Source organism: Glycine soja, chromosome 3 (assembly GCF_004193775.1).
Source record: "Glycine soja cultivar W05 chromosome 3, ASM419377v2, whole genome shotgun sequence".
NCBI lineage: Eukaryota > Viridiplantae > Streptophyta > Magnoliopsida > Fabales > Fabaceae > Glycine > Glycine soja.
The window spans coordinates 4,405,803-4,466,750 of NC_041004.1; the positions used below are offsets into that span (position 1 = coordinate 4,405,803).

General features: G+C 34.3%; 7 protein-coding genes and 1 long non-coding RNA gene across 8 annotated transcripts in view; 1 reads left to right on the forward strand and 7 right to left on the reverse strand.

Moving 5' to 3' along the window:
• The window catches only part of LOC114405383, a 3,500-nt gene extending 314 nt beyond the window's left edge, over positions 1-3,186 (reverse strand). Inside the window, exons 1-9 of the mRNA XM_028367952.1 lie at positions 3,034-3,186; positions 2,778-2,919; positions 2,612-2,686; positions 2,209-2,441; positions 1,691-1,783; positions 1,508-1,612; positions 1,043-1,336; positions 903-961; positions 1-49 (exon numbers count right to left, since the gene is read on the reverse strand). The exon at positions 1-49 is cut by the window's left edge and continues 314 nt beyond it. Of these exons, the coding sequence (XP_028223753.1) occupies positions 905-961; positions 1,043-1,336; positions 1,508-1,612; positions 1,691-1,783; positions 2,209-2,441; positions 2,612-2,686; positions 2,778-2,913 (993 nt within the window). The 5' untranslated portion in view covers positions 2,914-2,919; positions 3,034-3,186 and the 3' untranslated portion in view covers positions 1-49; positions 903-904. The remainder of the gene's footprint in view (positions 50-902; positions 962-1,042; positions 1,337-1,507; positions 1,613-1,690; positions 1,784-2,208; positions 2,442-2,611; positions 2,687-2,777; positions 2,920-3,033) is intronic.
• Positions 3,187-3,277: 91 nt separating this feature from the next.
• On the reverse strand, positions 3,278-4,248 carry LOC114404829. The gene is made up of 3 exons (XM_028367584.1): positions 4,241-4,248; positions 4,112-4,211; positions 3,278-4,033 (listed from the first exon to the last, which is right to left on the reverse strand). Exons 1-3 carry the CDS (start codon positions 4,246-4,248, stop codon positions 3,317-3,319), a joined length of 825 nt encoding a protein of 274 aa, XP_028223385.1. The 3' UTR covers positions 3,278-3,316.
• LOC114405963 lies at positions 4,214-5,408 on the reverse strand. The gene is made up of 2 exons (XM_028368494.1): positions 4,740-5,408; positions 4,214-4,648 (listed from the first exon to the last, which is right to left on the reverse strand). Exons 1-2 carry the CDS (start codon positions 5,342-5,344, stop codon positions 4,306-4,308), a joined length of 948 nt encoding a protein of 315 aa, XP_028224295.1. The 5' UTR covers positions 5,345-5,408; the 3' UTR covers positions 4,214-4,305.
• Positions 5,409-7,453: 2,045 nt separating this feature from the next.
• Positions 7,454-8,385, reverse strand: LOC114404830. The gene is made up of 3 exons (XM_028367585.1): positions 8,378-8,385; positions 8,249-8,348; positions 7,454-8,170 (listed from the first exon to the last, which is right to left on the reverse strand). Exons 1-3 carry the CDS (start codon positions 8,383-8,385, stop codon positions 7,454-7,456), a joined length of 825 nt encoding a protein of 274 aa, XP_028223386.1.
• LOC114405964 lies at positions 8,351-9,545 on the reverse strand. Its single transcript, XM_028368495.1, has 2 exons — positions 8,877-9,545; positions 8,351-8,785 (listed from the first exon to the last, which is right to left on the reverse strand). Exons 1-2 carry the CDS (start codon positions 9,479-9,481, stop codon positions 8,443-8,445), a joined length of 948 nt encoding a protein of 315 aa, XP_028224296.1. The 5' UTR covers positions 9,482-9,545; the 3' UTR covers positions 8,351-8,442.
• LOC114404831 lies at positions 9,507-10,963 on the reverse strand. The gene is made up of 2 exons (XM_028367586.1): positions 9,727-10,963; positions 9,507-9,586 (listed from the first exon to the last, which is right to left on the reverse strand). The coding sequence occupies exons 1-2, from the start codon at positions 10,961-10,963 to the stop codon at positions 9,507-9,509; spliced, it is 1,317 nt and encodes a 438-aa protein (XP_028223387.1).
• Positions 10,964-23,071: 12,108 nt separating this feature from the next.
• Positions 23,072-28,822, reverse strand: LOC114405965 (putative disease resistance RPP13-like protein 1). Its single transcript, XM_028368496.1, has 3 exons — positions 24,872-28,822; positions 23,658-23,829; positions 23,072-23,290 (listed from the first exon to the last, which is right to left on the reverse strand). Exon 1 carries the CDS (start codon positions 28,636-28,638, stop codon positions 24,892-24,894), a length of 3,747 nt encoding a protein of 1,248 aa, XP_028224297.1. The 5' UTR covers positions 28,639-28,822; the 3' UTR covers positions 23,072-23,290; positions 23,658-23,829; positions 24,872-24,891.
• Positions 28,823-32,631: 3,809 nt separating this feature from the next.
• Positions 32,632-57,018, forward strand: LOC114405384. Its single transcript, XR_003665188.1, has 2 exons — positions 32,632-32,806; positions 56,120-57,018. It is a non-coding gene; the product is annotated as an uncharacterized LOC114405384 (long non-coding RNA).
• Positions 57,019-60,948: the final 3,930 nt, after the last annotated feature.

Sequence of the window (60,948 nt, forward strand, 5' to 3'; positions counted from 1 at the left end):
TCCTACCTTTTTCTCTCAGAAGCAACAAATTATAGCAACTCCATGAAGCCTGTTTCACAGCAAGAAAGATATTTGTTCTTAGCTTTTAGTTTTACTAGATATGGCATACTTCAAAGGGATACATGACAGCTGTAATTAAGATGACCCTAAAGCCAAATTGATTGTGTTTTCTGTTGAAAGTTCAAAAAGATTACTTTATCTAGCATACTTTTGCATAACTAATTAATTACATCAACTTATAATTAATTAGAAATTGTTGAAGGGTTACATTTTATGAAGTTGATATGCAGATGAGAATAATTAAAACCTAGGAAGGACATGGAATGGTCAAACAAAATGAGTATGCAACAATAATAGCCAAACATTCACATGAAAATAAGGTTGCTTTTCTGCTTCACATTTTTCCCACCCTCATTCCAATTGTAAAATACTCTTGCTTTAGCATAGGTCCTTCAAGTATGTATTTAACAAGTATATATCACCCAATAACATATACGAGAAAACAAACCTTAAAAAAGAAAAATGGGACGTGTAAATTTAACAATATATTATCACAAGCTGGTCCAGTTAATCAATAATTCATTTAGGTGATCCCATCCAGAAAAGATCAATTAGATGACCCAATTATATATTTATAGTGGGGACACAAACTGAATAATCATGTGGTTGATGCTGCCATCATCTTTTCCTTGACCGTGAGAGCCTAAAGAAGGGTCCAATTGCACGAGGGCTTTCCAAATCATCATTCAAGTAAAAGGAACAAGACTGAAGCATAAATTATAACATTCAACTGCTATTAAAATAACATAATGATGCTATATATATATATATATATATATATATATATATATATATATATATATATATATATAGTTAAAATATAGTACTATATTTCAACTCACCTCTAGCTAAGATTGTTTGTAGTTTGATGATCTTTACTGGTAGAATCATTTGTAGGTACCTAAATTAAAAGAATGTTTTTTCTTTGTAAAGTATCATATCATAGTTAAATCGTTGAATAAGTAGAATTATAAATTCATACCTCTTGATCTATAGCTTCTAAGACTTGATTAATTTGTGGATCTTCTGCAAATCGTACTTGAAGCACAGCTACAAGGTTTCCAAGCAAATTCTCCAACTTTTGAATTCTATTGTTTGTATAAGAGCTTTGAGATGAACTTGCTTGATGTGGAAGCTTGCCAAGACAACGCACACATCCTCTTTTTTCAGGTCCTTTGACTTTTGAATATATATCATTTGTCCAATCAGTAGAATCTTGGGTGCTTTGTAAATTTTGTGAACTCTCTGCTTCAACCATTTTCTTTTTTAGTTCATCCTACATAAATACACCTTATAAATTATTATCATACATCAATATCCTGAATACTTCAATATCACTAAACAAAACTCATCTCCACATTAGTTACTCCCCCTCACCCCATAACCTTCTATTAGAAAATTGAGCAAAACAAAGAAAAAGTATTGAAATAAAAATTAAAATTCTTACAATTACAATAGCAGCCTTTTCAGTAACAATGCTTCCATCTTTTCGAGTTCGAGTGTCAATATAAATTTTTGCCCTAGAAGGTTGCACTCCCTTAGCCTTTGTAGTCTAACATTAGTTAAAAAGATCAATCATCCTATTTGTATTAAGCAATCTAAAAATAAAAGAAATATAAAAAAGGAAAACCATCTCATGAATCCGTCTTGGAAGATTATTGGTTCCCATGCAATGCAAGTCCTCATATTTTGAGCGGCTCCTTTTGTTGATGTTGCTTATTTTCTATAACCAACAAATATAAAAAGTCAATATTAAAAATAAACATATAATATATAATTGTTATGTTAGCAAAAGGTTGGTGACATTGTCATGTATACCTGCCCTTTCTCAGAACACCAATAATGTACTAAATCACGATATTGAGAAGGATCAACCCTTGGATCTGGGATGTGAGCAATCATTTCCTCCTTAGTTTTGCTCTCATCATATCCTTTTGATTTAAGTTCATATTTAAATTGTCTCCATTTCAGACTCATGTCATCAATCAATATTTTCTTTGTTTGTTCAGTTAATTCAGGAACAAATCGAAACTTACTCTATTATGAGTATCATTAACAAACAAAAAAGATCATTTTGTTAGACATTAGAATACATAAAATTTTACAAGAAGCAAGATGAAACAACACTTATAAAGTTTTATACCAGACCTGAATTAATTCAACCATGTCAGTAATATAGTCCTTAGGCATGTCTTTCCAGCTAAGAAAATTGATAGGAGCACATTGGTGTCTCCTTACCAAGCTCCCAATTGCATTCAGTAGAGTTTTCCCTTCCCAACCCATAGGATTGCCCCAATGATCTACTTCAACAAGTATGAATTCTCCATCTGGCAAGTCCCACACATCTAGCATATGTGTATAACCTCTGGTTCTCTTTTTATCTAAATCATTCATGGATATGACATTTATCAAACACACACACACAGATTTGAACTATATGGAAAAAAGAAACTCACTAGTAAATTTAATCTTATCATATTCTAAAAGATATTCAACTCAAACAGAATTGTACATATAATTCTAACCCAAAAAAGCATATGTGTATAAATACCTTTAGTTGAACTTTCACTTGCACTTTCAAGAGAAGTATGAGACTGAACATGACTATCTTCTTGTATGTGTTGTTCTGTTTGTGATTGTTGATTTAGTTAATAAAAAATTGTGTTATAAATAATTTAATATAAAATAAAGAAATTAAGTTAATAAAATCTTTATACCTCCTTCAAATTGTGCATTTTCTTCAAGTATAGAGTTGTTATTTTGGTTCACTTCAGTAGAGCTTTCAATTGATTGCTCTTTTGCTTGTGATTGACCATCATTTTGAATGATATTCAACTTTCTGCGCTTTCCCATAGTATGCTGAATAAATCAATCCAAAAAATAAAATAAAATAAAAATTAGATATAACTACATTATTGACTATGATTTTTTTAAACACCATGCCAAAAAATAAAAGAAGAATAAAGTAATTACCTAAAAGGCAAATTTAGATTGCTTGTAAGCTATTTTTTCACCAATCTCCAATCACAAAGAATCAAACTATTGAGGAAACAACGAAACAAATTTTGATAAAAAACGGATAACATCATTATATTGTGAGTGATTTTTATACATAACAAAAAATAAACACAAGAGTAATGAATAATAAGAACAAAAAACTAAAGAAAGGAATAAGAGTATATAAATGTGACAAAATGTTTAATACATGTATACTCAAACTATAACCAAATGTTCAAATAGAACAAATAAAAACAAATCAAAAGAAGTCTGCATCGCTCTCATCATCATCTATATAATTATCATCCTTGTCATGTGGTAAAATGTTCTCCATAGGTATTGTAACTTCAATGATATCATCACTATCATCAGCTTCTGGTCTGATCAAATCATTATGATTTATCTCTTGTAAGACTTGTTCATTCCCTTGATCCGTGTCATTGGATTGCTCATCACCCATATCATATACATCTCTGATTTTAGCATGCACAACAACAAGCCAACCATTTTGTGTTTTATTCTCCACATAGAATACTTTCTTAGCTTGAGATGCAAAAACAAATGGATCGTCACATATATCATTCCCTGTATGTTGCAAATAATTGAAATTCACTAATGTCATACCGAAGTTATCAATTTTGCAACCCCTGTTTATATCAACCCAATCACACTTGAAAAGTATAGCCTTATATTTTCCAGAATAATCCAATTGAATTATATCTGTTAGTGCACCATAGTAGTGGATTTCTCCCTCCTTTGGGTTTTTATCTCTTGAACTGGCATAACTTAATGTCTTAACAGTTACAACAATGCCACTGTTTTGAGTCTTCAAGCACCTTTCACGTGTCTTTGTATGAAATCTAACTCCATTAACAATGTACCCGCTATATCTTCTCACTATTTCTAGTGGACCACGAGCTAACCACTTGATATCATTTGTCACTAGAGTGCTGTCTTGCTCTTCCAATCGAGCAACCTACCACAATTTTATTTCAAATGGTTAAAATTTTAAATGAATGCAAAATTTAATATTATTGATGCTTCCTAAACTTACTCTTTCACGGAACCAATCTGGAAATTCTTTACTATGAATTTTGTCAACTTCATATGGAGATAATCGACGATTTTGTCTCTTGATAAGATCAGTATAGGCTCTATGTAAAAAAGGTTAGAAAAAGTAAGCATTATCATTGATAGAAAGATATTATACAAATATTCAATAACTAAATGAACATGAAAAAAATTGTATTACTTTCGAAAGTGGTCAACATTGTTGCTATTGAAAAGCACATATCTATGTGCTTGAACCAATGCTTTCTTATCAAGAGAAATCCGAGAAGCTCTTTTTCTCTTCTTCACATTGAATCCAACTTGCTTCTTTCTCCCCAATGGTCTACCTCTAGGATTTAAAACACTTACATTTTCCACAAAACATGAGTCATCATTTCGAGCAAATTGATTAAAATGAGTCTCCACCCTAGATAGATATCTTGAACAAAATATCAAGCATTCATTAGCTAAATATCCTTCTGCAATAGATCCTTCTGGATGTGCTCGATTACGAACAAATGACTTTAGAGTCAAAAGGAACCTAAAAAGAAAATTTTAGGTTACAAATTAAGATAATATCATTTTACTTTATAACTCTAGAATGTTTTAAAATGATTAAAAAGTATTCATACCTTTCAATAGGATACATCCATCGGTAATGTACAGGACCTCCAACTCTTGCTTCATGTGCCAAATGGATTACCAAATGCACCATTACAGTGAAAAAAGATGGAGGAAAAATCTGTTCTAATTGGCATAATGTTAGAGCTACTTGATGCTCTAGGTGCTCTAAATTACTCTCATTAAGCACCTTGCCACACAACTCCTTGAAGAAACAACAAAGATCGGATATAGCTAAACTCACTTTGTCTGGCAAACAACCTTTCATAGCTATAGGAAGAAACTCTTGCATTAAAAGATGACAATCATAACTTTTGAGACCGGATATTTTGTGTTCCTTCACTTGCACACATCTTGAAATATTAGACAAATATTCATCAGGAGCTTTTATTGTTTTGAGAACTTCCAAAAATGTTTCTTTCTCTTTTGAAGTCATTTGGTAACAAGCTCTAGGAAAATATTGTTTGCCTTTACTTGGGTGCATCTTTGGATGTAATTGGCTTCTAATATTCATATCAACAAGATCATAGCGTGCCTTATCATTGTCCTTTGACTTACCTTCTAATTGTAACAGCATCCCAATAATGTTATCACACACATTCTTTTCTATGTGCATAACATCAAGATTATGACGGAGCACACTATGTTGCCAATAAGGCAATGTGAACAAAATACTTCTCTTTTTCCACGGTGACCAATCCCCAACTCCATGATATTGCATCTGTTTCAAAGAAAAAGCTCCACTAGGTAGATCAGGTGGAGCTCTAAACTCCTGGTTCCATCAAAATCTCTTTTATTGTATCTCCACTTATGATCGGGCTCTAACCAACGACGATGACACATATAGCAAAACTTTCTACCATAACGCAACCACTTTGAGCCAATCTCAAAACCACAACATGGACAAGCATATTGGCCTCTAGTGCTCCAACCAGACAAATTTGCATAAGCAGGAAAATCATTAATAGTCCACATAATTACAGCACGCATTTGGAATGACTCTTTTTTACATGCATCAAATGTTTTTACCCCAATTTCCCATAATTCCTTTAATTCTTCCACAACAGGCTGCATATAAACATCAAGGTTCATACCTGGACCTTTTGGACCAGGAATAAGCAATGAAAGTATAAAATTAGGTTGCTTCATACACATCCATGGAGGAAGATTGTACGGAATCAAGATAACAGGCCAAGTGCTATGGGAAATTGCCATAGTTTTGAAAGGATTAAAGCCATTAGTAGCCAAACCTAGTCGAACATTACGAGCGTCACAAGCAAAATCAGGATACTGACAATCAAAATCCTTCCAAGCAAATGAATCAGCTGGATGCCTCAAGAGTCCATCTTAGTTCGACCAACCTCATGCCATATCATAGAACAAGCTGTTTTTGGTGATACAAAAAGTCTTTGCAATCTAGGTATAAGAGGGAACCAACGAAGAATCTTTGCTGGTATCTTTTTTCTACATTCAACATCATCAGAGTTATATTTCCATCTTGACAAATTGCATTTAGGGCAAATTTCAGCATCGGCCAAATCCTTCCTATACAATATGCATTCATTGGGACAAACATGAATTTTTTCATAAGATAGACCCAACCCTGAAATAATCTTCTTTGTATCATAAAATGATTTGGGCAAAGTATTTTCCTCTGGTAATGCATCACTTAACAACTCTAACAACATCGAAAAACTTTTATCAGTCCACCCATTTAGACACTTTAAGTGATACAAATGTACAAGGAATGACAATTTTGTAAACTTCTTACAACCTTTATAAAGACTTTGCTCTGCTCCCTTAACATCTGATAGAACTTATCTGAATTATTATTGTCTTCAGATTGTTGAGCACTAGGTCCATTCATGAATTCTCTAGAATCTCCATCCTCCATATTTATATCTGTGTCATTACTCTCATGGTTGTATGCATTGGTATTAAATTTAATCTTATCATATTCTAAAAGATATTCAACTCAAACAGAATTGTACATATAATTCTAACCCAAAAAAGCATATGTGTATAAATACCTTTAGTTGAACTTTCACTTGCACTTTCAAGAGAAGTATGAGACTGAACATGACTATCTTCTTGTATGTGTTGTTCTGTTTGTGATTGTTGATTTAGTTAATAAAAAATTGTGTTATAAATAATTTAATATAAAATAAGAAATTAAGTTAATAAATCTTTATACCTCCTTCAAATTGTGCATTTTCTTCAAGTATAGAGTTGTTATTTTGGTTCACTTCAGTAGAGCTTTCAATTGATTGCTCTTTTGCTTGTGATTGACCATCATTTTGAATGATATTCAACTTTCTGCGCTTCCCATAGTATGCTGAATAAATCAATCCAAAAATAAAATAAAATAAAAATTAGATATAACTACATTATTGACTATGATTTTTTAAACACCATGCCAAAAAATAAAAGAAGAATAAAGTAATTACCTAAAAGGCAAATTAGATTGCTTGTAAGCTATTTTTCACCAATCTCCATCACAAAGAATCAAACTATTGAGGAAACAACGAAACAAATTTTGATAAAAACGGATAACATCATTATATTGTGAGTGATTTTTATACATAACAAAAAATAAACACAAGAGTAATGAATAATAAGAACAAAAAACTAAAGAAAGGAATAAGAGTATATAAATGTGACAAAATGTTTAATACATGTATACTCAAACTATAACCAAATGTTCAATAGAACAAATAAAAACAAATCAAAAGAAGTCTGCATCGCTCTCATCATCATCTATATAATTATCATCCTTGTCATGTGGTAAAATGTTCTCCATAGGTATTGTAACTTCAATGATATCATCACTATCATCAGCTTCTGGTCTGATCAAATCATTATGATTTATCTCTTGTAAGACTTGTTCATTCCCTTGATCCGTGTCATTGGATTGCTCATCACCCATATCATATACATCTCTGATTTTAGCATGCACAACAACAAGCCAACCATTTTGTGTTTTATTCTCCACATAGAATACTTTCTTAGCTTGAGATGCAAAAACAAATGGATCGTCACATATATCATTCCCTGTATGTTGCAAATAATTGAAATTCACTAATGTCATACCGAAGTTATCAATTTTGCAACCCCTGTTTATATCAACCCAATCACACTTGAAAAGTATAGCCTTATATTTTCCAGAATAATCCAATTGAATTATATCTGTTAGTGCACCATAGTAGTGGATTTCTCCCTCCTTTGGGTTTTTATCTCTTGAACTGGCATAACTTAATGTCTTAACAGTTACAACAATGCCACTGTTTTGAGTCTTCAAGCACCTTTCACGTGTCTTTGTATGAAATCTAACTCCATTAACAATGTACCCGCTATATCTTCTCACTATTTCTAGTGGACCACGAGCTAACCACTTGATATCATTTGTCACTAGAGTGCTGTCTTGCTCTTCCAATCGAGCAACCTACCACAATTTTATTTCAAATGGTTAAAATTTTAAATGAATGCAAAATTTAATATTATTGATGCTTCCTAAACTTACTCTTTCACGGAACCAATCTGGAAATTCTTTACTATGAATTTTGTCAACTTCATATGGAGATAATCGACGATTTTGTCTCTTGATAAGATCAGTATAGGCTCTATGTAAAAAAGGTTAGAAAAAGTAAGCATTATCATTGATAGAAAGATATTATACAAATATTCAATAACTAAATGAACATGAAAAAAATTGTATTACTTTCGAAAGTGGTCAACATTGTTGCTATTGAAAAGCACATATCTATGTGCTTGAACCAATGCTTTCTTATCAAGAGAAATCCGAGAAGCTCTTTTTCTCTTCTTCACATTGAATCCAACTTGCTTCTTTCTCCCCAATGGTCTACCTCTAGGATTTAAAACACTTACATTTTCCACAAAACATGAGTCATCATTTCGAGCAAATTGATTAAAATGAGTCTCCACCCTAGATAGATATCTTGAACAAAATATCAAGCATTCATTAGCTAAATATCCTTCTGCAATAGATCCTTCTGGATGTGCTCGATTACGAACAAATGACTTTAGAGTCAAAAGGAACCTAAAAAGAAAATTTTAGGTTACAAATTAAGATAATATCATTTTACTTTATAACTCTAGAATGTTTTAAAATGATTAAAAAGTATTCATACCTTTCAATAGGATACATCCATCGGTAATGTACAGGACCTCCAACTCTTGCTTCATGTGCCAAATGGATTACCAAATGCACCATTACAGTGAAAAAAGATGGAGGAAAAATCTGTTCTAATTGGCATAATGTTAGAGCTACTTGATGCTCTAGGTGCTCTAAATTACTCTCATTAAGCACCTTGCCACACAACTCCTTGAAGAAACAACAAAGATCGGATATAGCTAAACTCACTTTGTCTGGCAAACAACCTTTCATAGCTATAGGAAGAAACTCTTGCATTAAAAGATGACAATCATAACTTTTGAGACCGGATATTTTGTGTTCCTTCACTTGCACACATCTTGAAATATTAGACAAATATTCATCAGGAGCTTTTATTGTTTTGAGAACTTCCAAAAATGTTTCTTTCTCTTTTGAAGTCATTTGGTAACAAGCTCTAGGAAAATATTGTTTGCCTTTACTTGGGTGCATCTTTGGATGTAATTGGCTTCTAATATTCATATCAACAAGATCATAGCGTGCCTTATCATTGTCCTTTGACTTACCTTCTAATTGTAACAGCATCCCAATAATGTTATCACACACATTCTTTTCTATGTGCATAACATCAAGATTATGACGGAGCACACTATGTTGCCAATAAGGCAATGTGAACAAAATACTTCTCTTTTTCCACGGTGACCAATCCCCAACTCCATGATATTGCATCTGTTTCAAAGAAAAAGCTCCACTAGGTAGATCAGGTGGAGCTCTAAACTCCTGGGTTCCATCAAAATCTCTTTTATTGTATCTCCACTTATGATCGGGCTCTAACCAACGACGATGACACATATAGCAAAACTTTCTACCATAACGCAACCACTTTGAGCCAATCTCAAAACCACAACATGGACAAGCATATTGGCCTCTAGTGCTCCAACCAGACAAATTTGCATAAGCAGGAAAATCATTAATAGTCCACATAATTACAGCACGCATTTGGAATGACTCTTTTTTACATGCATCAAATGTTTTTACCCCAATTTCCCATAATTCCTTTAATTCTTCCACAACAGGCTGCATATAAACATCAAGGTTCATACCTGGACCTTTTGGACCAGGAATAAGCAATGAAAGTATAAAATTAGGTTGCTTCATACACATCCATGGAGGAAGATTGTACGGAATCAAGATAACAGGCCAAGTGCTATGGGAAATTGCCATAGTTTTGAAAGGATTAAAGCCATTAGTAGCCAAACCTAGTCGAACATTACGAGCGTCACAAGCAAAATCAGGATACTGACAATCAAAATCCTTCCAAGCAAATGAATCAGCTGGATGCCTCAAGAGTCCATCTTTAGTTCGACCAACCTCATGCCATATCATAGAACAAGCTGTTTTTGGTGATACAAAAAGTCTTTGCAATCTAGGTATAAGAGGGAACCAACGAAGAATCTTTGCTGGTATCTTTTTTCTACATTCAACATCATCAGAGTTATATTTCCATCTTGACAAATTGCATTTAGGGCAAATTTCAGCATCGGCCAAATCCTTCCTATACAATATGCATTCATTGGGACAAACATGAATTTTTTCATAAGATAGACCCAACCCTGAAATAATCTTCTTTGTATCATAAAATGATTTGGGCAAAGTATTTTCCTCTGGTAATGCATCACTTAACAACTCTAACAACATCGAAAAACTTTTATCAGTCCACCCATTTAGACACTTTAAGTGATACAAATGTACAAGGAATGACAATTTTGTAAACTTCTTACAACCTTTATAAAGACTTTGCTCTGCCTCCCTTAACATCTGATAGAACTTATCTGAATTATTATTGTCTTCAGATTGTTGAGCACTAGGTCCATTCATGAATTCTCTAGAATCTCCATCCTCCATATTTATATCTGTGTCATTACTCTCATTGGTTGTATGCATTGTGAATGCATCATGAACCAATGTATCCATGTCATGATCAAACTCCCCTTCCACTTGGGATGTATCTAAAGAACTAGATGGGCCAACTTGTTCACCATGAAAGATCCAAGTAACATATCCTTTTAGAAACCCATTACTAATGATGTGTTCATAAACATTCATCCGAGAGCGCCACTTGCAATTGACACATTTGGTACAAGGGCATAAAATTTTTCCATCCTTTGACGATTTCGCAAATGCAAAATCTAGAAAATTTAAAACTCCTCTAATATACTTCTCTTTATTAAGATAATTGTAGTCTATCCAACTCTTATCCATTTGATAAAATAAACTGAAAAAGTAGAATGAAATAGACATAATAAATTAGTGCTTAGTATAACTAAAATATCCAGGTATAAGTCAATCATAGTCGTGTTAGCAACTATAAAATAGAATGACATTTTTCACTATCACTCAATTATGCAAAACTGCATCAACTACTACTCACAATTATTTCACAATTATATTGTTGGGGTGCAGACTGAAATTTGCATATTTCATTCAATATATTTATTTAATCATTGAAGTTTCCATATTTTTGGTGAACTTAATATCTCGATCAAAACTCAAAAATCAGAAACTAATATCAAGAAATACTGAAATTCATTATCAGGGCAAACATTTTTCATGTAGGCACCAAAATGAAAAGAGTAAAACACAAATGTGTCAATTATAGGGGTCAAAGTTTTATATTAACATATAAAATTTATTTTGACTGAAACGTAAAATACTTAAGCATGAAAGTGCAAATCAATAGGTACAGTACAGGTGTGTCATCTTAAGAGGGAATAATATGATTGTCAAATTGATGCTTTTCCATTAATCTTGAAGTCTATAACGTATATAGTGTGATCGGAAAGCCAATGGTGGGTGTTTGATATAAAAACCATAATGGGCCCTTACACAATTGTAGAGCTATGTTGTGACATGGTATTATAAATTCTATGATTATGTGGGGTAGAGCCTATCCTTGTTATCCTTATTCTTATAATGGGCCAAATTGTGACATGGTATTATAAACCACTCGTTTTAGTGTTATTCAAATCACATCCCCCCAAGCTTCATTACACTTGAGTAGTGTCGTAACGTTACTACCTACAATTTCAATGGTAAGCTTTGTTGCAGTCCTTCAAAGCTCCCCTACATCTTTTTTTTTTTTACATATGAAAATTAAAATGAAGAGTAATGTATTTCTTATTATTATTATTATTAATTAAAATAATAAATGGTGAAACTAACTCATTATATAAAATTAAGTCAATAGCATGATAACTCTTTCACTTTCTGATTCAATTTAATGTATTTCTTTCACTTTTTTTTATTATTATTAATGTATTTCTTATTCAATTTAATTTTTGTGTGTACTTTGAATTCTAATTTTATTTTATTTTTAATGTTATAAAATTATGATATTATATTTTAATATTATTTTTATGCATTACTTAATTATTATTATTATTATTAATATTGGTTCAAGTGATATCTATAGTTAAATAATTGAATCTTAAACCAGTATTTTGATCAGTTTTATAATTGGTATAATTTTAAAAAAATGGTTTAAATAATAACAAGTTTATTGAATTTGATTTTTATGAATAAATAAAACAAACAATAATTTTATTTAATTTTTTATCAATAAATTTTAATTTTATCAACAAGAGATTAAATCTACCATCTTTTCTTTATTCTTCTTCTTTCATAACCATTAAACTTACCTTATATCTTTCAATAATTTTATTTAATTGAACTTACAGCAGTCGAAATCTAGTATAAATTATGTTGGATATTAAGAATTTGAGAAGAAAATATTTAATGTTGTGTCAAAGAAATTTGTATTAGATTGTAAATGCAAATAAATAATTAAAGAATAGTGAGTAGCTTATGTTTGGGATACATTAAGGAAGGTGAAGTAGAAAGGAGGGATGAACACGTGGAGAGGGGAAGGTAGACCCCACACCGAACCCTTTAAAATGTCTACCTCTCCACATTGTTCTAAAATTTTATACTTTTATATCTTAATTTAATTTTAACATATGTTGTTATTTGACTAATGTTGTTGTGCAGGGTAATAAATTCTATGATTAAGAGGGTCTAGAGTGACAACAACTTTTGACCAGCATATGTTCAGTGCAAATTCTCATAACCAGAAAGTCATAACCAGGCAATACTCACATGAATTGGATTGAATCATATGATTCACATCAAACACCAATGAAATCCAGAAAACATAGAATGCTTATAATGTCTTATGAAACAAAATAAATCATAAAGCACATTCTTATATGAATGCAGAGACTGGATTTTGTTAGAACGCAACATACATGGCTTGGAGGAATATGCTTGCCATTTAGAAGATCCAGAAGAACAGTTCCATAACTGTAGGTCACACTCTCTGGGATTATCCTGCCTGCAGGTGTTGTTATTTGTTAAGTATCATATTATCATTAATTATAGTTGGCAAAACTTCTAATAAGACAGTTCTGAAACAATCAATGGAATATCAGGTAAAACAATGTCGCCAATGAACCCAACAAACATTTTATTCTTTTTAGACTAACACATTGAGAAAATCAAAATTCTGCTCTACTATTCAGTATATATGAACAGAATAAGCCACACCATCAATTGTATATAAATCCATGTCTATCATTGGGACTTGTAGTTGCAGTTGCAGGGCTTCTAATTTGGCTTTCATGAGCTTAACTCAAATACTACCTATATATTACCATTTTCATATCACTGCACTGCATTAAATTCAAAATGGTGCTTGAATTTTTAGAGATTTACCAGAACCTCCAAGAAGATTTGATGAAAATGTATACCCCTGCACTGCATTAACTTGCCTGCCACATACGTTTAGGTAAAAAATACTACCTAAACAAGTTTTTTTATTCAGAAGTAGAATGTGTAGACTGTTTTAGCACCTAATTTGGGCTGGGTGGGGAAAGTAGAATGTGGCTTACAGCTTGGCACACCGAATTATTCTTATTAATCAATCACATGGACTAGCCAAGACAAAGAGACAGGCTAATCAGACTAAACAGAAATGAAAATTCATTTCACCACCATTTTTCTTACTGCAAGAATTAGAAACTATTTCACGTGCTTAATTATATATAGTTCTACCATTAAACGCAGTATTTAAAATAAGTGTTTTTATCTAGTAAGATATATAATTTACATTTTTCTTACTGCAAGAATTAGAAACTATTTCACGTGCTTAATTATATATAGTTTCACCTTTATTTTATTCATCCCTCCCCTGTACCCTTTTCCTTTACATGTAAAGCTTGATAAATGTACGGATCGATATTTTATCATCATGGCTAGGTTCTCATATACACAGATATACATAGACAAATCACAAGCGCATAGGATCAAATATATATAGATATATCTTATTAAAGATATTTCCATCATGTACAATCCAACAAAACAAAGGCATCAATTGTCCACAAGTTTGGATCATTAAGAACCAACAAAAGCGCCCAGTTTTGGAATTAATGCCGATTCTTGTGAATTAACTACAATTATTCTACGATTGGGCGAGCTTGACTAAGAGAAAGTCTACATATATCTACTTTGTAAAATTGAGTTGAGTGTCTAAACTCTAAAGGGGCTGAACTATGAGTGGAAGTCCATGACTTGGCCTTAAGGAGAGCATAATAGAAGGTGAATGATTGTAACCTGGTGAAAGCTTAAAAGTAAACCTAGAGAGAAGTAGGGTTAACACAATCTTGTACTCCATAAAGGTCAAATTCCTTCCTACACACATTCTCCCTCACCGCTTCTAAGAATCTCACATAGATACATAGTGCTTTACTCAACAGAGCATAATACTACTGCAATGGGAAGCTTTTCTCCTCTTCAATTAACCCGAAATAGTTTAATAATGCGTTGCAAAGTGGATACCAAAACCCTAAACTAGAAATAACAAGAAAAGGGAAAACTAGTTTACCATACATACACAATCACAAAAACTCCCTTCCGAAAAAAGTGAAACGAAACCATGGCTTCACACGTGGTATTCTATTCCACACCAGTCCTTTCCGGAAAGCACAATGCCATAAATATAAACACGAATTGCCAGCCAACATAAAAATAAAGGTGCTTAACACAAACAAGTTTTCCCTCAATTCACTCCAACCAAACACTACTCAGTGTGATTCTGATTCCTAACAACAGGATTTTCAACTGAAGAATTAAAATTAAAACTCACAACGATTCGGTCTCCAATGCTGAAATCTTTCTGCTCGCTCAGAAGAAACCCGAGAATTAACTGGGAAAACGGGAAGAAGAAGAAAAAAGCGCAGTTAGGTTAGAGCAAAATAAAATTGAAAGCAAAAAAAGCGAATGGTAGAAGAAGATGCTCGGGAACAGGAGATTGGGAAGAGAGACTCACAGTCACATTAGTAAGAATGGGGAATGAAGATTGAGAATTGAACCCTAACTAAGATGAAATGTACACTTACGATATTGAATACTAATGCCGGTGATGTGCGAGCCTCTCCTCCCAAACCCTGCTCCTTTACTTTCTTCTTTTTAAAAAAATATTTCAATTTTAATAAGATTAGGTTGATTAAAATATTTCAATTTTTTAAAAAAATTATTAACTAAAAAATTTGCTTAATTTTTTAAAGGAAAACTTTTTTTTTTGTAATGAGTGTTTTAAAAATATTACTTGAAATAGTATTTTTTAAAATGTTAACTTATAAATTTTTATGTTTTTTTACTCTTAGTAATTTATTAGTTATTCTTATTTAATAAATTATGATTTTATAATTTAATAAATTAATTTTTTAGTTTTAATTAACTTTTAAGTTAATTTTATTCCAGGTAACTTATGTTTAAAGTTCCAAATGTATAACTTTTATATTATTATAATTTTTAAACTATCATTTGAAGTTATACCTACACCAACCAATGGTAGGTATAAGACTTTTTGAGGTTATACCTACACCAATCAATTATAGGCATAAGTGTTATGAAGTTTTATCTACACTGTTATTTTGTAGGTAGTAATCCTTGAGTTCTACCTACACTAATCAATCGTAGACACAAGTTTTGTTGGAGTTTTACCTACACAATGTAGTTGTAGATAGAAGTCCTTTTTTAATTTTAATGAATTTGCCTACACCAAATAATGATAGGTACAAACGGTTGTGCTTTACCTACATCAGTCAAGTGTAGGTAGAGATATTTTTGAGATTTACCTACACTAATTTATGTCTGTAGGGAAAGGCGTCCGTAGGCATAGGTCATTTTTCTTGTAGTGCAGTCATCATCCTTCCCACCACTACCCTCCAACCAGAGGTCCAAACCACCCTTTGTCCAAAGAATGCCTGAAGAAATGGCCTTTCGACGAGAGAAAGGCTTATGCTACAATTGTGATGATAAATGGAACCCGGGTCATCGTTGCAAAGGAGGAATCTTGCTGCTTATTGCCGACAACCCCGAAACGGAGGAAGAAACTCGTGAATCTTGTGTTGACTCCATAACTACTAGTGAAGAGGCCCCACGAGACCAATCCCAGTTACTCTCGGACGATCCCCACCCTCATATCAGCCTCCACGCCCTATCAGGACTCCCTTCCTCAGATACCTTTCGTTTATCAGGGATCATCAAACATGCGCCTATCACAGTCCTAATTGACAGTGGAAGTACGCATAACTTCCTACAACCCAGGATTGCTCAGTTTCTCCACTTGCCCACCCAGACAACAACCCCTCTTCAAGTGCTCGTAGGGAACGGCTCAGTGCTTGATTGCAACCAGGTTTGCCCTAACACAGAACTATCCATACAAGGTAACCCCTTCAACGTCACGTTCCACTTGCTTCCAATAAGCGGTGCAGACGCAGTTTTGGGTATTGCATGGTTAAAACAACTTGGGCCTATAATTACTGACTACACCACCTTTGTCATGCGCTTCAACCATTTGGGCCGAGAAGTCAAATTACACGCTGATGTTGCTATTGGGCCGGAACCCGTGTCCACAACCCAGGTAAAACGCCTTATTCGTACAGGCTCTACCTCAGCCCTGCTCCACTTACGAATACTACCCACCCATCAACCCGAACCGCCCACAGCTCATCTTCCTCACCCCATCCCCGCCATCAACAACTTACTCAACCGCTACCAGAAGCTATTCCAGACCCCCAACCACCTCCCTCCGCCACGAGATGTAACCCACCGTATCAACCTCCAACCATCCACAGCCCCGGTAAACGTACGCCCGTACCGGTACCCCCACTTTCAGAAAACGGAGATTGAAAAGCAAGTGTCAAACCTTCTCTCGGCAGGACTTATACGCCCCAGTACTAGCCCATATTCATCACCAGTATTGCTCGTTAAGAAAAAGGATGGCACATGGAGACTCTGTGTGGACATTCGATCACTAAACGCAGTAACGGTACGAGACCGTTTTCCGATACCCACCATCGACGAATTATTGGACGAGCTTGGCCAAGCTTCATGGTTTTCCAAGCTAGACCTACGTCAAGGATTTCATCAGATCCTTATGCATGAGCTTGACATCGAGAAGACTGCATTCCGCACTCATCATGGGCACTACGAGTACCTCGTGATGCCCTTCGGGTTGTGCAACGCCCCTTCCACGTTCCAAGCGGCCATGAACAGCCTCCTCACACCCTTCCTTCGCCGATTTGCCACCGTCTTCTTCGATGACATACTAGTCTACAATGACTCGTTGACCTCGCACATTTCGCATCTCGAAACCATTTTTCTGACACTACTCCAAGGGCAATATTACTTAAAGCAGGCCAAATGTCTATTCGCGCAGGAACAATTGGAGTATTTAGGGCATATCGTTTCTGGCAAAGGGGTTGCACCTGAACCTTCTAAGATACGTGCTATACTAGACTGGCCCAACCCAGCAACCGTTAAAGATCTTCGCGCATTCTTAGGGCTTACGGGTTTTTACCGGAAGTTTATCAGAAATTATGCCGCCATCGCAGCACCCCTTACCACCTTGCTTTGCAAAGATGCCTTTGAATGGTCTCTCACATCTCAAGCAGCCTTCGAGGCACTCAAATCCGCCATAACCACAACACCTGTCCTAGCCCTACCTAACTTCGCAGAAGACTTTGTCGTGGAGACAGACGCTTCTGGTGCCGCCATGGGAGCAGTCCTCACACAACGAGGCCACCCACTAGCCTATTTCAGTAAGCTTTTTGGTCCGCGCATGATCCATGCTTCCACGTATATCAGGGAACTTCATGCCATCGTTGCTGCAGTTCGAAAATGGCGTCAATATCTTCTAGGAAGATCCTTCACCATCTTAACGGACCACAAGAGTCTCAGAGAACTGATGACTCAAGTAATCAAGACACCAGAGCAGCATTACTACCTTTCCAAACTACTAGGCTATGACTACCACATCGAGTACAAGGCGGGACCTACCAACAAGGTTGCTGATGCTCTCTCACGGATTCCGTCCACCGCGGGCCAGCTCATGCTCTTATCCATTCCCCACCTCGACTTCCTTGACGAGCTTCGACAAACACTCCAACAAAGCCCAGAATTCCAAAGTCTTCTTACTCAGGTTCGAGGAGAACCCAGTACACACCCAGATTATCGAATCCACAACAACCTACTTTTCTTCCAAGGCCGTATCTGGTTGAACCGTGACAACCCTTACATTCCTGCTATCCTACTCGAACACCATGCCACGCCCTTGGGCGGCCACTTAGGCGTTGCCAAGACCACTCACCGTCTGGAATCTAGCTTCTTTTGGTCAGGATTACGGCAAGATACCAAGCGCTTTGTTAAAGAATGCAAGATATGCCAACAAACGAAATCAACTACACGCCGTCCGGCAGGCCTCCTGCAACCTCTCCCAATTCCGACGGGGATATGGGAGGACCTTTCGATGGATTTTATCACCCACCTTCCATCGTCTCATGGATTCACCGTCATCCTAGTCATCGTGGACCGTTACTCGAAGGGGGTCCATCTCGGAGCCTTACCAACAGGCTTCTCAGCGTTTAAAGTCGCCTCTCTCTTCCTCGAGCTCGTCTGCAAACACCACGGATTCCCGCGCAGCATTGTCTCTGACCGTGATCCAGTGTTCTTGAGTTCCTTCTGGAAAGAACTCTTTCGTCTCTCCGGCACACGGTTGCGCATGAGCACGGCGTACCATCCGCAAACCGATGGCCAAACCGAGGTCATGAACCGTGTATTAGAGCAATACTTGCGGTCCTTCGTTCACTCCCAGCAAACCAATTGGTATCGTTACCTGGCACTTGCAGAATGGTCATACAATACGTCCCTTCACTCTAGCTCCGGCCTCACACCATTCGAGGTAATATATGGCAAACCTCCTCCGGCCATCCCTCATTACATTCCCGGTATGACAACGAACGAAGCAGTCGAATCACTGGTTCAAACAAGGCAACGTATCCATACCAAGCTACAACACAGATTACGAAAAGCACAAGAGGCAATGAAGCGTTATGCTGATACCAAACGCGAGGACATCACATTTCACCCAGGTCAATGGGTATACGTCAAGCTTAAACCTTTCCGGCAACGTTCTGTCACCGGCCCAACCCACTCGAAGCTATCTAAACGATACTTCGGACCATTCCAGGTCACAGATCGCATTGGGGAAGTAGCTTACAAACTTCAGCTCCCGGAGGATTCCCGCATCCATCCGGTCTTCCACTGCTCCCTACTACGGCCTCATCATGGTCCACCACCATCCGTTTCAACACCATGGCCTCTTCAAATCGTCAGCCAACGCCCAGTCCCACAACCACTTTGCATCTTGGACTCCAAACTAGATACATCCACATCACCTCCCACTCAACTCGTACTCACACAGTGGTCCGGTCAACCACCGGAAGATACCACGTGGGAGTCATGGCCGGACCTCCAGGAGACATACCACCTTGAGGACAAGGTGGTGTCTGGAGGGGGGGGGGTATTGATAGCAGCATAGGCAACACAGACCCTATGGGAGAAGGTAGCAGCATACTCGAGCCCAACTCACGAGTCACTAGAGACGAACCCGAACCAGCAAGGCCCACGAGGATAACCCATAAGCCTACGTACTTGAACGATTACGTAACATGATTGTTGTACTCTGCATGCGTAAATAAGTCAATAAGGCACGTGCATAGAATAGTTAGTTCCAGGTTAGTTAGAACGGTTAAGACCGTTAGAGCTTGATAAAACTCAGAAACGTTTATATAAATACTGGAACCTATGAATAAAGGGATATAGAATCTTGATTGAGAATATTCAGGAGGTGCCTCCCTCGAACCAAGGCTTTCTCTCTCTTCCCCTTCTCTTACGTACCTAACAGTAAGCAGTAGAGTTTGACAACTATGAATCTATGAAGTCACTATATTTAATATTAGGTGCTAGGGATGGCTGTTTCAATCTAACCATCATGTTTTATGTAACAGATTTTTGCTTAATGATTACGCTAGGGGTGGCCGGAGTACGTGATGAGAAAGTTATCCTATCATTAAGGATTGTTACAAAAGTCCTCTTATATGCGTGTGTGGGTAAATGGGTATTGAAAATCTCACACTTGATATAATTTTTTAATGTACCAATACAGAGACAAAGAAGCTCCAAAATTAACTGAAAGTGGTTTCCAGTTTTTGGTATGTGTCAAAGTATTTATAAGCCAATTGTATTTAATGTATAATGCATTCTCCTAAATATAAAGATTGTTCCTTGTGAATTACAGCTGATGGATACAAATGCACAGCTTTGGTACATCATCAGAGAATATATCTCTAATTCGGAGGTAGCTCTAACTTTTTTTTTAATAAAATTTTTTCCATTTGTTTTCTAGTGCTCTTCATCATCCAATTTGATGCAGGATAGAGGTGTTGATGCAGCTGACTTATCTCATTCATGCTGGAATCAGTTTTCATGACATAGGAAGGCTTATTCTTCTCCTCCTATTTCCTTCTTTCATTCTAATAAAATTTACTCTTTAAAAAAAAAGGTAAACTTTGAAAACTGATTTAGATGTTCCTTTAAAATGTATCTGTTTATGCATGTGTGTCTGTATTTGTATATGGTTTAGATAACCTTTTGGGTTCTACTCCATAGTTTGCAACTTGTGTCAAAGAAAGCCTCTAGTCTTTCCTCATTTTTTTTCCTGCCATTTGTGTTACATGATTTTTTTTATATTCTTTATTTGTGACCTATAAATTGTAAATTGATTACATGAAATGAACTCACGAATAATGAGCTATTTAATGACACACATCTATCAGGGATAATTTTAGAATGTGTCTGGGTGGTAATTTTGTAATTAGAGGAAAAAAACAACGACAATTTTCTGTGATAATCATTGTTTTAATTCCTCTTAGTAATGACCTTGAGAATACTTATAAGCCGGAAGTGGTACGGAAAAATACTTGTTCTAATCAAGTTTGATTAGTGAAACCCTTTACTAGTTAATAAAGGAGAACTAGACGTAACTCAGGTTAAGTGACCCGGTATAAATTGGAGTATTTTTACTTTTTTTCTTTAATTTATCAAAGTATTTCAAAGTCAATTAGTGATAATTTAGCACACAAAGTTTTCAGTGAAAAATAAGTTTTATACATCATTGGACGACAATCCATTTTTTGTCACTGGCTGAGGGTTTTTATAAACATCTTCCATTTTAAAAGGTTTTATATTTTGATTAACACACTATTTCACCCCCTTTCTAGTGTGATGTATTGTATTTCAAGAAGATAACACCAATTAACGTCGACCAAAAAAATCTCTAAATAATGTTAGCCAAAAAATAGCCTTGGTCAATGCCGACCAAACAATCCCAGCCAACATCAACCAAAAATAGCCTTAGTTGACTTCAACCGAAAAAACTTAACCAATGTCGGCCAGAAAATAACCTCGATAGACATTAGGCAAAAAATACCCTAGTTGACATTGACCAAAAGATAGCATCGATCGAAAATACTTTTGACAACATCGACCATAAAAAAGTCACAACCGTCAACCAAATATAAACCCCTGACGACATTAATAAAAAAATAGTCTCGACTGATGACAACTAAAAATATCATCACGTGATGTTGGTCGAAAAAACTCTGTTCTAAATCAGCCAAAACATAGCCTTGACCAAAGTCGACTAAAAAATCCCTACTTAGCATCATCCAAAAATTGCTTTGACTGATATGAGCTGAAATTATACTATGAACGTTTGTTGGAAAGTAGCCCTAGTAGACATAAATTGAAAAATAATCTCGACTAATGTTAGCCAAAAAAGATTATCTATCAACGTCGATCAAAAAAATGTGCCAACATTTGCCAAAAACTAATCCAAACCGAAAAAATCTTGCCCGTCGTTGGTTGAAGATTGCCCACAAATTCTTTAACTATTAAGTTGGATCAATATTGATCCATTAAGTACTTATTAGATGATCCATAATTGGATTTGGAAACTTAGTGAATGGATCAATAACCATCATAAAATTAAATGTATGTGTTTTATTTTTTTGTAATGGATGGATTGGATGAATGATGATAAATTGATTCATTTGTCATCCCTTCCATGAAGTTATCAAACAAGACAAAAATAGATGTGACACACTTTGTACCTAGAGATGACAGAAGTAGCATGAAGAATCCAGGTTCGGAATATTGATTCCTCATCTCTGTAGGTGCTCACATGTTGGCAATCTGTCTAAGAGAAATCTTCATGCGAAGATGAGAGCCTTTGAAGGTGTTTCACTAATCCAAAACATCTGGCTGGACGGTATTAAGTCAACTAATGGATTGTTAATTCTTATGAAATATAGTATCTACATGCCAATGTACGAAAGCATCTATTTATATTAAAACAATATTGGGTAAATAGTCATTTTTATCCCTGAAAGTGTAATTTACTGACAAATGTGTCCCTGAAAGATTTAAATACAAAATTTAGTCCTCGAAAGTGTTAAAAGTGTGACAAAAATATCTTGCCATCAACTTTCTTTTGTTACCGTTAAAAAAATTGCCTATATGGCACAAAGGGACAAACTTGTCACAAAATTGATTGCCAACGTGACCATACTGACTAGATTAGACGAAAATGTTAGTAAGAAATCATTTTTGGACATAAACATCAGTAAAAATTTTATGGATCAAATTGTCAGTATTTTTTTGTTGGAGGAATTTGTCAGTAATTTTACTTGGACTTAAATGTCAATGTCTTCTTTTGGAACAAAATGTCAATTTTGTGATATATTTTGGTCATTTGGATGAAAATAGTCACCAATTTTTTACTACAATGTCAGTAATTTCACATAGTTGCAGTAAGCTTTGCACAATTCTTGGGGTGTCCAAACATTAACCAAATCTTTTTCAACTTCTTCCCAGACATAGAATTCACCATCGACATACTCCAGTGCCTCATTTGCATTTTGTATGAATTTAGCATTGTGGTGCAAAATAAGATTGATTTCATCAGACATCCTATACAGAGAAATATAACAAAAATTAATTGTATATTCACAAAAAGAGAACATAAAAAGTTTCATAATAGAGAACAGAAGGCAAGTTTCATAATAGAGAAGAGAAGAGAAGAAGTTTGAGAATAAAGAAGAGAACACAAGAGGAGAGGTTTGACGATAGAGGCCAGATGGACGATGAACACCACGAAAAACGCGATGGCGATAGTGTCGTTATAGTCATTGTCGAAACCCCAAAAACAATCGTCTGTCGACGATGAAGACACTAGCCAACGACAGTGTCATTATGACCAACCAATAAAAGTCATATGCGTAGAAAAAAATATAAAAAAAGCATACAAAAACGACACAGCATATGATAAAGTCCAAACCTGGGTGTGCGTCGTTGTGGTCACCATCGATGGGAACGATTGTATGGGTGTGCATCGCCGTGTGTCATCGTGCATCGCCATGTGTTGTTGTGTGTCACTGTGGTTGGGAGATTTGCCAGCGTAATGAGGTTGTGGAAGTGTGGGAGATGAAGAACTTCTCTTGTAGAAGTTTCTGAAAGTGTGGGAGATGAAGAAAAATCAAGAACCTAGCTTTTGGGAATGAAGAGTCAATTTTGGATTGTGTAATCCTTTTGGGAATGAAGAAAATTAGCAGATGCCAAAAAACCCTATATATTTATTTTCACAATGACGGGAACCATAGAATGCAAGGCTTATATTATTCACTCTCCTATATATTTATTTACCAAACATTGGTGGAAATTTTAAGGAGTGACAGGTTCATATTAGCTTTTAACCATCAATGGAAAACTGGAAAAAAGAAAAGGCTGGCACTAACAACCAGTTATTTGTCAATAGGAAAGGAAGCTTGGTCCCAATTGAAGGATGTTGTGGAAAATTAGTGTCTCTTTGATTTCAGAAGCTTTACCTTTCTTTTTCCAATACTTACAAAAATATCATCTTATTTTTTTACCTCATGTCATGATATGAAGAATGTGTTTTGCTACAAAGTACTGATACTTTAATTTGCTTCATACATCTATATCTGATACCAATATATTGATATATTTCACTGGTACATATATGTGAAGTGACCAATTCTTTAAAAAAATTATGATAATCAAATATAGTGACGTGTAACATAGAAGTAAGTATAATATAGAAATATAAAAAGTATAGTTTCTTGATGAACCAAATATGAAAATTGTTTTGTTTATAGATAATTTCAAGAAAGAAATGAGATTGATCATTGATAGTACCATTCTTATTTGTGATCAATAGGAAAAAATGATCTACAATTTTTTGATTTTGTTTTTAGTAATGTCTAAGAAGTATGTATGTTCTTCAATTTACCGAATTGCAATTGTATATTTATTATGCCTTTATCAATTCTTACATATCTATATATCTATCATATTTTTAGTATAATCATATCACTATTAATTTATAGGACAGGGGATAAGAGATAAGCTGAAATCATCCAATCCTTCTGAAGTTCACTTGAAGGATTTAGTAAAACGTAAAAGGAGAAAGATATGAAATGAAACATATCCTTGACAGAAATAGTTTTGTAGTTGGTTAGACATAGAAGATACCTGTTGATCATCCTTGGTGGCTAAATCCATCTATCGTCAACCTTAATGCCAGGTATGTGGCAAATTTTAGGCCAAATTTGAGGGTGCTTCATGCGGCATCGTTTTTCCAGCAAAGGACATCCCATTATGGTTAATTTTACTAGAGAGACAGGAAGCCTTTCTCCAGCCATATTCTCCAGCAAAGGACAATTGTCTATGTGTAATATTTGCAGGGATGTGAGATGGAGAAGCCCCGTGCAGTCCAACATCTCCAGATTTGACAAGTCATATAGATACAGAGACGTAAGGGAGGGAGGCAGCAAACCCTCCTTAGGGAAGGACTTGATGCCATCACATCGACCCCCAACACTGAGATGGGTAAGCATGCCCATGGATGGCCATGCTAGGCCGCTCAGTAGTTTCTCACAATTGACAATCCAAACTGTTCTCAGGTTAGGTGGCATACCCCCTTCTGGAAACGACTCAATTTCTGGGCAGTAGGATATGTAAAGATGTTCTAACTTTGGGAGAAGAGTACTCATCTCATCAGGCAACGACTTCAACTTGTCAGAGCCCCAAACTTTGAAAGTAATCAAGTTGGGCGCAGGCAATCCTTCTCTCCAGAATGATACAAAGTTGGGGCATTGATAAATTCTCAAAGAACACAGACTCTTAAATGACTCTGCCCCTGAAACCAAAAGATATTCCATATTTTCACAGTTTCTGATTGCAAGATCTCTGAGATTTGGAAAGGTAACCAATGGAAGAGATGTGAGTGAATCACAACTGCTTTCTATTGTCAGTGTTTCCAGTAACTCATGTTTGTGTTGCGTCGGGAATTCCAGTTTTTTAAGATCCCAGATACGCAGAGTCTTCAGTGATTCAGGTAAACGACCACCCGGAAATGACACGGCTGACGAGCAATCCCTTAATGTTAAAGACCGGAGACAAGTTGGTTGGATGTTAGTGATGGCCTCTATCATAGACTCCACCATTGGGCTTCCTTCTACTTCTATAGTCTCTACCAAGAGAGGTAACGCATGCAATGCTACTTTATTGCTTTTACTTATCTCCAAACTTTGAATGGCGGGAGCTGTTGGGAGAGAAGAGACAAGCAGCTCGCAATCACTAATATAAAGTGTTTCCAGAGCAGGAAGGTGATTCGGCAAACTTCCCTCTAGTTTGGGGCAGCCAAGTATTCTAAGACTTTTAAGCAAAGGAAAAGCTTCTGAATCAAAGGAACTCCACAACTCCCAACAAGGCATGTCATAAATGAACAGAGATTCAAGGGAGGGAAAGGGCCTCCAAGAACGACAATCTTCATTCTTGTAAAAACCTGCATCGATAGTCTTCAGCCTATTCAATCTTGAAATTACAAGGAACTTGAGAGAAGGTAGCTGTTCAAGTGAAGGAAGCATACTACAGTTGTCACAATCACTTAAGGTTAGACGTGTCATATTGCAGTAGGAAGAATTTCCCATCCAATCTGGAAATCTGGTTCCTTTATAGCCTTTTATTTGCAACGATTCAATGTTAAAGTGAGGCTGTAACTTGCAAAGCACATCTATTTCAAGTTGGAAGTTGGTACTGTTGTTGTTACATCTAGACCATTCCAACAGTAAACTATTAATGTGTTTTTTATCCATCATCCTTGCCTCCAACGCTTCATCACTTTGGGAAACATTCTCCATGTTCCTAAGTTCAAGTTGACCACGAAGATTTGAAAGTCCTCCCAATTCTTTGATTCCATTCTCTTCGTGCTTTCCCACAACAAAGAAATCCAGATGTTGTAAATGATTTAATTTACTCATTCCTCTCGGCATCTCTTTTATAGGAGTTTCACGTATCTCAAGATGACGCAAGTTAACAAGATTGCACATGTCACTAGGCAACTTAGTCAGCTTTCTGCAACTACACAACTTCAAAGTTTGCAGATTGTACAAATTACACAATGACTCTGGCAGTGTATCTATACTTGAACGAGAGAGATCTAAATAGCGCAGATGGATCAATTTACCTATTGAATCAGGCAAAGAATCCAGACTTTGGAAGTCATGAAATGATAAAACTCTCAAGTACATAAGCTTCGACACTATGATACATTGTGCCTCCTCGTTGTTGAATGGAGCAGCTTCAAAATTGATAATGGACAAGAAAGTTCTCAGAAATTTTGCTCTACCAACAACATCAAAGTTGTCCAAGACTGAAGAATTGAATTTCGTAAATGACAAATGACGAGTCTTGGTCTTGATCTTTGTTTCATTCCCAAGTTCTTCTGATCTAAAGTAAAAATCTCCACCGAGTGATGTGGCTAGATCATGCATGAGGTCATGCATCACAAAACATTTGCCATAAGGCCAACTACTTCTACTTGTGTTTGAACGTTGGAAAAATGATCTCGAAACCAAATCATCAAAATACTCATGACCAACCTCTTCTAAAGTCCTACCCTTGCTTGATTTCTTCAAAAGATCTTCGGCCATCCACAACAAGATTAATTCATATTTTTCAAATTCGTAATCTTGTGGATACAAGGAACAATAAACAAAGCACCGTTTTAAATGTGGAGGGAGATAATGATAACTAAGTCTCAGTGCTGGAATAACTTCACACTCACTTTCAGAAAGTTCCCAAATGTCACTATTGAGGATATTATTCCAATCCACGATGTCATGCTTTCTTCTCAACATGCCTCCAAGCGACTGTGCTGCTAAAGGCAGTCCGTTGCACTTTTTAACAATCTCCTTTCCAATTTTTTCTAGTGTTGTTGTGTTCCCGTTCGATTCGGAGGAAAGACACGCATGGTTCGCAAACACTGACCAACAATCTTCATTCGACAATTGGTTTAGATGATAGATGTGAACAGTTTGGACTATAGAGGCTGTTTTTTCACTGCGGGTTGTTAGAAGAATCTTACTTCTCCTAATCCCACGGTTAAATGGTTTCTTAAGAAGTCTCCAGTTAACATAATTCTCTGTCCAAACATCATCCAAGACAATTAAGAATTCTTTATCTTTCAGCTTGTCCATCAATTCAAGATGAAGTAGATTCAGATCATTCAATTTACAAGGCTTTCCAGTAACCGCCTCTGTTATAGTTTTTGTGACCTTCAGAATATCAAGTTCTTGAGAAACACAAACCCATGCCTTAAAGTCAAATATCTCTTCCAAATTCTCATCATTGTACACCAATTGGGCCAAAGTAGTTTTTCCAACCCCACCCATGCCCACAATAGGAACCACAGACACTTCACTACCGTCACTGTTATCCTCCGACAACAACTTGATTATGGCCTCCTTATCTTTCTCCCTACCATATATATGAGATCCATCTTCCAGAGATGTTGATGGAGCTTTCCATGACACGTTCTCCACTGCACTCTCTTTCAAATCAAGACTCTCCTTGAGTTTTAAATGAGACTCAAGTGTGACAACTATGTCCTCCAACTTACTACCGATCTTCCTATCAGAAAAGCGAGAAAAAAAGTTTCTTACCTTGTTTTGGGTGGCAGCTTTGGTGAAAACATGGTCGAGTAAGTCATCAGCTTCATAGACAGCATCTTTGAGATCATTGAGCCAGTGTTTGACATTGGTGTTTGTGGTCTGTTTCTTCTCGGCATCATCAAGCACAGCTCCAACCACTCTGAGAGTGGTCTCCAACTTTTGAAGCAACTTCTTGCTAAGCTTCTTTCCAAGGATCAAGTCAACAAACTCAGGTGAAGCCAGCCTGTCGAAAAGCACATCAAGGAAAGCAGAGAGAAAGGCACCACCTACCACTGCTGCTGCCATTATCTCAAGAACAAAAGATGATCAGAGTAAAAAGACAAAGGCAAGGAATTGGTTGCTATGAACTGGATTGGTTCTTCGTAAGTCAACTCTCTTCACTTTCACTCGTTCTTGATAAGGTTTTTTTATTTATTATTTGTATTATTATGGTGGTGGGTGACTTATGACTTATGACTAGTTTCATTTCTGTTTCCAAACCGTGTGGAGCAGTGGTGTATGTTTTTTTCTTTCATTTCTGAATATGCTTGCAAGTTTCACAAAACACTGATCCCTTTTCTTTGTGATATGTATGGATGGCTGCAAGGGTACTGCGCATATTTAAGTTCCTGTCTTTAATGGTCTGTAAGACAAGTTGTATTAAGGCAGATTGTAATGTGTTTGTATGAACGGTACAAAAGTTGTCATAGAGATGTGTTGCTCTAGAAAGGTTTAATAACAAACCATGATCTCATAAATAATTGACATTAGTAGTAGTAATTTGTGTTTCTTAATCAAGTGGTACAAGATTCAAATCATGATTAATCTTTACATAAAGAATAAATAAATATGAAATTAAAAAATATTAAACCAAAACAAAAAGAAGTATTGAACAAATAAAAAGAAAGAATTGAACAAAAGACACATGCTAATGGATCCCTAAGAACATAATATTAATGAATTAAAGAGTTCAATATGTCCTTATTTGTACATAGCAAAGAAAAGAAGTATGTAGAAAGAAAGTGTGTGATTTTTTACTAAATAAAATCAATAAATAATAGATACTAATATAGTAAAGAATATTGTGAAGAAGTTGTCATAATAATAGTAATAATAATAATAATACTCTAGAGGGAGTGATTAAAGTAATTCCTTTGAAATGGTGTCATCAAAATTATGATTCAATTCAACTCTATTTTTATATGTTGTATATCTATTGTAATTATTTGATGTATATTTTTATGAAATTTCTTGGTTTCTGATCATCCTTCATATCTTATCTATATAAAAATGTTATTATTAGTTAAGTAAAAAATATTTAGTGAGATTATCTCAAACAAAAATAGTAAAATGAGGGAAAAAGAAAATTTAAGTCATGAAAAGGTTTTATTATATTTAAAAAAAGATATATTTTTCTATTATCATATTTCATAAATATAATTTCTATAAAATATATTTTTATTTTAAATCAACAGCTATTTTGAAGTATAAGTTTTTATCCATAATTGAAATGGATTTAAGTGAACTTTATATTAATGACTATTATGCCGTTAAAAAAAGGGTAACCAGTCATTTTCGCCATGGAATATGTAGAACGCTGACAAATTCGTTACAGAAAGATGTAAATTCAAATTTTAGTCCTCGAAAGTGAAAAAAGTATGACAAATTAATTCATCTATTAACTTCCATTCGTTACTTTTAATGAAAGAGCAAACATGACACATTCAGAGACGAATTTGTCAGCGCTCAACATATTTAGGGGCAAAAATGATTATTCACTCAAAATATAATTTAATCTTCATCTTTCTCATTTTTCAATCGTTGCAAGCACAGTTGTGAAATGCAGTTTGGCTCAGCTATTCGGACCAATCCAACTGAGACCCGGTGGTCTAGCCGAACCAGTTCCACTATTGGATCAGTCATACAATTGACACGGGAGGACCCAGCCAAACTTGGACAATTAGCCACCAGATCCCGGTTGGACCAGCCTGACCTGACCGATTTTACAAAAAAATAATAAATAAATCACCTCTACGGTGTTGTTTTGATGTCTTATTATTATCAATTGTTATATTGGATTATGAAGTATGGATGAATTTTTTTTCTCAAATAATGTTAGTTATATATACTTATATATAGATAAATATATAATTTTAAATTTTTATAATATATCAGGTCAAACCAGTCCAATGACTGGTCCAACACCACTGACCCACTCACCAACTATTTTGATTTGGTCAATGATCGAACTAAGTTTCACAACTATAGTTGCAAGTATAACATTACAATAAACACTTAAAAAATAGAAAAATAAAACTTAGTTAAAACAAACATAATGATAAACATAATATTGATTTAAAAGCTTATTATTATGTTTATTCTAAGTTATGTTTGATTTTCTATTTTTTTAAAGTATTTATTATAATGTTATATTTACAACAATTAAAAAAATTAACAGATAAATAAATTTATCATATTTCTTTTACTTTTAAAACTAAAATTTTAATTTTAGTCTTTTAAAGACAAACTTGTCCAACACTAAAACATAAGAAGAAAATAGTTATTAAAAAATAAAAATGAAAGATCTTTACTCCTGATTCAATGATTCGAGTCTTACCCGCGTGAATCCTGATTCTGAATCTGGAACAGCGGTTCCCGTCCGATCGACATGTAAGGTACGACCATGAATCAGTAACTGACATGTATCTTATCATTCGTGCAGCTATCATCTGTATATAGAGCACAACACGGGAAGGTGTTGACTGGCTGGTACTATGAATATTCATCCGCCACGTGACACCATATGATTGGATGACCTTGCTACTAGTCATGGGAAGAGTCGGCCTTGTGGTTAGGTGTTGAAGGATGTTTGGCATAACATCATTTTCATTGTCCCTAATTCCCACCAATCTCACACCCAAAAGATTTTGTTACTTTGTAACAAGGGAGCTGTTACTAAGATTTAATAAAGGACCAAAAAGTTTGAATGATAAACTATACAGTATTTTTAACAATTTTAATATACTATTATTATATTTTTATTTAATATTTAAAAATATTTCTATAATTTAAACCCATGCATTAAGTATAAAGTAATTTTATATTATTATTCACTCATATATCATCATTAATATAATTTTAAAGATAATTATTATAGTTATTATAGATGATAAAATAATATTGAATGAAGTTTTAAATTTGATTTACACTTTTATTATATAACTTATTTTTTCTATTTATTAACAAGACATTACTTTTATAGCACCATTTGTTGTCCTATTTCTCACTCCTACATCTAAGTTAACTTTGTTTTTTCTTCCTTGAATGTTTTGTCACATTGTAACAAGTGGAATTGTTAAGATTTTTAAAAAAGCAAATTATTTGAATAAATTTAAATTTCAAACAATTTTAATATTCTAATATTATATTTTTATTTAATATTTTTAAGTTTTAAGTTTTCTTAGTATTTAAGAATATTTATTAACAAGACCTTTTATGGCTATTTTTTTTAGTAATGAGAATTTTGCATTTTATTTCACTCACTATAATAATAATGATGACGATTGAGTTATGTTCAAGTGAAGCGAGTGTATGCATGAGTGCAAATTAACTTATTTAGTTGACCAGACTTTTCTTATAATTCACAAAGGTTGTTACAAAAATTCAATGTATATAATTTAAGTATATTAATGCATTAAAATCTATTTATATATGTATATATAAGATATATTTGTTAAATTCTTAATTGAAATTGTAAGAAAGATGAAGAAAAAATCAACCAGCAGGCAAAAATCAAATCAAATTCAGATTCTATCATTCATGAGGGAAATCTTGCCCAATCATATTATTGAGACCTCATGTGATTTTATTTGTGTGAAAGATTTTGATAGAATTTTACTTATTCAATACTACTATAAAATGGATAGTACAAAATTTCGAAACAATATAGAGTATACCGATATTCCTTTTTATGACTTTACATTTCTTAATTTCTAATGTTATACAAAGTTTTTATACTACAAAAAGTAGATCATCAAATGTATTTTTATTGAAATTAAGAATTTTTTTATCATGAAAATCTCCCTTATTAAATGTAACAAATTAAATATTTTACTCTATTATTTTTATATATACTAGTCAATGCTTTAAGAACATTTAATAAAAAAAATTATTATTTTGAATACATAAAGATAAAGAATATACCATACTATAATATTTGGTCTTTAAAATGATTAAACACATGCTTGAGACAACATTTTTATATGCTAACAATGTGGGTTTGAGAAACAGCTTAGAAGTTAGAACTAGAAGGTGTTAGAATATTCTCTAATGCTCTTATTTATTAAACTTGACAGCAACTTCTGCCTTTTCTTCCTCCTTCTTAGTTATAACGCCTCTATGATCATCATTCCTCTCATTGCACCATAAAGCAAAGAACACAAAGAGAGAGAGGTCTTCTCAAACCATCTTGCAGGTAAATTGAGATTTAGCCATTTCAATTTTCCTCAATATTTTTCTGAGTTATTATTATTTTTATCTTCATTCTTATTTGAAAATTTTGAAATCTGGATTCATTTTTGCCTTCAAGGTTTTTAAACTTTTCGATTTTATTATTGTGGGTTTTAAAGTGATTTTTTCTTTCTAAATTGTCTCCTTTTCTCTTTGTTTGTTTCATGAGAAACATCCGTCATCTTGGTGTAGGGGATTTAAATTTTATGCTTCTGAGTTATTTGTAGTCTATTAGCGTGTTTGATTTCACATCATCGACGTGATCATTATCTGGGAATGTGATTTCATGAAGCTACTAGTTATAGCTTCTACATATCTCAGATAAGATTTTTTATTTCTCAAACTGATTTCCAACACGCTATATATTTCATGTGAAAGAAAAGACACATAAATTATTATAAAATGTGTAATGTTTGTTAAACTTGGTTTTTGTGTAGCATGAGAAGATCTAAGTGCACGTTCGGTCAATTTTTAAAAATAATAACATTTTTAAAAATAAACAGTAAAAAATTATGATATTTTAAAACCAAATTCTGGTATAGGTGGATGGTTGTTGTTTTCATGAGTTAAGCTCTCTCTTGGTGAGAGGGGTGTTTGTGTTTATTTGCCTTTTTCTCTTAACGGCAAATTTGTAAATTTTTTCCTTTTTTTTTCATCTGGAAAATTTTAATTTGTTGCCAATATGTATTGACAATAACTTAGTGCATGTGACCCAAGCATGAAAATTGGTAGATAGACTGCCTGTTACGAATAGCAACTTAGGAATTCAGGATACGAGGCCCAGAAGAAGGAGCAACATACCTGGGCACTTAAAGGACTATGAGCTACAAGTTTAACAGGCTCTCGTGGAGGTACAGCAGCAAAAAGCACGTGGAGGATCATTCTAGAAGCTTAAGGATGGGAATGTAAGCTTGCTAGGAGCCGTTAGGATTGTTAGTTAAGCTGTTACATAACTAACTACATGTATAAAAGCCATGCAAGAACCCGTGAATGGGGATCTGGAAATAATACTCTCTTTTTTACGTTTAGATCTCCTTTCTCTCTCCTCTCCTCTTCCCCTTCCCCCTCGAATATTCAGTTATGATAAGCAACACCTAACATTGGTGCTTTCATTGCATCCTCTCCGCCATGGCTGACGCTACGCGATCGAAGAAAAGTATGGAGCGTTGGGAAGACGCGTTTGCGAAGCTGTCTGCATCCATGACGTCAAAGTTCGATGAACTTCTTGCTCGTATGAACCAGCTAGAAACCTCCCACGCCACCGCTCACGCTCCGCCATCGTTTGTGAATTCCGCCGCAACGGCCACTGCAAACACAGCTTATCGATTGAAACTGGAGGTTCCAAGATTTGACGGCACGGATCCGGAAGGATGGATATTCAAAGTAACTCAGTTCTTTGAGTACCACGCGACGCCGGAGCACGACAGGTTAACGATTGCATCGTTTTATATGGAGGGCCCAGCCCTGGCGTGGTTTCAATGGATGTATCGCAGTGGCCAACTCTCTTCGTGGTCAGTTTTCCTTCACGCCATTCATGCTCGGTTTTCATCATCAGCATATGAAGATCCCACGGGAGTTTTTTGTAAGCTCACACAGCGGACCACCGTGTCGGCATATCTCTCGAAATTTGAAACTCTTGCTAATAGAGTCATCGGTCTCCCAGCGCCGTTTGTATTAAGTTGTTTCATATCTGGACTTAATCCTGCAATTCGTAGGGACGTTCAGGTGATGCAACCGCATTCACTAGCTCAGGCGGTTTCGTTCGTGCGCCTCCATGAAGAGAAGCTTCTGGATAGTCGCCGTCAGACCAGTAAGTCTCCTTCCTCTCCAACTCCGGGAACAAGTATCACACGTACGTCTTCTTCCTTGATCTCACCTCCAACAGATTCATCGCTACTCCCTCCTCCAAGTAGACCACGTAACTCATCTATTCCCTTCAAAAGATTAACTCCGTCGGAACTCGCCTTACGCCGGGAACAAGGCTTATGCTTTAATTGCGACGAAAAATATTCAAGAGGACATAAGTGTGCTTCGTCCCTATTCTTATTTGTCACGGAAGATGATGATGATAATCGGGAAAGTGACCCTGGCCCATCGCAATTACCTTCCGCATTACAGGAATCAGTTCCGGCGCAAATTAGCCTCCATGCTTTGTCTGGTCACGGTGCACCTGAGACATTACGCCTTACGGGATTCATTTGTGAGCATCGCGTCCAGATTCTAATCGATGGAGGCAGCACTCATAATTTCCTACAACAGAAATTGGTCGCATTACTACACGGGATTCATTTGTGAGCATCGCGTCCAGATTCTAATCGATGGAGGCAGCACTCATAATTTCCTACAACAGAAATTGGTCGCATTACTACAGCTACAACCACATGAGACCTCCACCTTGCGGGTCACTGTAGGTAATGGTGAAGAATTGCAGTGCAATCAGGTATGCCCTAATCTCGCCGTGAAAATACAAAAACATGAATTTCAGGTTGACTTGCATGTCTTGCCCATACGGGGAGCTGACGTTGTGCTGGGAGTTCAGTGGCTCAAAGCTTTAGGCCCAGTCCTTACTGATTACACAGCCATGAAATTCATCTACAATGACCAGCTGATTGAGTTAGTGGGGGATCGAGACTCGTCTCTGCAAATGATATCACCTTCTCAGTTACGAAGGCTGGTGGACACAGGTAACACCAGTACCTTCTTCCACATTAAAATGGAACCTTCTTTGGAGACACCAATAAATATAACCCACCCATTACCGGCCGTCCAACAACTCCTTTCCAAATACGCTTCTCTCTTCTAGCCTCTATCAACTCTACCCCCATCGCGAGCCACCGACCACAGCATTACCCTTCTTCCTAACTCCACCCGAGTCAATGTTAAACCCTACCGTTACCCTCACTTCCAAAAACAAGAGATAGAAACCCAAGTTGCCGCCATGCTCAGACAAGGCCATATCCAGCATAGCTCAAGTCCATTCTCATCTCCGGTCCTACTAGTTTAAAAGCGCGATGGATCGTGGCGCTTTTGTGTGGATTATAGGGCTCTCAACGCGATAACGATGCGGGATCGCTTCCCTATTCCGACGGTGGATGAGCTTCTAGACGAGCTCGGCGGCGCGGTGTGGTTCTCGAAGCTCGACTTGATGCAAGGATACCATCAGATTTTGATGAGAGAAACCGATGTGGGCAAGACAGCGTTTCGCACTCATCATGGGCATTACGAATTTCGTGTAATGCCCTTTGGCCTTTGCAATGCTCCATCAACGTTCCAAGCGACGATGAACAGGTTGTTTCAGCCCCATTTACGGAGGTATATCATCGTCTTCTTTGATGATATACTGATATACAGTAGCAGCTTGGATGAGCATATCAACCGCTTGGAAATCGCGTTTCAGGTATTACAATATGGTCAGTTTACTCTTAAGTTCACCAAGTGTTCATTCGCGCAGAAACAAATAGAATACTTAGGCCATATCGTCACCGGTAATGGAGTCCAACCTGTACCGGAGAAGGTACAGGCCATTCAGGGTTGGCCCCAACCACGATCCATACGAGCCCTACGAGGTTTCCTGGGATTGGTAGGTTTTTATCGCAGGTTCATCAAGGGGTACGCGATGATAGCTCATCCACTCTCACAGCTATTGACTAAGGCGGAGTTGGTTTGGTCTCCGGAAGCCGACAGCGCATTCCAAAAGCTCAAACAGGCGGTCACGACGGCGCCAGTACTTGCCCTCCCAGACTTCTCCAAGCCCTTTTCTGTAGAAAATGATGCTTCGGGCTTGGGAATGGGCGCGGTGCTATCACAGGATGGGCATCCTATCTCTTTCTTCAGCAAGCAATTTTGCCCCAGGTTACTACGAGCTTCCACTTATGTTAGGGAGCTCGCCGCCATCATCGCCGCGGTTAAGAAATGGCGGCAGTACTTATTAGGCCACTCCTTCATCATATTGACCGATCACAAGAGTTTGAAGGAGCTCATGAACCAGGCTGTTCAAACTCCTGAACAGCATAAATATTTAGCGCGCTTACTGGGCTTTGATTATGAGATCCAGTATCGAGCAGGGAAGAGCAATATCGTCGCAGATGCCTTGTCCCGGTCAATGCAGGCCTCATTGTTCATTATCTCAGTCCCTCACTTCGTCTTCCTCGACGAGTTGCGCAGGGAGTTACAGGAAAATTCAGTGTTTAGGGAGTTAAGGAAGAAAATAATCGCGGAACCTCAAGCCTATCCTGATCACTCTCTAGCCCAGGACCTCATTCTTTATCGGGGTCATATATGGTTACCTGAGGACTGTTCCTTAATCAAGATCCTTCTCTCGGAGTTCCATCAATCACCCTCAGGGGGGCATATGGGATTCCGCAAGACCCTGAATCGTATAACTGAGAATTTCACGTGGAGTACGAGTACTCGAGACACACGTAACTTTGTCTCTAAATGTTTAGACTGCCAACTAGTGAAGTACGAAACAGCGAAGCCTCGAGGCCTTCTATGTCCCCTTCCGGTGCCGTCGCAGCCATGGGAGGACCTTTCAATGGATTTCATCGTAGGTCTTCCGGCATATCATGGTAACACATGTATCTTGGTCATTGTAGACCGCTTCTCTAAGGGAGTGCATCTAGGAATGCTTCCCTCCCATCACACAGCTTAGATGGTGGCTCAGTCATTCATGGAAATGGTGGGCAAGCTGCATGGGATGCCTCGCAGCATCATCACGGATCGTGACCCACTCTTCCTGAGCAAGTTCTGGTAGTCCCTGTTCTCCTTAAGTGGAACCAAACTCCGCATGAGTTCTGCTTATCATCCTCAAACGGATGGGCAAACTGAAGTCACGAATCGGGTGGTGGAGCAGTATTTACGAGCGTTTGTACACCGGAAACCCAGTTCGTGGGGGCGCCTTCTATTGTGGGCGGAATGGTCGTATAACACGTCCGTTCACTCATCTACAGGGATGACACCTTTCGAGGTCACGTTCGGCCGCAAACCGCCAAGTTTTCCACAATATTTGACTGGCACTTCCACGGTAGCAGCAGTGGACGAGCTACTTAGCCAAAGGGAGGATATCTTCAACCTCCCTCGCCGGAAATTGCAGAAGGCGCAGACTCGTATGAAGGAGATAGCGGATGGACGTCGCAGGGACCAGGAATTTCAGGTCAATGAATGGGTCCTGGTCAAGTTGAGGCCTTATCGTCAGACCACAGTGACTGGAACGGGGCAGTCTAAACTATCGCGGCGTTTCTATGGACCCTTCAAGATTATCGAGAGAATGGGTCCCGTGGCATACAAGCTGGAACTACCAGAGAACTCTCGCATTCATCCGGTGTTCCATTGTTCACTTTTGAAACCCTTCGTGGGTTCACCTGATTCGGTAATAGCGGCAACACTTCCTTCAGGAGCGATGGATAACCAACCACTTACGACACCCTTAGCAATTCTGGGTCAAAAAATGGTGCAGACAGACCAAGGGCTCACACGCATGGTTCTAGTGCAATGGCAAGGCTTGCACCCGGACGAGACGTCGTGGGAAGAGTGGGAAGGCCTCAAGGAACAGCATCACCTTGAGGACAAGGTGCTATTCGAAGACCACGGGAATGTTACGAATAGCAACTTAGGAATTCAGGATACGAGGCCCAGAAGAAGGAGCAACATACCTGGGCACTTAAAGGACTATGAGCTACAAGTTTAACAGGCTCTCGTGGAGGTACAGCAGCAAAAAGCATGTGGAGGATCATTCTAGAAGCTTAAGGATGGGAATGCAAGCTTGCTAGGAGCCGTTAGGACTGTTAGTTAAGCTGTTACATGCTGTTACATAACTAACTACATGTATAAAAGCCATGCAAGAACCCGTGAATGGGGATCTGGAAATAATACTCTCTTTTTTACGTTTAGATCTCCTTTCTCTCTCCTCTCCTCTTCCCCTTCCCCCTCGAATATTCAGTTACGATAAGCAACACCTAACACTGCCAAAGTTAGGTAACGATTGTAATGCAAAGTGGAACCACATGCATCTGAAAAAAGGTGCCAACTCAGTTATATTTTTACTTGCCTATTTGAAACCTTACTGAATTTTCGTTTTCTTCTCGAGTGTCATTAAACTCTCCCAACTTTAGAAGATTAATTTGGGCAGATGAGTGTGAATGACTTGATTTGTCTATGTAATTCAAAACAGAATGCAGGTCTCACTTGTTTGCATGTTCCTTTTTTATGAATCTCAAGTTCATTATTGATGTATTTTGTTGTATTAGTGTGCTTTCTGCCATCTGCTGATTGATTGTTTGATTAAATTTTATTTCTTCTGCGTAATGTGTGGCCATATTTGGTTTCCATTTATTCTTGATTTTTGACAATCTTACATTTCTGTCATACTTGTTTAGTCTTGTTTTGTTCTTCTTGGTCATGAATCGTTTATTTTTAAGAACTCTAAAAACCAGTAGACTACCTGAGAGAAATGTAATTGATGTGCTAAATACTTTGTTTTTTAATCCAGTCCTGTTTAAATATGATCAAAACTCACCTAATGTCTTATGGTTTTGGGATTGTTAAAGTAAATAGTCAAATAGTCAAATATTTACTTAAATTCGTGTTAGTTTATATTTCAACCGGATTTTTTATAATCAAATATGAAATCAAACACAGATCATTAAAGTTGTCATAGAGATATGTTATTCTATAAAGATCTAATACCGAATCATGATTTTATAAACCGTTAAAATAATTGATAGTGATTTGTGTTTTTTAATCAAGTGGTAAAAGATTTAAATATTTATTAATTCTTACACATAGAATAAATTTTGTTAGGAGAAAAATAAAAAAAATGAGATTAAAAAATTATTAAGCCAAAAAAGAATGTTGAACAAATCAAAAGAGAAGAATTAAAGAAAGGACAAATGCTAATTGATCCCTAAAAACATAATATTATTGAATTCAAGATTTGAATATCCTTATATGTACCTCAAAGATGTGTGTAAAAAGAAAAGTGTGTGATTTTTTATTAAATAAAATCAATAATATAAATAATAGATACTAATAAAATAAATTTAAGTCAAGCAAATGAAAAGATTTTATTTTATTTAAAAAATATTTTTTCTCCTATCATATTTAATAAATATAATTTCTATAAAATATAATTTTTATTTTAAATCAACAGGTATAAATTTTTATCAATAGTTAAAATAGATTTAAGTGAACTTCCAGAAAAAAAAAATTTATTTGTTTGTTTAAGTGTTGAAGATATTTATCCTCTAACTTATTTTTTCTCATCACAATTGTTTTTCTCTTTTTACTACCAAACAAAACCTTACAAGAATATTGGATTTTTTTTACTCCAGTGCACTTGTTTTCTCCTTATTTTTTTTTTCCAAAATACACCTGCCTCAAAATTGTTTCCTAAACAACACTCCTTTTTAGTTTGCAGAGAGAAGTCGGGGTTAGGGAACCCACCTTCTCTTTGCTCCTATTGTTTTTTAATTTAAAAATATTATTAAATTCTTTTTTTTATATTTTTTTAAAAATAATTTACTTGTTTTTTAAATATTATTTGCAGATAAAAATATAACTTAATTTTTTAATATTATTATTTTGTTTTATAAATAATAAGAATATTTTTTGTTTAATTATTTATTAATAGTTTGAAAATAATTAATTAATAATCTTAAAATAAATTTAAAAAACAAAGTGATTAAAAAAATAAATTGATTAAAAACACAATAAATATATGATTATCACATCTTAATTATATTATATTAAGAAATTAAAATACTCAAATAACATAAAATATTAAAAATTAAAGAGACAAACATCATAAATGGAACATATAATAAAACAAAAATAACAGAATGGACTAACAATAATAATTGAAGCATGAAAATAATGAAAGCATAAATAACTAACACATGAATCATCCCCATTACCAACCTCATTTGATTATTAATCCTTGGTAAGGAGACATGTTACAACCTATTATAGTTTTTTACCAAACAACTACGGTATTCATACTAGAAAAAAAATGTGAAAATTTTCGATAATAAAGACATAACAGAAAAAATTATTCCAGCATATCTTCATCTTCAGATTTTTCTTAGATAAATATTATTGTTCATGTATTTTATTTATGATGTAATGTATTCTAGTATAAATAAATTATTAAAAAAATATATAACTAGTTTTTATACATTTTTTTTTGAAAAAAATACTATAAACAAAAGAATTCATTTATTAATTTAACTTGTTAAATAAAAATTTAAGTTTTTTAAAAAGAAAAATTAATTCCTTTATTATTTAATTATTATTTTTACATTAAAGATAAATTAATTTTTTAATATTATTGTTTTATTAAATATATTTTTAATATAAAAATAAAATTTTAAAAAATAAAGGAATTAATTTTTCTTTTAAAAAATAACAAAAAGTTAAATATTATTATTATGGTGGTGCGTGACTTATCACGTTGGTCTGGATGCTAATATAGTAAAGAATATTGTGAATAATAATAATAATAATAATAATCTAGAGGGAGTGATTAAAGTAATTCCTTTGAAATGGTGGTCATCAAAATTATCATTCAATTCAAGTCTATTTTTATATGTTGTATATATATTGTAATTATTTGATGTATATTTTCATGAAATTTCTTGGTTTATGATCATCCTTCATATCTTATCTATTCTAAAATGCTATTATTAGTTAAGTAAAAAATATTTTATTTTGAAGTATAAGTTTTTATCCATAGTTGAAATGGATTTAAGTGAACTTCATATTAATGATTATTATGTCGTTAAAATCTCGATCTAACAACTCAAAAAACTTCAAATTTTCTTTACATATAATATAAATAGATATAACTCTAATAATAAAAAAAATTATATATTTGTTAAAGTCTTGAAGATATTTAACCTCTAACTTATTTTTTCTCCTCACAATTATTTTTATCTTTTGTACTACCAAACAAAACCTTACAAGAGTACTAAGCTAGTAGGGGTGGGAATATGTCAAGTCGGCCTACAGGGGCCTATGACCTGACCTACATAAAGTCTGACCTATTTAATTAAAAGGTTAGGCTAAGACTTTTTTAAAAGCCTATTAGATTAAATAGATCAGGTTTAGGCTTATTAAAAAACCTTATAAGCCTGATAGGCCTATATATATATATATATATATATATATATATATATATAGGGTGCCTCACAAAGAGAACGAGGACTCCTTTAAATAGACCCAAGATTTTACTGTATCTACAGTATCGGTAATGTTTACCAGAACTGTTACAAATTACTTTTGACAGGGTACCGGGTAATTAGTTACAATAATACGTGATTACCACAACTAACTAATCATCATCTAATGATATACCAAAACAGTCATCCTCATTCTGATAGAATGGATCATCATCTTGGTCATCATTATTTTCTGATGATTCGGCCTCCTTTTTTGGTGGTTCTTCATCTTCTTCTTGTTGAAGTAGTTGGAGAACTTCCTTGAAATTCTGGGCAAGACTCTCTTTAGATTTTGAGCTTGCCAAGAATGCTGGGAGTTGAGACTTCTGATTCAGAAATAAGGATGTCTCTGGATCAACAGGTTTTAGAAACTCAGGGTTGCTCTGAAACCAGTTCTTGACCTGATCTGGAGCAGCCTTTGAGGTATCGAATTGTGACCACCATTTTATAAAGGCATGTCTTTGTAATGGCGGATACAGCTTGCTATTTTCAGTTTTTCCATATATGTATTGCCATGAAAAAATCCATGACAAAGCAAAGCTGGAAAAGTACTTCAAATCTGTTGGAATTCTTGATTCTTTGCTATTGAAGAGTTTGTTGAACTGTTGGAATCCCTGTTGGACTTCTTTTGGAAATATTTGTGGTATTGGTCCGAAGTAGTTCCACCATTGGAGGAACCAATTTGGAAAATTGTACACGGTGTTATTTTTTAAGTAAATCAGCCATGAATGCTTGAATTTACTATTTTGATGTCAGAATACATTGGTCCAGGCGTCAATGTAATCCCAATAATTATATCCTACAGGGTCAAAAGGTGCAGAAAATTTCTTGGGTTGGTTCAAGTTGGAGCCATAATGTCGTGGCTGCATTACTTTTATGATCTGGATTGTGGAGTGGGTGTTTGGATTTGGGTCTTTGGGGTCCTTGAAATGTTTAATAGATACGGAGTTTGTATCTATTAGGATGAATTCATAGAATTTTCTAGTTTTGTTTATGGTTGTTGGCCTATAATGAAATCCTGGGGGGAATACTTTGGCGGTGGCCTTGAAAGGATTCTTATCCCAGTATTCTGGTTCCATTTGTAAGACATTGAAAATTTTGTTTTTTGAAATGTAGCTGTTGTTGGGTTGTGATGTTGAGTCTTGTTGAGTCAACGGTTGGCTTTGTTTTTTGTTACAGACGATTTTGGTCTGTTTGGCTTTTTGAATTTGTTTTTGCAGATCCGTTTCAGAATCATCGTCTGATTCTGAGGCCATTTCTACCCAGGTCTTTTTGGCTAATTTTGGTACTTTGGTAAGGCCTATGTCTTCTAAGGCCAGGAGAGTTTGGATTGACCAGGCATAGTCAGCCACAGTCTGTTTTGTTGTTGTTGGTTTTGGGGATTCCTGAGTTGATGACTCAGGTTTAATGGTAGTTATCTGGGTCAATGACCCTTCAAGTTTTCCTTTCTAGGATGATGACCCAGTCTGGGTAGGTGACCCAGAAGATGACGTGGTTGCCTTCTTGGTTATCGGCTCAGGTAGAGCCAATAGAACATCTTTTCCTTTAGAACTGGATCTTCCTCCTCTGCCGGAGGAGCTGGACACCTTAGGAGGCATCGGGAATTTTCTGTAAAAATTCACGGGTGAGGTAGTCAGGTAGAGAGTTTGAAGAGCCCTTGATATACTCTATGTCAAAATCAAAGACGCTTAAAATTGCTTGCCATCTTGCAAAAATTTGTTTTGAGGCAAGGTTTTTAACATCCTTTTGTAAAATGTCTTTGGCTGATTTGCAGTCAACCCTGACTAAAAATTTTTGATTCAATAAATCAGATTGAAATTTGGAAATGCACAAAACAATTGCTAAAACTTCTTTTTTAACAGTTGAATATTTTAATTGTGCAGGATTCCAATGTTTTGAAGTATATGCAATGACATGCTCTTGACCATGTACTTGCTGTTTGAGGATGCCACCATAACCGATGTCTGATGCATCAGTTTCGACAATTTTGAATGCCTGTGGAATGGGAAGATACAGACATTTTATGGATTGGACTTTGACTTTGATTTCTTTAACTGCTTGAGTATAGAGGTCAGACCAAGGAGGCGAATTCTTTTTCAGCCTATCATGTAATGGTTTGACAATATTGTTTAAATAGGGGACAAATTCTCCTACATAATTTAGACACCCCAGAAATCGTTGTAACTGGGTTTTATCTAGGATTTGGTTAGGAAATTTGCTGGCAAACTCTATTGATCTTTCTATTGGAATAATTGTACCTTGGTGTATATTGTGACCAAGGAATCGTATCCGTGTCTGGAAAAGATTGATTTTTTATTTGGAGACTGCCAAACCATTCTGTTTAATGATATGGATGAAAGTTTGGAGGTGTTTGAAATATTAATCAATATCTTGGGAAAAGATTAAAACATCATCAATGTAGACAATGACGAATTTTGAATAAGGATTGAAAATATCATTCATAATTTTTGGAAATTCTGAAGGGGCATTCTTCAGTCCGAAGGGCATTACATTCCACTCATATTGCCCGAAAGGTATAGTAAACACCGTTTTGTACCTATCTGATTCTTGGATTTGGATTTGCCAAAATCCAGATTTCATATCAAATTTTGAAAATACTTTTGCAGAATTTAATCTGTTAAGTAAGTATTTTTTGTTTGGAATAGGATACCTGATCCATTGTAATGCTTGATTTAGTGGTTTGTAATTTATGACTAAGCGGGGTGTTCCTCGCTCAATTTCGGATTGTTTGTTGACATAAAAAGCCGCACAAGACCATGGGCTTTTGCTTTTCCGGATTAGATCTTTATCAAGTAAATCCTTAATTTCTTTTTGGAAATATTGAAGGAGTTCTTCATTCATTTGGATTGGCCTAGATTTTGTGGGAATTTGTTTTTCCCTAAAGTCTTTCTCATAAGGAAGATCAACAATATGTTTCTTTCTGTCCCAAAATGCATGTGACAAATCAGAACAAACAGTTGATTCTATATGATTTAATAAAGATTGGATTTTCTCCTTTATTTGGGGTTTTCCTAGTTGTACTTGAATATTATTAAACGATGCTTCTTCTTTTAAGAAGTTAATTTGATTAATCTTATTTTCTATAAGATTTATGTTTCTGGAGATTGGTTTAGTAGAAAAATTAAATATAATTTTCCTTCCTAAATAATTTGTGGTTATTCCTACATTATATATTTGGATGGGAAATAAAGCCCTTATGAAAGGGGTTCCTAGGATTACTTCGTTCTTAAGGTTTTTTACCAGAAGAAAGTTTGTGTTAATCCTAAGGCCTTGGTTTTCAATAATTGCATTTGATAGCTTAAAATTAATTTTTAATTTTGAGCTGTTTTCTGTACTTAGTTTCTCTGAGGTTTTTTCAAAGAATTTTGTAGGAATTAATCCTTCTAAAATACAGTTTGAGTCAGCCCCTGTGTCAAATAGGGCCATTGTTTCTAAAACAAAATCATTAATAATTATTTTTATGTTTATGTAAAATTTTTGGATTTTAATCTTGTTGATTAATCCCATAAACATATCATCTTCTAGATTTTCTGGTTGGTTTTCCTCACCATTGTTGGTACTTTCAGAATCACTACCTTCCTCAAGCTGAGAAAGAATGATCTGATGAATTTCTTGTTGTTGACGAAGTTCTTTTACCTCCTTTTTTTAGATTGTTTATTTCTGTTTGGAGATCTTGGATAGTCGTTGGTTTGGTTGAAGAATTTTATAATCTTTTGAGTATGTTACTTACATCAAACTTGTTGTTTGTAGTAAAATATTTTTGTTTAGGTTTGACCTCCAATGTTTTCTTGAGTTTTTCAAGAAAAACCTTCTTTTCCTGGGGGTCAGGGATGAAATTAGTTGGTTCAAACAAGAGATCTTGTTCTCTTGTTAGAGTATTGATTTGCCTATCATCATCATCCGTCGATGATAAATGGTCATCTTGTTGGATTAAGTTTAGATCTTTGTCGGAAAGTACGGAGGATGAAGTTTCTGTTTCTTCCTCCGAAGTTTCTATGAGCAAATTGTTTATTTGTTCTTCGATTGTGGGTTCTAGGTTAAGGTTTCTTAATTTCTTCTTTAGTCTACAATACTTACTAATGTGGCCTTGTTTTCCACAATTGTAGCACGTTATTTTTTATTTTATTTTTTGCTTAGGATTTTCCATTTCCTTACTAGTTGAGGGTTTTTGTGAATATCTTCTTTTTGAAAATCTTCTTTTATTGGCTGGTTTATGATCCTGGATTTCTTTCCTAGAGGATTGTTTTTTCTTTTGTTTTGGGCAGGCTGGTAAGCCAAATTGTTCACAGAAGGAACCTAAATCCTTCTTTGTTTGAGTCTTTTCTTTGGCTAATTGACTCTAGATTTTATCATCCTAACAGATTTTTAAGGCTACCTTTTGGACATAGGAAATCAATTGACCATAGCTTAAATTTTCATATGGAATGTCTGCATTGGGAGATTGACTACGAATTTTATCCCTAACCTTGTCTCCTAACGATCTGGGAAGACCGGCTAGAAATTTTTCTTTCCAGAAAGGTTGTTGGCTATCTTCTCTGGTGTAAACCTTAGTTAGGAAAATATCTTTGTACCACCTAAAATCTGCTAAGGTTCTACACTTAAGATTTGATAATAATTCTGCAGACCTATCTTTCCATAAGGATGGGTCTCCAATAAAATGTTGAGCTATTGTAAAAATTAAGGTATTGACAGCGTCAGGAATCTGTTTATCATCGTCATTAGTAATGACTTTTCCATTGAGATCCGTCTTAACTGCGCTGTAAATTTTTTATTTCTCCTCATTAGTGAGATAATTATCCCACCATCCTTTCAGTTGTCCAGAAAATCCTGCCACTAAGATATCTATAATGGTCTCTTTTGAACATTCGTGGGAGGTTTGGTAAGCCGTAGCAACCATGGTCATATGTTGGAGTGTATTCATGATATTATACTCCGTTTGTGCATCTATGTTCCATTCATAGATGTTGTTTGCACTAAAACTCTTGAAATTGTTTTCTCCTCTTTCCTCTAATAGTAGGTCAGGGGCGGTTGGACGTTGATAATATAATTTGGAGGGGGTTTTCCAGTGTTTGGAATTAATTGGATTTATATTATTTTCTGATATTGATCCTATCTCAGTTGTGTTTTCTGAGTTTTGGTCACTATCTTCATTAATGACGTTAATTAATTTGGAGGTACTTCTTGTTACCATTTTGGAAGTGTTTTCTGAAGCTTGGGGAGTATCTGGAATGACCTTAAGTAAACTACCAATTTTTTTTAGTAATTCACTATGATTGTCACCTACTCCTTCAACTAAGGATTTAGTTTTCCTAAGTTCTCTAATTTTTCGTTTAGCTTTTTCACTAACTTTGAAAGGTTTGAACAGTGGTTTTTCAATGGGAATACTTGGAGAGGCTTCCTCAACCAATTTTTGTTAAGGAACTACCTTAGTCTTAATGGTTTCTCCTAAAACTTGTAAATATTTATTGGTGTAGTTTGCCTGTTCCATTAGGCTCTTAATATCTTCAGAGGTTACTTCCTTATTAATATCTTTTGTTTTGAATGGGGTTGCCATTATAGGTTTATTATTACTATCTTTGATATTTGGGAGTTGATATTTGGTCGTGGGAGGTAATTCCGATTGGATTAACTCACCATCTCTTATTTACCAATTTGTTATAACATTTGTTGATGGATCTCCTATGATGTCTTGCTTCCATGGGTAATCTATATCTTTTTTGATACTGTAAGCATGGAACCAATCAAAGAAAATGACAGTAACTTTGACTCTTTCGACAAATTCATAGAACTTGTCTTGGATCTGTTTTCTGTTTGTACCCTTGTAATTCTGGAAAAACCATCTCCTTTGAGGCTCATTTGCCGGAGAATAAAAATCTTTCCTAAGGGTTTCCTTATCAATGCTAAAGTTGTCAGATAACATCATAAGGTTCCATAGAAGAGTATGTTGGGGATTGGATCGACTTTTGGTCATCCTCCTGATCTTGGTTGTAGGTTGTTCTTGGTATGCTAGAAGTGGTATCTAGTCCTTGGAGGTTTACAGTAGGGAACTGGTTATGTAACTCAGATCTGTTTAGTCCTACTGGGATTGAACGGGTTCTAACCGAAAAAGACCTTCTAGCTGACTCATATTCAGACCTAGAGGCTTCTATCCTTGATGAGAAGGAATTTCTCCTATTAAAGGTTATCTCTACCTTTCCGGAGTTATCCTGTTTAATATTTTCAATAATTGGAGCGGGTCGGGGATCAGACGGTGTGGCCTTCTCCATGACCCATTTTTCGGGTAGTGTTACTTCATCCCATTTTATTATTCTTTTTAAAGAAATGTTGGCTTTTGTCATATCGGTGATAAATAAGGTTGTTTCTCCCTTTTGTGGTTGCAACAGGACTCTAGATGCACAAGTATTCATGACCTTGTACAGGATCCTATAAATCAAAGCTGTTGGGATTGATCCTTCTTTCATGTCAAGGCCATGAAGTGGATATTTAAGAATAGAGAGTCAAGAATGTTTCTGTCCATCAGACTCACTGTTTTGTTTGGATAACAATTAAAATATACTGGACCTTGTCCTAGGCTGGTTTCGACTGTTCCAATTAAGGAGTCTTCAAATTTATTGTGCCTAATATCTCTTAGACACATTAAAACTGCTGCATCTATGCCCATGTCTATTAAGGGCTTGATGGCTACTTGTACACAGCCGATGTGTAAATATTTATACTTTCGACTATGTTCATAAATTGAATTTTTTGAAAGTAAATGAAATTCTTCCCCTATGTCTTGTCCTAGAGGAATATTATTTTCTACTGTTTTGATTATGTAATCAAAGTTGTGTTTATCTTTAATTGTTTCAGGAACGTATAGTTGATCCTGAGGGATTTCTGGGATGTTCCAGGCATCCATGTTTTGATTGATATCTTCGAATCGGACTTCCTCATCGAAGAGATTGTGTTTAGGGGCGACCTCTTGGGTCTGGTTATCTTGATCACTTAATAAGTTTGAATTTCTGGAAGAAGTTGATGAAGAGGAATTAGATCGAAAGGAAATACGTGAAAAAGAACGCAGAAGTCAAGACATGATTATCAAATTCTCTAATATCTTTGCCCTCATTTGGTTCCATAGAAATATTTCCGTAAGTAAATACGTAACAAAATTTTTTGGATCTGAAATATTTTTAAGCAAAAACTCATTTTTTTAAAAAAATAGTTTGAACGGAAATCCTATAGCCACCAGTATATTATGTGTTGATATTTTGATTAAACAGTACACCTTAGCCTTACTGCCCTTTATCCATCACGGGTCTTACTGCTACAGTACCTTTCAACTAAAATATTAGACTAATGTACTTCCAGAAAATACTGTTCAAACATCTATTGTACAGATCAAAATAAAATATTACTCATAGTATACAAGGTTCCAGATCCATAAAATTTGTTTACATATGTCCTTACGGACCATGTTCCTACTTCCAAATCAGGCTCTCTGATACTATATATATATATATATATATATATATATATATATATATTATTTTTTGGATACAATTAATTTTTTTTAAACTATCAGACTTTGATTACACTCCATAACTTCTATTCCTATAATCAAGGACTTTAATTACAATTTAGGTGAGTCATGTGTCCTTTTATATTCCTCATTATTTTGATTGACTTTCCTTTTTCTTTAACTTTCCTATTATGTTCCTACTCCATAAAATATTAAATATTTATTGTGAAGAAGACTTTTAAAAAGGCTATCAGGCCAGGCCAGGCTTTTAAAAAGGTTAGGTCGAGCCAAAATAAAAGTCTTTGATAGGCTATAGACCAGGCTCAGGCCTCAAAGATTCATCGTAGGCTAGGCTCAGGCCTTTCAAAGCCTTGCTTGACCTATTCCCACCCCTATTGCTTAGTAGAATCCAGCTAAGTATCATCTCTTCTCCTAAATATTTGTTAGAGTCTTGTTAATAAAACAAATCTTTTTTTAATTTTTTAATCAATACTCTTAAAACAAAGATCAAACACACTTTCTAAAAGTATTTCATTTTATTTATTTTATGAATAAGGAGTATTAAAGTGTATTTCACTAAAAAAAATAAAAAAAATGAAATACAGTACATTTTTTAATAAGATGAAGTAAAAGAAGTGAAATATATATATATATATATATATATATATATATATATATATATAAATAATTTTCATAAATGTAATAATAAAATAAATGAAAAAAAGGCAAATTGTCATTTTCATCCCTGAATATGTAGAGCGCTGGCAAATCCGTCGTGAAAAGATGAAAATTCTAATTTTAGTCATCGAAAGTGAAAAAGTGCGACAAAGTCATTCATCTATTAACTTTCATCCGTTATCTTTAATAAAAGAGCCTACGTGACACCTTTAGGGACAAATTTGTTAGCGTTCAACACATTCAAGTGTGAAAATGATTATTTACCCAAAATATAATTTAATCTTCATCTTTCTCATTTTTTAATCATTGCAAGCACAATTGCGAAATCCGGTTTGACTCAACCGTTCAGACCTATCCAACAGAGACTCGGTGGTCTAACTGAACTAGTTCCACTATTGGATCGGTCATGCAATTGACATGGGATGATCTATCCAAACTCGGACAGTTAGCCACCAGATCCTGATTGCACCGGTCTGACCTGATCAGTTTTACACACAAAAAGGGACCATCTCTACGACATCATTTTGATATCTAATTATTATAAATTGTTATCTTGGATTTTGAAGTATGGATGAATTTTTTTTACTCAAATAATGTTAGTTGTATACTTGTATATAATATATACATATATAATTTTGAATTTTTATAATATATTAAGTCAAACCAGTCCAATGGTTAATCTATCAGTTGGACCACTGTCCATTCATCAACTATTTTAATTGGATCAATGACCGAACTAGGTTTCACAACTATGATTGCAAGCATAACATTACAAAAAATAATTAAAAAATAAAATAAAAAACAAACACAATAATAAAGATAATATTGATTAAAAAATTTATTATTAGATTTGTTTTAACTTAGGTTTGTTTTTTTAAATATTTCTTGCAATATTATGTTTACAGCGATTAAAAAGGATAAAAGAATTAACAGAAATTTATCATATTTTTTTCACTTTTAAAATTAAAATTAAAATTTTTATCTTTTAAAGATAAACTTGTAAGCATGAGAAAAGAAAATAGTTATTAAAAAATAAAAATGAAAGATCTTTACTCATTCAATGATTCGAGTCTGACCCGTGTGAACTCAGGATTCTGAATCTGGAACAGCGATCTCCGTCCGATCCACATGTAAGGTACGACCACGAATCAGTAACAGACACGTGTCTCATCATTCGTGCAGCTGCCATTTGTATATAAAGCACAACACAAGAAGACGTTAACTGGCTGGTACTGCAAATATTCATCCACCACGTGGCGCCATATGATCAAATGACCTTGCTACTAGTCACGGGAAGAGCCCGCCTTGTGGTTAGGTGTTGAAGGATGTTTGGCGGCAAATTGACCAAATAGGGTCACTTTTACAAATATTTTATCAAATAGGGTCTGTTTAAAACTATTGATGAGGGGGGTCTGTTTTTTAATGGATGTCGCCATTGAAGCTAGCGATACAGCTGAGTCGCCATTGGCACTGGCAAGATAGTGCTGACATGGAGGTGTTTCGCCATTGGCAATGGCGAAACACGTGACGTGGAGGTGGGTCTAGCCAGCAGCACTGGCAAAACAGGTGAGGCTAGGGCAGCTAGGTCTGGTGTTGCTGAGTAGGGGTGCAGTGGTTCAGGATGGTTTCACTAACATGGCTGGCGAGTTTGTTTTGAAAGTATCTCGCCATTGTTGCTGGCGAGAAAGGTGCCTACGTGGCACACATGCATGCAAACTGAAAGTAGCAGCATATAAGAAGCAGACTTTTCCATAAACCTTTTCAGAAAGGGTTTCGCAAGTGGGAGTGGCGGAATAAGCTTCTCCCCTATAAAACGATTATACGCGAATGAATGGAAACATCTGCGTATTCTGGTGAATTTCCTAGTGCTTGGTGCTTGTTACGCTTGTGCTGGTGGTGAAAAGCATGAGTTGGGAATTCTCTTCTTGCTTTCTCAAACTTGGTAAATAGTTAATATTTGTTGTGTTAATTTTTTTTTCTGTTGCTTGATAATTAAATTATTTGTTTTAGTTTTAGTTATTATAAAGTTTGTATGCTATATTTGTTTTAGGTATTAATATTATTTGTTTTAGATTAATATTTTTTTTAGGTATTCTAAGATTATTAAAATATGTGGTATGTTAGTTTGTATTAATTTGGTATATATGTTGTTTAAATTTTTTTTGTTATTAAAATATATATTGTGTTATTTATTTAAATTTGTGTTTGGTGTTGTTACGTTACGCTTTGGTGGTGACAAAAAGCTTGTGAGTTGCATGTTCTCCCGCCCATATTTGGTTTTTTCAAACTTGGAACGTAGTTAAAAAATTTTGTGTTCTATTTTTTTTGTTGGTCATAATTAAATTATTTGTTTTAGTTTTAGGTATTATAAAGTTTGGATGTTATATTTATTTTAGGTATTCTAAGTTATTATTCAAATATATGGTATGTTAGTTTGTATGAATTTGGTATATATATTGTTTAATTTTTTTTTTTTGTTATTTTAAGTTATTTTGGGTATTCTAATAACAAAAAACCTCTTTACTGAAACTTCAAATTAAAACTTTATTCTAATAAAAAATTAATTACTTCAAATAAATATCATGCCAGAAACTTAAAAAACTTGTACGCTTTCAAAGTAGAAATTTTAAAGGCACATCAAACCATCAACGAAGTTGCTATTATAAATAATTAATCTTAAATATAATAACTTCAAAATAAATAAATCTAATTAAAAAAATACTACACTCAAACTTTAAATTAAAAATTTATTCTAACAAAAAATTAATTATATGATGCAGAAACTTAAAAAACTTGAACGCTTTGAAAGTAAAAATTTTAAAGGCAGAACGGAAACCTTTGAAAGTAGACATTTTAAAGGCAGAACAAATCATTAAAGAAGTTGCTATTATAAATAATTAATCTTAACATTAATAACTTCAAAATAAAAAAATCTAATTACAAAAAAATACTCGAAACTCAAATTTTATTCCAGACTCAAAATAATTACTTCAAATAAATAAAAACGATGCCAGAGAAGAGAAATTACTGATTGAGAGAAACTTTAAAAACACTTAGAACACTCAGAAATTTTTAAAGGCACAAAGCATCAACACAAAAGCATCAACACGAAGTTGCTATTTAAAGGGCACAACACACCTATTTTGTCAATACCATTGGCGATATATGCTCCTTGTTTCGCCAACACTGGTTGCGAAACTAGCTTAGCCTGAACCCTACTGCCCTACTGCTATCCTGTGCCCTTTGCACCTTGCCTGCGCCCTCTGCACCGAAATCTCCAGTCAAAGTGGCGAAAACTGTGCCAGCTATCTCGCCAATGACACTGGCGGAACAGCCACGTGTCCAGTGCAAGCGTATTTCGCCATGCATGCTGACGATATACATGCATGTTGGCAATATACATGCATGCATGGCTGAATCTTGGTAAAAAAGAAACCCCCTTGAAAATAGTTTTAAAACAAACCTATTCTAGGAATTAGTTTGTAAAACTAACCCCATTAGGTCAATTTACCGATGTTTGGCATGCCATCATTTTCATTGTCCCTAATTCTCACCAATCTCATACTCAAAAGATTTTGTCACTTTGTAACAAGGGAGATGTTACTAAGATTTAATAAAGGACCAAAAGTTTAAACGATAAACTATACAGTATTTTTAACAATTTTAATATACTATTATTATATTTTTATTTGATATTTAAGAATATTTCTATAATTTAAACTCATGCATTAAGTATAAATTAATTTTAAATTATCATTCACTCATATATCATCATTAATATAATTTTTAAGATAATTATCATAGTTATTATAGATGATAAAATATTATTGAATCAAGTTTTAAATTTTTTTTTACAATTTTATTATATAACTTCTTTTTTCTATTTATTAACAATATATTACTTTTATAGCCTCATTTGTTGTCCTATTTCTCACTCCCACATCTATGTTAACTTTGTTTTTTCTTCCTTGAATGTTTTGTCACATTGTAACAAGTGAAATTGTTAAGATTTTTAAAAAAGCAAATTGTTTGAATAATAAATTAAATTTCAAACAATTTTAATATACTAATATTATATTTTTATTTAATATTTTTAAGTTTTCTTAGTATTTAAGAACATTTATTAACAAGACCTCTTATAGCTAATTTTTTATGGAATGACTATTTTTTTTAGTAATGACTATTTTTTTTTAGTAATGAGAATTTTGCATTTCTATTAACTCACTATAATAATAATGATGACGATTGAGTTAAGTTCAAGTGAAGAGATTGTATGCATGAGTGTAAATTAGCTTATTTAGTTGACCAGACTTTCCTTATAATTCACAAAGGTTGTTACAGAAATTCAATGTATCTAATTTAAGTATATTAATGCATTAAAATCTATATATAAATATATATATATATAAATATATATATATATATATATATATATAAAAGATATATTTGTTAAATTCTTAATTGAAATTGTAAGAAAGATGAAGAAAAAATCAACCAGCAAGAAAGAATCAAATAAAATTCAGATTCTATCATTCATGAGGGAAATCTTGCCCAATCATAATATTGAGATTTCACCTGATTTTATTTGTGTCAAAGATTTTGATAGAATTTTACTTATTCAATACTACTACAAAGTGGATAGTAAAAAACTTAGAAACAATATAGAGTATATCAATATTCCTTTTTATGACTTTATATTTCTTAATTTCTAATGTTATACAAAGTTTTTATACTACAAAAAATAGATCATCAAATGTATTTTTATTGAAATTCAGAATTTTTTTTATTATGAAAATCTCCCTTATTAAATGTAACAAATATTTCTTAATGTTTATTAAACTTGATTTTTGTGTAGCATGAGAAGATCTAAGTGCACCTTTGGTCAATTTTTACAAATAATAACATTTTTAAAAATAAACAGTACAAAATTATGATATTTTAAAACCAAATTCTGGTATAGGTGGATGGTTGTTATTTTCATGAGTTAAGCTCTCTCTTGGTGAGAGGGGTGTTTGTGTTTATTTGCCTTTTTCTCTTAACGGCAAATTTGTAAATTTTCTCCTTTTTTTTCATCTGGAAAATTTTAATTTGTTGCCAATATGTATTGACAATAACTTAGTGCATGTGACCCAAGCATGAAAATTGGTAGATAGACTGCCAAAGTTAGGTAACGATTGTAATGGAAAGTGGAACCACATGCATCTGAAAAAGGTGGCAACTCAGTTATATTTATAATTGCTTATTTGAAACCTTACTGAATTTTCATTTTCTTCTCGAGTGTCATTAAACTCTCCCAACTTTAGAAGATTAATTTGGGCAGATGAGTGTGAATGACTTGATTTGTCTATGTAATTCAAAACAGAATGCAGGTCTCACTTGTTTGCATGTTCCTTCTTTATGAATCTCAAGTTCATTATTGATGTATTTTGTTGTATTAGTGTGCTTTCTGCCATCTGCTGATTGATTGTTTGATTAAATTTTATTTCTTCTGCATAATGTGTGGCCATCTCTGGTTTCGATTTATTCTTGATTTTTGACAATCTTACATTTCTGTCATACTTGTTTAGTCTTGTGTTGTTCTTCTTGGTCATGAATCGTTTATTTTTAAGAACTCTAAAAACGACTAGACTACCTGAGAGAAATGTAATTGATGTGCTAAATACTTTGTTTTTTAATCCAGTCCTGTTTAAATATGATCAAAACTCACCTAATGCCTTATGGTTTTGGGATTGTTCAAAAATGACATCAGAAACAAGTTATAAAAATTGTTATGCTGGTTATGTTTGTAGAAGTTTCAAGAATTTCATTCAGGAGATTATATTCTCTGACAATCATCCCAACTTATTAAATTTGTTCATCTTTCTTTCAGGTGTGTCTTTCATTGTATATTCTGCTGCTGGGTAATTGGAAGGCTAACCAGGTGCTGCTTCATTCCTTAATTATTCTTCAAACATTCCAAGAAGTCCATATTCTTCATTGTTCTCTAGTGTCATCACCAAAATCAGGGAATGCTGAAAGATGTGCTTGACAGTTAAGAATTCCTTCACCGAGGCTGATGAGTCCGTGCCTCCATCTGAGCTATCCTTGTTCAACCTTTGCAAAAGTCTACCATGCTAGGAACATCATAACTGGCATGAGTGTGGCCATTAAGATTACTGGCAAGGACAAGATTCTGAAAGTTGGGATGATTGATCAGATTAAGCGCGAAATTTCAGCGATGAGGCTAACCAGGCATCCACATGTGGTTGAGCTTTACGAGGTAATGGCCAGCAAAACCAAAATTTACTTTGTTATGGAGTATGTAAAAGGTGGTGAGCTCTTCAATAAGGTATCCAAAGGAAAGCTCAAGCAGGATGATGCTAGGAGATAATTTCGGCAATTGATCAGCGCTGTTGACTACTGCCATAGCAGAGGTGTGTGCCATCGTGATCTGAAACCAGAAAATCTTCTACTGGATGAAAATGGGAATATAAATGGATTACTCCACACTACATGTGGTGCCCCTGCCTATGCTGCTCCGGAAGTGATAAACAGAAGGAGTTATGATCTTGTATGTTCTATTGGCAGGGGAGAGTTCAAATTTCCTAACTGGATTGCACCAGATGTACGCAGATTGCTGTCGAAACTCTTGGATCCAAACCCAAAGACAAGGATATCAATGGATGCATTATTTGTGAAAAAATTGTTTTAGTATGTGTAAAAATCTCATATCACTTTAAACTTTAAAGTTAAGATCAAGAGAAATATATATATATATTTGATTTCTCAGAGCGTGACAGAAATTCAAAGCGAAAAGTATCTCAAATATAGTCTTACATATCAAAGAATTTGACGTCGGAATAAAAATATAAAACTCAAATAGCCTTTTTTGATAGAGAAACTCAAATACTAATTTAAAAGTGTATTTCAATTTACTCCCTTCTAAACTCAAATACGAATAAATTTAACTAAATCCAAATCTTTTCAGTTAATTTTATTTTTCAGCTTAAAAACATAACGCATAAATTAGAAATATGATTAATTGTTTTATTCGTATTAAAATTATTTTAATTTTAGTATAATATTTGATATTACTTTTCTTATATTTATTATGAAGTAAAAATATTTGAAAATTAAAGTAAGAAAATAATTTCATAATAGAAATAAAATAATTAATACTATAAAAGGAATGCATTATTATCAGTAATCTTTTATCATTACAAAATGAAAGACATGTATTAAATAAATTTATTAATGATATAAGACATCATGAGGTTAGTTAAGTGGAATCGGATATAGTCTTGTATCTAACTAATTCAAGGTTTAAGTTTATATATTAAAGATAAAATAAGAAGAAAATATAAAATGTTAGAAACTAGTATTTTTAAAAATATTAATTTAAGTAACATTTTAAAAAATGTTAAAAATTACTGAAAAAACTTGTTTACTAAATAGTCAAACAAGTTTTTTAGCTACTAAAGAAAGTCAGAAGTCATTTGAAATGTAACAATATTTCTTTACGAATCTAACTAGATTTTAAACTTGTGCATTGTACCAATAATGATTAACATTGTATTTCTTAACTAAATGGTCGTAGAGTTTGAATATTGATTAACCCTTACGCATAGAATTAAAGAAAGAACACATGCTAATTTATCCCTAAAAACATAATATTAATGAATTAAAGATTTCAATGTCCTTACATATATGTCAAAGATGTATGCGGAACGGAAAGAAAAGTGGGTGATTTTTACTAAATAAAACCAATAAAATAAATAAATAATAGATACTAATATATTATATTAAGTTTTGACAGGTAGATATCCCCATAATTTTATATTTATTAAAAAAAAATAGGCTTCCAGGTATGAAAAATAGGACTCAGAGAGAAGGGGAGTGGCGGATACAAGCCAGATCTTGAGAATGGTAATTAGGAAAAAACAAACCCAGACCCCCTCCCTTTCCTAAAGAAGAACTTATTCTCAGCCTCTACACTCTCCTTACAAGCTATCCATTCCATTATGCCAACCTATGTTCCTTTTCCACTTCAGCTAGTGCAACTTGTACGGCTGATTCCTTCTGCTGTCATACACAAGCAGGTCTTGTTTCTGAGGCCCATTTGTCCTTTCTTTTTCTCTTCCCCACCCCCTCTTTTCCCTATCCTTTTATATACCTTCATTATGGACCTATCAAGTTCTAACCAGGAAAATTCGAAAAACATTTCTAACCCAAATCTCCAAATTCACATGATGTCAAATCAGAAACAAACTAAATAAATAAGAAAATGTGATTAAAAATAATATATAACACTACAGTGAAAAAAATCAGAAATTATTTTTCCATGCATACTATAAAGAGGATTACAAAGACAGAAAATACATTTTTTAAAATTCATCAAATTTGTAAATAAAATCTTATATTTTTATATTATTTTTTCTATATTTATATAATTGAACCCACTAATTTTATTTTTTATAATTTTCACCCACTGACTTAGGGTCTTGGATTCGCCACTGTATGGAGGAATGATACTGGTCGTGTAGGGGTAGACAAACTTAACCATTTCCTGATATTCTGTAGCACAAAAAGACAAATTCGATTATTGAGAAATTAGTATAAATAATACTATGTAATAACAGCATCAATCAATGGAATATACAATTGTTCCTTCCCTTATTCTTTTCTCTGTGGAGGCCCCAGTCCTCGAAAACCAGCTTCTATCTTCTTCCCTATCAACAAGTATATAGCATATATAATTATGTATGATAATTTTAAGAAAATAAACAACACTAATATAAAATATATAGAATGGTAAAATACAAAATAAAAAAAAACAAGATCATAGCTGCATTTCCAGAAGTATCTTATGGAATCTAGATTACACAGGAAGAGAAATTAAAAACTTGAAAGAAGAATTAAAATGATATTAAAATTCTCATTATTCTATTAAAAATAACAGTAAAATAAAGAAATTCTAATAATTCTTAGTCAAATTTGACTATCAATTAAACCCAATTTTCACAGTTATCAAGTAGCAGAAGTTTTTGTTGCGAAAGCGTTAAGAGTGGTAGTGACATTAAATATTGTTGCAAAACTTTTCGCAACAGATGATATTACAGTGGACTGCAGCAACAATTTTCTCGCTAGCAAAAGTAAGGGATTAACGAATTGTTTATGGTACCACAGTTAGTCATCATGAAGGGACAACTAACATAAACTTAATTGCACGAAAACATTTGCTAGATATGATTGAACATTTTGATACAACATAAAGACCTCGACTTGTAAAAATTGAAGGGAGGCGTGCTTCAAGCACGAATAAAAAGCTCTCATTCTGACCTAAGGAAACATGTTATACAATATACTTTACGTGAGTGTTCTAGATTGAAGTAGCCTCCATTTTGAGGAAGCTTTTTTTCAGAACATGTTTGTTGTCTTTGTATTGTTCTTTAGAATTAAAGTCTATTATGTCAATAGTACATATAGTTTGTCTCAAGTAAATCACTAAAGATTGAACTCGTTTCGTAGTATATTAATTTGATAGTTATGTTTCTTAAGTGAGAAAATATTGAGATTCTTAGAGCATCTTTGGTTGAAGAATCCATTTTGGATTCTTGTATTATTTTTTATGGGTCATATGATGCTATATAGAATGCAACAACTTCTATCAATTTTTGCTCCAGTGATAAAATTCAATTTGAATTCTTAGATTTTACTTGCACAGAAAAAAGAGAGGACTTTTTAGGAGTTCTTCTCCTAAAATCCAACCTTCATCATGAAATACTCTTGAATAAGAATAATGGTAGTTTTAGTGCACAGGGGTTCTTGAGCTCAATCAAGAACCCCATTAAAGATGCTCTTAGGCTTTTGGCAAACTATACATGTTGTGCTACTCATTAGTATACCCGTGCTAACCTTTCATAGGCTTGGGTGACATAATAGATAAAAGCTATTTATATACAAATATTTAAAAATATTAAACATATTACATAAAATATAGAACAATAATATCATTAAAAATGACACATTTTAATATATTAAGCGAATAAGATAATTTCAACCAACCTTGATTAGAATATATATATAGAGAGAGAGAGAAAGAGATTAATGTTTATGCATTGATGGTATAGAATAATTTAACACAGTCATCTGATTATAAATTATCATTTGAATTATTTAAAAAATTAATAAATTTGTCACATAAATAATATGTTATAATTAGATAATTGTATAAATTTTTTTATAATACATATATATAGACACACGCATACTATTTCACACTTAACTATTTATTATCCTTGGGGTTGGAGGGTGGAACAAGATTTCGCATCTCGCATCTAACTATATTGAATAAGTCTGCATCAACTTTCATTTGAATTTTTATAATGCATTTGATATATCATAAATCTTTGAATTGTAATAAAATGATGTCAAGTAACTGTTCAGGAAATTAAATAAATAATTAAAATATATTCAAGTCGGTAAATAATACAAACAAGTATACCTAGCTACAAGTTCGTAAAGTCAACAGGATAGAAATGGAGGAGTTCCGAGAAACTTCCTTTTTAACATTACGTTTAACCTGACTCTATATATTATAAAGAGAGGTTCATTTCTTCATCTTGTTTTCATCCTTGTGGGTGTGTGTTTCTGTTGTGAATATCATGGCACTACTAATAGAAGCAACCGTGGGAGCAACAGTGAGAGCTGAGTTCAACG

What these genes read in the sequence shown, in the direction of transcription:
- LOC114404831 (XM_028367586.1), bottom strand. Translation starts at nt 10,963, where the DNA reads ATGAATGTTTATGAACACATCATTAGTAATGGGTTTCTAAAAGGATAT. An exon ending in CTCAAAGTGGTTGCGTTATG is followed by an intron (nt 9,587 to 9,726) that starts GTAGAAAGTTTT and finishes TCTTTGAAACAG; the next exon opens with ATGCAATATCATGGAGTTGG.
- LOC114405965 (XM_028368496.1), bottom strand. Translation starts at nt 28,638, where the DNA reads ATGGCAGCAGCAGTGGTAGGTGGTGCCTTTCTCTCTGCTTTCCTTGAT.
- LOC114404830 (XM_028367585.1), bottom strand. An exon ending in CAGATTGGTTCCGTGAAAGA is followed by an intron (nt 8,171 to 8,248) that starts GTAAGTTTAGGA and finishes AAATTGTGGTAG; the next exon opens with GTTGCTCGATTGGAAGAGCA.
- LOC114405963 (XM_028368494.1), bottom strand. Translation starts at nt 5,344, where the DNA reads ATGCACATAGAAAAGAATGTGTGTGATAACATTATTGGGATGCTGTTA. An exon ending in TGGATGTATCCTATTGAAAG is followed by an intron (nt 4,649 to 4,739) that starts GTATGAATACTT and finishes TTTTCTTTTTAG; the next exon opens with GTTCCTTTTGACTCTAAAGT.
- LOC114405964 (XM_028368495.1), bottom strand. Translation starts at nt 9,481, where the DNA reads ATGCACATAGAAAAGAATGTGTGTGATAACATTATTGGGATGCTGTTA. An exon ending in TGGATGTATCCTATTGAAAG is followed by an intron (nt 8,786 to 8,876) that starts GTATGAATACTT and finishes TTTTCTTTTTAG; the next exon opens with GTTCCTTTTGACTCTAAAGT.
- LOC114404829 (XM_028367584.1), bottom strand. An exon ending in CAGATTGGTTCCGTGAAAGA is followed by an intron (nt 4,034 to 4,111) that starts GTAAGTTTAGGA and finishes AAATTGTGGTAG; the next exon opens with GTTGCTCGATTGGAAGAGCA.